The sequence below is a fragment of the Thalassophryne amazonica genome, chromosome 6 (assembly GCF_902500255.1).
Source record: "Thalassophryne amazonica chromosome 6, fThaAma1.1, whole genome shotgun sequence".
Lineage (NCBI taxonomy): Eukaryota > Metazoa > Chordata > Actinopteri > Batrachoidiformes > Batrachoididae > Thalassophryne > Thalassophryne amazonica.
The window spans coordinates 14,056,833-14,128,921 of NC_047108.1; the positions used below are offsets into that span (position 1 = coordinate 14,056,833).

The 72,089-nt window shown below is 42.2% G+C and overlaps 1 protein-coding gene across 1 annotated transcript; it reads right to left on the reverse strand.

Annotated features, from left to right (window-relative positions):
* Positions 1-31,113: 31,113 nt before the first annotated feature.
* On the reverse strand, positions 31,114-52,099 carry ppdpfb (pancreatic progenitor cell differentiation and proliferation factor b). The gene is made up of 5 exons (XM_034171773.1): positions 51,946-52,099; positions 41,638-41,733; positions 36,902-36,979; positions 31,823-31,916; positions 31,114-31,540 (listed from the first exon to the last, which is right to left on the reverse strand). Exons 2-5 carry the CDS (start codon positions 41,690-41,692, stop codon positions 31,399-31,401), a joined length of 369 nt encoding a protein of 122 aa, XP_034027664.1. The 5' UTR covers positions 41,693-41,733; positions 51,946-52,099; the 3' UTR covers positions 31,114-31,398.
* Between the last annotated feature and the right edge of the window lie 19,990 nt (positions 52,100-72,089).

The following is a 72,089-nucleotide window of genomic DNA, read 5'->3' on the forward strand; positions in this document are numbered from 1 at the left end:
CCAACACAGTGCAGAGTAGCTACTTAAATAAACTTGAATAATCAGGTCCCATCTTATCTTAGGGACCTCGTAGTACCATATCACCCCAATAGAGCGCTTCGCTCTCAGACTGCAGGCTTACTTGTAGTTCCTAGGGTTTGTAAGAGTAGAATGGGAGGCAGAGCCTTCAGCTTTCAGGCTCCTCTCCTGTGGAACCAGCTCCCAATTCAGATCAGGGAGACAGACACCCTCTCTACTTTTAAGATTAGGCTTAAAACTTTCCTTTTTGCTAAAGCTTATAGTTAGGGCTGGATCAGGTGACCCTGAACCATCCCTTAGTTATGCTGCTATAGACGTAGACTGCTGGGGGGTTCCCATGATGCACTGTTTCTTTCTCTTTTTGCTCTGTATGCACCACTCTGCATTTAATCATTAGTGATCGATCTCTGCTCCCCTCCACAGCATGTCTTTTTCCTGGTTCTCTCCCTCAGCCCCAACCAGTCCCAGCAGAAGACTGCCCCTCCCTGAGCCTGGTTCTGCTGGAGGTTTCTTCCTGTTAAAAGGGAGTTTTTCCTTCCCACTGTAGCCAAGTGCTTGCTCACAGGGGGTCGTTTTGACCGTTGGGGTTTTACATAATTATTGTATGGCCTTGCCTTACAATATAAAGCGCCTTGGGGCAACTGTTTGTTGTGATTTGGCGCTATATAAAAAAAAAATGATTGATTGATTGATTGATAATATGCTTTAAAAAACACAATTAAAATTTTGCGTAGAAAACTATTTCTGCATGTTTCAATAATTTTACATGTTGCCTGGGAAAAAATGGCAATCTGTGATTTTTGAATGTTTCACTAGACAGACTAACATATGACAGACTCACAGATTTGGAATTATGGTATAGATAATAATATGATTGTAGATACTATTATAATCTGCTAGTTCTTGAACTGGAGCAATATCTCCACCTGGTGGGTAGATGGAGATATTGCATTAATGGTAAACATTAATGCAATTACAATAAAATTAATGCTGGCACAAAAGAATTTCACCAAAAGCTCTAGTATTATATATTACCAATATAGTAAACCCACTAATTCCCCTCTAGATTGTTCTGATTAATGATTCAGTGAAAATTAGAGATGTTTTTTTTTCCAAATATTTATCAGGGTATTTTCTGTTAATTATCATCATTATTTTGACATGTTTTGTATTGCTAAATAATAAAAACATTCCATGTATATCTCCAGAACACTAAGATACAATCTTAAACATCTTAAAATAGCAACATCAGCTTGTTTGTACTCATCTGAACATTGACCTCAGTTTAATATTTACCTTCTGCCTCTGTTGTTGGGTCACTGTGTTTGTGACAGCTGACTTTGTGCAGACTGGATATTCTTTGATTTAATCATTAGATTACTGCGGCAACGTATTGACTCTTTCTACAAGTGATGAGTTCAGTGACTGAAAACTAATCAGGTAATCGGATAAGAAACTGCTGATTGAAATTTAGATTTCTTTGTGTTTTCTGAAAAGATTAACGGCAGGTCAGCTACAACTTTTCATGACAGAAGACTGATGAACGGCACTGAAAGTGATATCAGGTTTGACCTTTGACCTGCATTCATTCTGTAGGTCAGTGACCCCGCAGATCCATGGAGCCATGAGCAGCGTCAACGCTCCAGCTTGTCTGCTCGCCCGCAACCACTTCTATAAAAGTATGTCCACAAGCCACACAACATGGTTTTTGTTCAAAGGCAGATATTTGGAGTGGAGCAAAATCTTCTTACGTGTCTGTGCACATATTATATTGGATCAAATCTGAGACAAGCTCATGGAACTCTAACCTGAAAATTGTGTAAGTACATTAAAATTTTTATGTGCCACACATTAGGGGGCAGCAGAGTGCACGATTAGCGGTTATATTTTTCCTCACTCCAAAAATGGCTTATTTCTAACATCAGTGGTGGTTTTACACTGAATTATTTCCCGGACGAGACCCCCTCCAAGCCAAGCCAATTGTATATTTTATTGAACAGCCAGGTTATGTGGTGAGGGTTAACAAAAAATTAGATTAAGTACATAGATGTTGTAATTTTTTAAAGTGTAAACTGCATCACATGCAGACACACAAAAATAGTCAGATTCAAGTCACTTCAGCTCATAATGTGAACGCAGCTCAATTTCTAAACCCTCAATAAGCAGGCTCTCCTTTCTGCAAACCTTTTTCCAGGAATGGGCAGTTTGTCCTCTCTGGTGAATTTCAAACCCGTTCTTACACCCTGTCTGCCCATTTTCAAACGCCTGTTCTGGGTGCAGAGTTCTGGTTCTGTGCTGCATCCTAAGTGGACTTTGCCACTGGACAGCAGGAGCCTGCTGAGTGGAACAGCGGTGAAACGGGAGCACTGCAGGACTCTCCATCTGGAGTCAAAGCGGAGCAGAGCGCAGGGAGGGAGCGCCAGTTTGATCATTCCCCAACATAGTGATATGATAACCGCTTTGATGATGATTATTTATTTTCTCTTAAGTGTTTGTGCCACTCCTGTGGCTCATGAAAAAAAATGCGCCCTGGGTGGCTGCCCGGTTAACCCGTATCAAAAACTATGTCTGTCTAACATGATATGATCATGACTGGAGCAGTATAATCAAATCAAATCAATTTTATTTATATAGCGCCAAATCATAACAACAGTTGCCCCAAGGCGCTTTATATTGCAAGGCAAAAGCCATACAATAATTACAGAAAAACCCCAACGACCCCCTGTGAGCAACCACTTGGCGACAGTGGGAAGGAAAAACTCCCTTTTAACAGGAAGAAACCTCCAGCAGAACCAGGTAATGATGATAATGATGATGATGATACTAATAATGGTGATGATGATACTTTAGCAGCACTTTAACAAAAGAAAAAAGTGCTTCACAACAAATAAATGAAATAAAATACAGCATATATACAATAAAAAAAAGAAATAAAAAATTACAGCTGACATAACTACATAGCTCAAACTTGACTCCATGAAATCTCTAAAGCATTCATCTAAATATTTCACAAATAATGTACTGAGTTAACACTCCAGTGTGCACGGTTTTCCTCCATACACGGTTTTCCTCTCCATAAGGTGAAATTCTGCACAGACCACAAACACACAGAACCTCTTCCACAGTCACTTTTGATGATGTGTATCATCACGTTGTGCAGTGTGCTACTCTCACTCCATGTGGTGGCTGTTATTGACGTACTGTCACTGAAAACAATAGAATATTCAGTTTACTGTGCACCAAAGAATGTGTGAATCAAGCGTTATCCTGTAAATAGGTATAATCACATGCATCTAGGAAGAAAGTTGGGACGTTGTGTAAAATGTAAATAAAAACAGAATACAATGATTTGCAAATCCTTTTCAACCTATATTCAAGTGAATACACCACTAAGACAAGATATTTAATGTTCAAACTGATAAACTTTATTGTTTTTGTGCAAATATTTGCCCATTTTGAAATGGATGCCTGCTGTTGGGAAAGTGCAGTGACACGGACCCACAACAGGGGGCGTAAATGAATGGACAATGAATGACCTGAAAATAGAACACTTTACTGTTGTGAATGTGCACAACGAAATACAGACGATTACAGAATTTGTATGTAGTCAATCTACAAAGGTGACGTGTGGGCAGGCTCAAGGATAGAAGACGTCCGTCCAGAGAGGAGCCGGAACCCACACGATTTCCACCGCCACCGAACCCGGAGAATACTGGAGCCGCCAAGTCTCGAGTCCCCAGGTGGTCACCGTCTCCGGCTGTCGGATCTGGTACTGCTGGCAGGAAGCAGAAACAATCAAGGGTGGGTGTGTGCACACCCAGTAACACAGAACAGTTAGATTTCTCCTTTTAAAGTGGGAAAGAACACCTCCACCTTTTATTGACAGTTAAACTCAGGTTGTCTCTGTAGTTTGATGTGACAAGTGAACGCCCTTCACTTCGTCACCACTCCATACTCCGACAGAACAACAACAGCGAGTAGACTCCTGAAACAATATCAAAGATTAGAGAAAATAATGTGTGCACGGCACAATCACGGCTGAGGTATTACCTTCTTGGCTTGAAGATATCTCGGCAGCGAGGTGGAGATGTCATCCGGCTTTATGGAGTGGTTGATGAATGACAGCTGTTGGAGATGATGATTGACAGCTGCCACATCTGACTGTCCTGAAGAGGCGGCAGCACCCTCTCGTGCCTGAAGCCCGCACTTCAGGCAGGGCACCCTCTGGTGGAGGCCAGCAGTACCTCCTCTTAAGCGGCCCACACAATAGGACCCCCCCCTCAACGGCCCCTCCTGGTGCCCGACCAGGCTTGTCCGGGTGTCGAGAGTAGAAGTCGGCCAGGAGGGCCAGATCCAGGATGAAGCTCCTTTTCACCCAGGAGCGTTCCTCAGGTCCGTACCCCTCCCAGTCCACCAAGTACTGGAACCCCCGGCCCTTCCGACGGACATCCAGGAGCCGGCGGACCGTCCAAGCAGGCTCCCCGTCGATGATCCAGGCAGGAGGCGGTGCCGGTCCAGGAGCACAGAGGGGTGAGGTGTGGTGTGGCTTGATCCTGGAAACATGAAAAACCGGGTGGACCCGCAGTGAAGCTCCAGCTCCCAGCTGAGGACTTTGAGGATCTTGAATGGACCAATGTACCTGTCCTTTAGTTTGGGTGAGTCCACTTGGAGGGGGATGTCCTTCGTAGAAAGCCACACCTCCTGGGCTGGTATGCAGGGGCCAGAGAGCGCCGGCGGTCTGCATGGGCCTTAGCCCTCCTCCGGGCTTTCAGCAAGGCAGAACGGGCGGCACGCCACACCCGACGGCATCTGCGCAGATGGGCCTGGACCGAGGGCACACTGACCTCTCCCTCCACCACGGGAAACAATGTACCCCAGACACACCTCAAACAGGGAGAGGCCGGTGGCAGAGGACACCTGGCTGTTATGCGCGTACTCGATCCAGGCCAGATGGGTAACCCAGGCCGTCGGGTGCGCGGATGTTACATAACGTAGGGCTTGTTCCAGTTCCTGGTTAGCCCGCTCTGCCTGACCATTCATCTTTGGGTGATACCCGGACGAGAGGCTCACGGTGGCCCCCAGTTCTCTGCAGAAACTCCTCCAGACTTGAGAGGAGAACTGGGGACCACGATCCAAGACAATGTCTGTTGGTATCCCATGCAGACGGACGATGTGGTGGACCAGGAGGCTTGCGGTCTCCTGGGCCGTTGGGAGCTTCGGGAGGGCTACGAAGTGGGCCGCCTTGGAGAATCGGTCCACTATCGTGAGGATGGTCATCATGCCCTGGGACAGCGGGAGGCCCGTGACAAAATCCAGGCCGATGTGGGACCAGGGGCGATGTGGGACCAGGGGCGACGAGGCACAGGAAGTGGTTGAAGAAGTCCTTGACTCTTGGTATGGTCCGCCTTGCCCCTGGCACAGGTGGCACAGGCCTGGATATATTCCCGGACGTCGGCTTCCATAGACACCCACCAGAAGTGCTGCTGGACCACTGCCACGGTCCTTCGCACCCCTGGATGACAGGAGAGCTTGGAACCGTGACAGAAGTCCAGGACAGCAGCTCTGGCCTCTGGTGAGACGTACAAACGGTTCGTCGAACTGGTTCCTAGGTCTGGGCTCCATGCCAGGGACTCCCGGATGGTCTTCTCCACGTCCCAGGTGAGGGTGGCCACGATAGTGGACTCAGGTATGATGGGCTCCGGTGGATCCGACAGCCCTGTTTTGACTTCGTCTTCGTGGACCCAGGACAAGGCATCCGATCTCTGGTTCCTGGTCCCGGGGCGATAGGTGATCCGGAAGTCAAAACGCCCGAAGAACAGTGACCAGCGGGCTTGCCTGGGGTTCAGCCGCTTGGCGGTCCTGATATACTCCAGGTTCCGATGGTCTGTGAAAACCGTGAATGGCTCAGAAGCTCCCTCCAACAGGTGTCTCCACTCCTCAAGAGCCTCTTTCACCGCAAGGAGTTCCCGATTGCCCACGTCATAGCTCCGTTCAGCTGGGATCAACCTGCGAGAAAAGTAGGCACAAGGGTGAAGAACCTTGTCAGACTCCTCGCTCTGGGATAACACAGCTCCTATCCCTGAGTCAGAGGCGTCCACTTCAACCACAAACTGGCGGCAAGGATTGGGCTGCACCAGAACTGGTGCAGTCGAAAACCGACGTTTCAACTCCCTAAACGCGGCTTCGCACTGATCCGACCAGGTGAAGGGGACTTTTGGGGAGGTCAGAGCTGTCAGGGGACTACTAACCTGACTGTAGCCCTTAATGAACCTCCTGTAGAAATTTGCAAAGCCGAGGAACTGTTGCAGTTTCCTACGGCTTGTGGGTTGGGGCCAATCTCTCACCGCCGCAACCTTGGCCGGATCAGGGGCGATGGAGTTGGAGGAGATGATGAACCCCAGGAAGGACAAAGAAGTGCGGTGGAACTCGCACTTCTCGCCCTTTACAAACAGCCAGTTCTCCAACAACCGCTGCAGGACCTGACGTACATGCTGGACATGAGTCTCAGGATCCGGGGAAAAGATGAGTATATCGTCCAGATATACGAAGACGAATCGGTGCAGGAAGACCTGCAAGACGTCATTAACCAAAGCTTGGAACGTCGCGGGAGCATTCGTGAGGCTGAACGGCATGACCAGGTACTCAAAGTGACTTAACGGGGTGTTAAATGCCATCTTCCACTCGTCTCCTTTCCGGATCCGAACCAGGTGATACGCATTCCTAAGATCTAGTTTGGTGAAAATTTGGGCTCCATGCAGGGGCGTGAACACTGAATCCAACAGGGGCAAAGGGTATCGATTGCGAACCGTGATCTCGTTCAGCCCTCTGTTGTCAATGCATGGACGGGGTCCGCCGTCTTTCTTGCCCACAAAAAAGAAACCTGCACCCATCGGGGAGGTGGAGTTCCGGATCAGCCCGGCAGCTAACGAGTCCCGGATGTAGGTCTCCATTGATTCGCGCTCAGGACGTGAGAGGTTGTACAGCCTGCTGGACGGGTACTCAACACCCAGGATCAAATCAATGGCACAATCGTACGGACAGTGCGGGGGAAGGGTGAGTGCCAGATCTTTGCTGAAGACGTCAGCAAGATCGTGGTACTCAACCGGTACCGCCGTCAGATTGGGGGGGACTTTAACCTCCTCATTAGCATTTAAACCGGGGGGAACCGAGGATCCTAAACACTCCCGGTGGCAGGTTTCGCTCCACTGAGCCACAACCCCAGACGGCCAATCAATCCGGGGATTGTGTTTTACCATCCACGGGAAGCCCAAAATCACGCGGGAGGTAGAAGGAGTAACAAAAAACTCAATCTCCTCCCGATGATTCCCAGACACCACCAGAATTACTGGTTGTGTCTTGTGTGTGATTAAAGGGAGAAGGGTTCCATCTAGTGCCCGCACCTTCAATGGTGAAGGAAGTGCCACCAGAGGGAGCCCTACCTCCCTTGCCCATCTGCTGTCCAGCAGATTCCCTTCTGACCCCGTGTCCACCAGTGCTGGGGCTTGAAGGGTTAGATCCCCGCTCAGGATCGTAACTGGGAGACGTGTAGAAATACGTGTATGTCCCACATGAATGTCTTGGCCCACCCTTAACCCAGTTTCTAAGGGCGGGCGTTCGTGTTTAACCGCTTGGGGCAGTCTCTCTGCTGATGCTCACTTGAGCCGCAGATAAAGCACTCCCCGCCGGCCAGTCTCCTCTCTCTGTTAGATGATCTTAATTTGGCCCTGCTCGTGTCCATAGCGTCGTCAGCAGGGAGAGCTGTTGCCACACGGAGCGCCGAGGCTGTGGAGCGTGGGGAGGGCGGAACCTTTTCGGACCCGGAAGGGAGAGGGAGGGCGTGTGCCCGGCCACGTCCTTTGTCTCGCTCCCGACGGCGTTCTTCTATTCGATTGTCTAATCGTATGACTAGATCGATAAGTCCATCCAAATCCCGCGGTTCATCCTTGGTCACCAGGTGCTCCTTCAGGACCGACAAGCCGGACCTCACAGCCACGATGCGGAAGTCGACTGCATATTCAGCTGCGCTCTGACGCCCCTGTCTCATAGACAGCAGCATGGTTGAAGCGGTCTTGCCTCCGTTAGGGTGATCAAAAACCGTTCTGAACTCCCTCACAAACCCAGTATAAGTGGTAAGGAGCCGTGAATTCTGCTCCCAAAGCGCTGTAGCCCAAGCGCGTGCCTCACCTCGAAGCAAATTAATCACATAAGCCACCCTACTGGAGTCTGACGCGTACATCACGGGACGCTGTGCAAAGACGAGCGAACACTGCATTAAAAAGTCAGCGCACGTCTCCACACAACCTCCGTACGGCTCTGGGGGACTTATGTATGCTTCACGGGATGGTGGGGGGGGTCGTTGAATGACCACTGGAACGTCTATATTTGGCACCGGGTCAGCAGGAGGAGGAGCTGCAGCAGCGCCCTGAGCGTGCGCTTCCACCTGCGCGGTGAGAGCCTCCATCCTGTGGTTGAGGATGACATTCTGCTCGGTCATCAGATCCAACCGAGCAGTAAAGGCGGTGAGGATTTGCTGCAACTCACCAATCACACCTCCTGCAGACGCCTGTGCACCCTGCTCTTCCATTGGTTGTCCAACAGATGGTTGACGCCCCTCGGGATCCATGACGTTGGCCGAGATATCCTGTTGGGAAAGTGTAGTGACACGAACCCACAACAGGGGGTGTAAATGAATGGACAATGAATGAGTCGAAAATAGAACACTTTACTGTTGTGAATGTGCACAACGAAATACAGACGATTACAGAATTTGTATGTAGTCAATCTACAAAGGTGACGTGTGGGCATGCTCGAGGATAGAAGACGTCCGTCCAGAGAGGAGCCGGAACCCACACGATTTCCACCGCCACCGAACCCGGAGAATACTGGAGCCGCCAAGTCCCGAGTCCCCAGGTGGTCACCGTCTCCGGCTGTCGGATCTGGTACTGCTGGCAGGAAGCAGAAACAATCAAGGGTGGGTGTGTGCACACCCAGTAACACAGTCAGAACAGTTAGATTTCTCCTTTTAAAGTGGGAAAGAACACCTCCACCTTTTATTGACAGTTAAACTCCGGTTGTCTCTGTAGTTCGGTGTGACAAGTGAACGCCCTTCACTTCGTCACCACTCCGTACTCCGACAGAACAACAGCGAGTAGACTCCTGAAACAATATCAAAGACTAGAGAAAATAATGTGCGCATGGCACAATCACGGCTGAGGTATTACCTTCTTGGCTTGAAGATATCTCGGCAGCGAGGTGGAGATCTCATCCGGCTTTATGGAGTGGTTGATGAATGACAGCTGTTGGAGATGATGATTGACAGCTGCCACGTCTGACTGTCCTGAAGAGGCGGCAGCACCCTCTCATGCCTGAAGCCCGCACTTCAGGCAGGGTGCCCTCTGGTGGAGACCAGCAGTACCTCCTCTTCAGCGGCCCACACAACACCTGCAACACATTTCAAAAAAAGCTGGGACAGTGGTATGTTTACCACTGTGTTACATCACCTTTCCTTCTAACAACACTCAATAAGCGTTTGGGAACTGAGGACACTAATTGTTGAAGCTTTGTAGGTGGAATTCTTTCCCATTCTCGCTTGACGTACGACTTCAGCTGTTCAACAGTCCGGGGTCTCCGTTGTTGTATTTTGCGTTTCATAATGTGCCACACATTTTCAATGGGTGACAGGTCTGGACTGCAGGCAGGCCAGTCTAGTACCTGCACTCTTTTACTACGAAGCCATGCTGTTGTAACACGTGCAGAATGTGGCTTGGCATTGTCTTGCTGAAATAAGCAGGGACGTCCCTGAAAAAGACATTGCTTGGATGGGAGCATGTGTTGTTCCAAAACCTGGATGTCCCTTTCAGAATTGTTGATGTCATCACAGATGTGCAAGTTGCCCATGCCATGGGCACTAACACACACCCATACCATCACAGATGCTGGCTTTTGAACTTTGCACTGGTAACAATCTGGATGGTCTTTTTCCTCTTTTGTCTGGAGGACACAACATCCATGATTTCCAAAAACAATTTGAAATGTGGACTCATCAGACCACAGCACACTTTCCACTTTGCATCTATCCATTTCAAATGAGCTTGGGCCCAGAGAAGGCGGCAGTGTTTCTGGATGTTGTTGATGTATGGCTTTCGCTTTGCATGGTAGAGTTTTAACTTGAACTTGTAGATGTAGCGACGAACTGTGTTAACTGACAATAGTTTTCTGAAGTGTTCCTGAGCCCACGTGGTAAGATCCTTTACACAGTGTTTTTAATGCAGTGCCATGTGAGGGATCGAAGGTCATGGGCATTCAGTGTTGGTTTTTGGCCTTGCCACTCACATGTAGAACATTCTCCAGATTCTCTGAATCTTCTGATTATATTATGGACTGTAGATGATGGAATCCCTAAATTCCTTGCAATTGGATGTTGAGAAACATTGTTCTTAAACTGTTGGACTATTTTTTCATGCAGTTGGTCACAACGTGGTGATCCTCACCCCATCTTTGCTTGTGAACGGCTGAGCCTTTTGGGGATGCTCCTTCTATACCCAGTCATGACACTCACAATTAGTGTCATCAGTTCCCAAATGCTTATTGAGTGTTGTTAGAAGGAAAGGTGATGTAACACAGTGGTAAACATACCACTGTCCCAGCTTTTTTGAAATGTGTTGCAGGCATCCATTTCAAAATGAGCAAATATTTGCACAAAACAATAAAGTTTATCAGTTTGAAAATTAAATATCTTGTCTTTGTGGTGTATTCAATTGAATATAGGTTGAAGAGGGTTTGCAAGTACCTGCCCAATTTTGTTTAAATAATTATTGCACACTTTCTGTAAATACTAGAAACTTCATTTCACTTCTCAAATATCAGTATGTTCGTCTGCTATATGAAATATTTAACTGAAATTTCAGATCCAGACAACCAATGATTTATAAAGGAAAATCATGAAAATTATCAGGGGTGCCCAGATTTTGGCATACAACTGTATAAGATGCCTGGAAGTAGGTTTAGGTTTGAGACATTCCACGTGGGTTATAGGTGGCAGACTTGAAATATTTGATATTGCTGGAACAGCCAGCGGGCCATCCTCAATTTCAACGTCATCCAATGTAGTAATGGGTATTACGTTTGCAAAGCATATCCCTCTGAGTTTTATGGACACGTCTACGGAAACAGGCCACAGTCTGAATTTCCCTCCCTGGCACGTAAACTGCACTGATGTATACAGTAAACTCACAAGTGTAAAACTAACACTGACTGTTAATTTAACACTGGTGATTTTATTGTGTATGACACATGAGGTTAAGAGTTTATGAGTCAAACTGATGTTGATGTCTCGCTGGACTGAAAACCATCATTTCAGCCTTCTCTGAGTTTTCAAGTAAGAAAATACTGGACATCCAACTTTTTCAGAAGTAAGGCAGCCCTCTGAAGCCTTGATGTGCATGAGATTACCAACAATTATCAGCATGTACAACTGAGTGTCATCACCATAGCTATGAAAAGCAATCCCATAATGCCACAGTAAATGACCAAGGGGTGCTACAGTTGTGCTCAAAAGTTTACGTACCCTGGCACAATTGTTTTTTTTTTTTGTTTTTTTTTGCCATCATTGCCAGAATATGAATAACACAAGTTTTTTTTTTTGTTTTTTTTGTTTTTATTCATGATTAGTGGTTGAGTGAAGTGATTTATTGTCAAACAACTGTGTTTACTCTTTTTAAATCAGAATGACAACAGAAACTACCTAAATGACCCTCATCAAAAGTTTACATACCCCATTTCTTTATATCGTGTGTTGCCCCCTTTAACATCAATGACAGTTTGGAGTCTTTTGTGGTCATTGTCGACGAGGATCTCTGATGGTAAAGCTGTCACTGAATATGTTTTGGACTTTATTTACATCAGTTATGAAGAAATACAAACAGTATGGAACTCTATGGTAAATCTGTGTGGAGTAGAAAGTTCTCAAAAACTGAGTGCCTGTGCAGGAAGGAGACGAGTGAGTAACGCCACCAAGACACAGAGTCAACCTAGAAATTATAGGCTTCTCTGGCTATGATTGGAGAAATTGTACACAGTGCAAGCGTTGCATTTTTTTTATCAACAGTTAAATAGTTTCATGATGACGTGGTGTAGAGGAAGATTTTCTTAAAAAGAAGACCTGAATGTTTACCTACAAATTGCCAGAAGTTAGATCTGAGATAGAAGCCTAGATTTCCTCCGTTTTGGTTAAAGAAAATCCTTCTCTGCTTTACTTCAATATGAAGCTAAGAGTGGTGATGTAAAATGCAGACTGGACACTGTGCACAATTTCCCCATTCCCAGTCACATAACTGCAGAAACAGGCCACAGTCTCAACTTGAAAAATTTCCCTTCCTGGCACATAGACTACACTGTTACCATCATTTCCTGGACTAATTTCCCTGCTAGGCTAATGGATTCCATATCCACATTAACAGTGGGCCCTACAGGTTTTCTGATCACCTGGCCCATACCCTGCTGTGGAGTCCTAATGTTACCCTTCCTGTAGAACTCCATCTATGTTCCCAGATAATATGACGGCACCTTCCCCAGTAGGGTGAAGGCCCTCCGGCATCAGCAAGTCAGGTTGACCCCAGAAAGAGGGCCAGTTATCAATAAAACTAAAGCCTTGCTGTCTACAAAACTGTGCCAGCCACCTATTCAATGGCATCAGCCTGCTAAACACCTCATCATCACCCCGGGAGGGGAGGGGACCAAACACTGTTAATTGATGCTGACACATCTTTCTGGCAAGGTCACAAGTCCTCTCTGTGAACATTTTTTTTTTGCCCTCCGATTCTTGCATCCTAATAGTATTGGCATGAATAACTGGCATGAATAACTGTCGTGTTCCTTTGTCTGACTATTTGCGGGTGATACAGTCCCCTATCACTAATACACAGCCTTTCAGCCTGGAGATTGGGGTAGAAGTTTATCTAGTTTTGTCAAGTGATCCTACAAAACATGGAAAACATACCTGTCGTGGCTGCATCTGTCAAGTTTTAGGTCCAACCCAGGTAAAATTTAATGTCAGAAGTTATACTGAAAAGTAGCTCATAGCGTCTTAACAACATGACATCAAGGCAGGAAATTTTGTTAAAACCTATGTTGAAAATTTTGAGCCTGAAGGAGAATTTTTTTTTTTTCTTTTCACCTCAGATTTTCCTCACAGTCCAGCGCCAGTCAAATCGATGTTCAGCTGTCACACAAACTCTGCCAAACATAAACGGAGAGAGTTCGCCTTTTGGGTCACCATGGCAATGCCTCCAGGTCAGACATCTTAAATTGGTTACTTATTCCTTATAATATTTTAGCTTTTTTAATGATTTGTTCCACACTGTAAAGCTGAGACTCAATTTTTTGGCATATGTTTTGTTTTGCTGGACACTGGAGGAAGGTTGATGATAAGTCAATCACTCAATCAATTTTATTTATATAGCGCCAAATCACAACAAACAGTTGCCCCAAGGCGCTTTATATTGTAAGGCAAGGCCATACAATAATTACGGAAAAACCCCAACGGTCAAAACGACCCCCTGTGAGCAAGCACTTGGCGACAGTGGGAAGGAAAAAGTCCCTTTTAACAGGAAGAAACCTCCAGCAGAACCAGGCTCAGGGAGGGGCAGTCTTCTGCTGGGACTGGTTGGGGATGAGGGAGAGAACCAGGAAAAAGACATGCTGTGGAGGGCAGCAGAGATCAATCACTAATGATTAAATGCAGAGTGGTGCATACAGAGCAAAAAGAGAACGAAACAGTGCATCATGGGAACCCCCCAGCAGTCTAAGTCTATAGCAGCATAACTAAGGGATGGTTCAGGGTCACCTGATCCAGCCCTAACTATAAGCTTTAGCAAAAAGGAAAGTTTTAAGCCTAATCTTAAAAGTAGAGAGGGTGTCTGTCTCCCTGATCTGAATTGGGAGCTGGTTCCACAGGAGAGGAGCCTGAAAGCTGAAGGCTCTGCCTCCCATTCTACTCTTACAAACCCTAGGAACTACAAGTAAGCCTGCAGTCTGAGAGCGAAGCGCTCTATTGGGGTGATATGGTACTACGAGGTCCCTAAGATAAGATGGGACCTGATTATTCAAAACCTTATAAGTAAGAAGAAGAATTTTAAATTCTATTCTAGAATTAACAGGAAGCCAATGAAGAGAGGCCAATATGGGTGAGATATGCTCTCTCCTTCTAGTCCCTGTTAGTACTCTAGCTGCAGCATTTTGAATTAACTGAAGGCTTTTCAGGGAACTTTTAGGACAACCTGATAATAATGAATTACAATAGTCCAGCCTAGAGGAAATAAATGCATGAATTAGTTTTTCAGCATCACTCTGAGACAAGACCTTTCTAATTTTAGAGATATTGTGTAAATGCAAAAAGCAGTCCTACATATTTGTTTAATATGCGCATTGAATGACATATCCTGATCAAAAATGACTCCAAGATTTCTCACAGTATTACTAGAGGTCAGGGTAATGCCATCCACAGTAAGGATCTGGTTAGACACCATGTTTCTAAGATTTGTGGGGCCAAGTACAATAACTTCAGTTTTATCTGAGTTTAAAAGCAGGAACTTAGAGGTCATCCATGTCTTTATGTCTGTAAGACAATCCTGCACTTTAGCTAATACCAATTAGCTAAAGTAATCTATTAGATAAATATGATTCAAACCACCGCAGCACAGTGCCTTTAATACCTATGGCATGCTCTAATCTCTGTAATAAAATTTTATGATCAACAGTATCAAAAGCAGCACTGAGGTCTAACAGAACAAGCACAGAGATGAGTCCACTGTCTGAGGCCATAAGAAGATCATTTGTAACCTTCACTAATGCTGTTTCTGTACTATGATGAATTCTAAAACCTGACTGAAACTCTTCAAATAGACCATTCCTCTGCAGATGATCAGTTAGCTGTTTTACAACTACCCTACTAATGAAAATAACTCAGACAGAACAATCTGAGAGAAAGAGTCTAACCAAATACCGGCATCACTGAAAGCAGCCAAAGATAACGATACGTCTTTGGGGTGGTTATGAGTAATTTTTTCTCTAATAGTTAAAATTTTATTAGCAAAGAAAGTCATGAAGTCATTACTAGTTCAAGTTAAAGGAATACTCGGCTCAATAGAGCTCTGACTCTTTGTCAGCCTGGCTACAGTGCTGAAAAGAAACCTGGGGTTGTTCTTATTTTCTTCAATTAGTGATGAGTAGTAAGATGTCCTAGCTTTACGGAGGGCTTTCTTGTAGAGCAACAGACTCTTTTTCCAGGCTAAGTGAAGATCTTCTAAATTAGTGAGACGCCATTTCCTCTCCAACTTACGGGTTATCTGCTTTAAGCTGTGAGTTTGTGAGTTATACCACGGAGTCAGGCACTTCTGATTTAAAGCTCTCTTTTTCAGAGGAGCTACAGCATCCAAAGTTGTCTTCAATGAGGATGTAAAACTATTGACGAGATACTCTATCTCACTTACAGAGTTTAGGTAGCTACTCTGCACTGTGTTGGTATATGGCATTAGAGAACATAAAGAAGGAATCATATCCTTAAACCTAGTTACAGCGCTTTCTGAAAGACTTCTGGTGTAATGAAACTTATTCCCCACTGCTGGGTAGTCCATCAGAGTAAATGTAAATGTTATTAAGAAATGATCAGACAGAAGGGAGTTTTCAGGGAATACTGTTAAGTCTTCAATTTCCATACCATAAGTCAGAACAAGATCTAAGATATGATTAAAGTGGTGGGTGGACTCATTTACATTTTGAGCAAAGCCAATTGAGTCTAATAATAGATTAAATGCAGTGTTGAGGCTGTCATTCTCAGCATCTGTGTGGATGTTAAAATCGCCCACTATAATTATCTTATCTGAGCTAAGCACTAAGTCAGACAAAAGGTCTGAAAATTCACAGAGAAACTCACAGTAACGACCAGGAGAACGATAGATAACAACAAATAAAACTGGTTTTTGGGACTTCCAATTTGGATGGACAAGACTAAGAGTCAAGCTTTCAAATGAATTAAAGCTCTGTCTGGGTTTTTGATTAATTAATAAGCTGGAATGGAAGATTGCTGCTAATCCTCCGCCTCGGCCCATGCTACGAGCGTTCTGGCAGTTAGTGTGACTCGGGGGTGTTGACTCATTTAAACTAACATATTCATCCTGCTGTAACCAGGTTTCTGTAAGGCAGAATAAATCAATATGTTGATCAATTATTATATCATTTACTAACAGGGACTTAGAAGAGAGAGACCTAATGTTTAATAGACCACATTTTGTTGTGTGGGCCGCCAGAAGAGGAGGTACTGCTGGCCCACCACCAGAGGGCGCCCTGCCTGGAGTGCGGGCTCCAGGCACCAGAGGGCGCAGCCGCCTCACAGGAGCAGCTAGGGTGACAGCTGTCACGCATCACCTGCAACAGCTGTTACCAATCAGCAGGGGTACATCAGCAGGACGACGTCTCCACCTCTTTGCCGAGATATCGTTCTACCTGGAAGGTAATATTCTCAGCTGACTGCTTGACAGTAACCTTTTGTGATTTTTGTGAGTGATAACAGACCTTTTTTCCCCAACGAGAGGTGGAGGTAGCTTTCCTGCCGTGCGGATTACTGGGTGCAAACGCGCCCACCTTTAATTGTGTTTTTGTTCCTCGCCAGCAGTACCAGGTCCGACATGCGGAGGCAGTGGCCACCTGGGAGTTCGGGACTTGGCGGCTCCAGTATTCCCGGGGTCTGGTGGCGGAGGAAATCGTGTGGTTCCGGTTCTGCTTTGGACAGGTGTCTCCTATCTTCGAGCCTGCCCACATGACACCTTTGTGAATTGATTCTGATCTATTGTTGTAATCTGTTGTATTTGTTGTGCACATTCACAACAGTAAAGTGTTGTTATTTGACCTACTCCATTGTCCGTTCCTTTGCGCCCCCTGTTGTGGGTCCGTGTACCGACACTTTCCCAACACATTTAACTGTTTTAGTCTGTGGTGCAGTTGAAGGTGCTATATTATTTTTTCTTTTGAATTTTTATGCTTAAATAGATTTTTGCTGGTTATTGGTGGTCTGGGAGCAGGCACCGTCTCTACGGGGATGGGGTAATGAGGGGATGGCAGGGGGAGAGAAGCTGCAGAGAGGTGTGTAAGACTACAACTCTGCTTCCTGGTCCCAACCCTGGATAGTCACGGTTTGGAGGATTTAAGAAAATTGGCCAGATTTCTAGAAATGAGAGCTGCTCCATCCAAAGTGGGATGGATGCCATCTCTCCTAACAAGACCAGGTTTTCCCCAGAAGCTTTGCCAATTATCTATGAAGCCCACCTCATTTTTTGGACACCACTCAGACAGCCAGCAATGCAAGGAGAACATGCGGCTAAACATGTCACTCCCGGTCCGATTGGGGAGGGGCCCAGAGAAAACTACAGAGTCCGACATTGTTTTTGCAAAGTTACACACCGATTCATTGTTAATTTTAGTGACCTCCGATTGGCGTAGCCGGGTGTCATTACTGCCGACGTGAATTACAATCTTACCAAATTTACGCTTAGCCTTAGCCAGCAGTTTCAAATTTCCTTCAATGTCGCCTGCTCTGGCCCCCGGAAGACAATTGACTATGGTTGCTGGTGTCGCTAACTTCACATTTCTCAAAACAGAGTTGCCAATAACCAGAGTTTGATCCTCGGCGGGTGTGTCGCAGAGTGGGGAAAAACGGTTAGAGATGTGAAGGGGTTGGCGGTGTACACGGGGCTTCTGTTTAGGGCTACGCTTCCTCCTCACAGTCACCCAGTCGGCCTGCTTTCCCGGCTGCTCGGGATGTGCCAGAGGGAAACTAACAGCGGCTAAGCTACCTTGGTCCGCACCAACTACAGGGGCCTGGCTAGCTGTAGAATTTTCCACGGTGCGGAGCTGAGTCTCCAGTTCGCCCAGCCTGGCCTCCAAAGCTACGAATAAGCTACACTTATCACAAGTACCATTACTGCTAAAGGAGGCCGAGGAATAACTAAACATTTCACACCCAGAGCAGAAAAGTGCGGGAGAGACAGGAGAAGCCGCCATGCTAAACCGGCTAAGAGCTAGTAGCTGCGCTAAGCTAGCGGATTCCTAAAAACACACAAAGTGAATAATGTGTAAATAATTTAGAGGTGATTCAGCAGAGGGAGTGCTTTAGTTAAGGCACGTGAAGATTACACTGTAAAACAAATCGTTATCTAGGTAACTAGATCAATCTAACTGCGCAGATTAAACAGCTAACAGATACAGCAAAACACCACTGTGCTCCGGAACAGGAAGTGATACAATACCGATGTGAGAGCCAACCACCAGTAGAGGTAAGTAAACATGTTCTTTAAAACCCTCAAAGTAAACAAAATATCAGTGGAAGTTTGTGAATTATTAAAGATTTGTTGGGAAAGTGTAGGAACACGGACCCACAACAGGGGGCGCAAATGAACGGACAATGGAGAAAGTCAAATCACAAAGTTTTACTGTTGTGAATTCACACAACAAACACAACAGATTACAAATACAGCAGTAACCGAATTCCAAAGGTGTCGTGTGGGCAGGCTCGACGATAGGAGACGTCTGTCCGAGTCGAACCGGAACCACCCGATCTCCTCTGCCACCGAACCCCGGGGATACTGGAGCCGCCAAGTCCCGAACCCCAGGTGGCCACTGCCTCCGCTCGTCGGATCCGGTACTGCTGGCAAGGAACAGAAACAGTCAGGTGTGGGTGCGGCTGCACCCAGCAACACACAGGGTGGAAACACCACCTCCACCTCTTGTCAGGAAATTACAGGTGAGTGCAGGAATGTGAGTACTTATCCAAAATACAGTCTCCTGCTGTCTTTTCTCTTTCTGTGTAAAGGCAAAAAGTATTTAATGGTCAAAAGATGATCTGTTTGGCTGGATACGTTACCTCCTTGGTAGAGCGATATCTCGGCAATGAGGTGGAGATGACGTCCTGCTGATATACCTCCCTGTTGATTGATATCAGCTGTCTCGTCTCAGGTGATGGGTGACAGCTGTCACCCTGGCTGCTCCTGTGAGGCGGCAGCGCCCTCTGGTGCCTGGAGCCCGCACTCCAGACAGGGCGCCCTCTGGTGGTGGTGGGCCAGCAGTACCTCCTCTTCAGCGGCCCACACAACAAGATTGAAGGAATTGCTTCTCCTTGGAAACATTTAGAGAACTTTGTGAAGGCATTTCCTGCAGAAAACTGGAGATTTACACATCAGAATCAGAGCCAGTGTAAATTTCTATATAATTTGAGGTTTGTGGGGTTTTATTTCCAGTTTTTACTTTTTTTTTTTTACATTTACAAAAAATCAAGATAAATACTGGATGTGATCAAAATGTGATTCATATTTATCTACATTTTTATTGCCACGGAGGGTTTGGTGTCTCTTCACAGATATTTCCATGATCTTCTGTGTTTTTTGGCCTCAGTCCAAGAATAAAGTAGGTCAACAAGCTCATATGTACAGTATATAAAATTACACACAGCACGTTGAATAAAACACCTACCTCAACATGCATTCTAGGTTCAACATACTGCAAGTGAACACACCATCGTCTTCTGAATAAACCCTAAAAACATCATGTAAAGTGACTGCAGCTCATTTAGCAGAAAACAGCATAGACATAAAGTGAGCTTTTACAAAAAAAACGGGCTTTGTTGGGTGTCTGACTTCAGGGTGTCATCAGTCAGGTTTCAAACATATGAGAAAGCAGTTTAAACATCAGGAAAATGCTGTAAAAAAGATTAAAAGGAGCATTTTGTTGAAGATAAATCAGCTCAGTAACCAGCTCAAACATTTTGATATCAGTTTTTGAGTCACGTATAAGAAAAGAAAATCTGTTAGTTAAAAATATATATAACTGCATCATTGTACAAAAAATTCAAGAATTTACTTTATTTTCATATTCAATTAATTTGCAAACTTTTTCACTTTAAATTAGGAACTATGACATTACTTCACTGAAACGCTCCTGAACACTAACTGTGGTTCACACTAAAAAGTGAAGTGTTATATTTATTTTATCTAGTTTCGTTATCTGACCCCAGAAAAACATGGGAAACATAAAATGCAATTAAAAGTAGCAATTTGTTTTTTTGTTTTTTTTCCATTTCAACAAGGTTGAATTAGTAAATACAATCAGTAAATGTATTTACTGATAATCAGTAAACTGATTGACAAACAATCAATACAAACAATCAGTAAACTACAATCAGTAAATGTTCCACTTCTCACTCTTTTAAAGTGTCCTTGTAATAACTCTGGAATGATCCTGTATATATATATATATATATATATATATATATATATATATATATATATACACACATAGATAGATACAAACACACACACTAACATAGACTAGAGTTCTTGGTGAAATTCTGTTGTACCTACACTAATGGTAAAAATAGTTCACAAGGTGGCAATATTGCTCAATTTCAGGAACCTTGAGTATAAGTTGCTGTGCTGGGACATGATGAACCTGTTGCTTATAGTATAGATATGTATGTATTAGGGGTGCTGTTTTGTCTCATTTCCACTAGAACTAGTTCCATGTTCTGTGCAGGAGACGTGGCCAGACCCCTGATTATGCTGTCTGTGTGTATGAGGCAAAAAGAGCAAACAGCGAGCCAGGCAGTTAAGCCAGTGAACAGATTATTCCAATCAGAAACTTTTGGACCATAAATGTTACTGGTTAATTTACCTTTTTCTTCTGAAATATGACCTTAAAAATGAAAGTGTACTGGTATGTGTTTGTGTTGAACTGCTGTCCTAGGGTGAGATCAGTGTGATCATGTGAGTTTAGATGCCACAACTTATAAATTGATGTTTTATATGGATTAGTATAAAATCCTTGGATGAGATAGCAACCAAATCGTGACAATGCCAACAATAATTTCAAATCTGTACTGAGTGAGATTTTATGAGATGCCGTCATTTGCGCAAAAGTAAAACAAACTTAAAATGGACAAAATACTGAAAGGAATCTGGATACACACATCGAGTGACTTAAACAGACAAGAAATAAAACAGTTAACAGTAAGTTCATCCCAACGTGAATGACAAGAGATGTAATCAATTCACTAACATTTAATGAAAAAAGAAAGTTTTGTGTCACAGTGCCAACCTGTCTGATGGCAGGTCTGTGCTGCTCAGATTAAAGTTCCTGTACTGAACTTGTACCGAACCGTGACGTCTAAACACAAATATGAACCGAACCCTGACTTCTGTATTTATGGACATCTATGGTTTGGTTCAAACCCTGCCCCTGCCACATTTCTCTGTGCAATGTGGAGTTGCATCAGGAAGGGCATCCGGCGTAAAACGTGCCAAATCAGTAAGCAGATCTACAGTGGATCTGCTGTGGTGAGTGAAAACCAGGGAGCTGCTGAAGGGACTTAGTGTGCATGTGGTGTGTGTGTATAGTGCTCTACTCCCCAATGCCAAAAGACATTATTCCACTGAGAGATGCTTCAGTTTTCATAACTGTAGGACTGTAAATTCAGCCCAATCTGGGACCGTAGATGTGGGAGATAAAGTGACCCAGGTTACATATAAATAGTCCCCATGCCCACTGCACCAAAAAATAATCAAACCCTCAAAGGAACAGGATGCCGTTCAACTTTATACAAATAATGAATGTTTATGAGTTCAATGGTACAAATATTTCACCTCGTGAAATATTCATTCCATTGAAAGAATGTCAAAACATTCATTATTTGTTTTATATAACGGCTAAAATAGATCCTTGATATTTTATTAATTTATAAACAACAGAAAAGGGAATTACATTTTTTTTAACATTACAAAAAAAAGACTTCGTGTAGTTCCTCAGTCCAGCGAAAAATCACGTCACCTTTTCAACTTTTCAGCTTTTCATCCTAACAGCTCTTCATGCCTCCAGATGGCTTACAGTGGAGTGGATTTATTTATTTGTTTTTTGTGTTAGAAGAATTAGCACTGTCAATTAGCTCCTTCAAATCCTTGTCCATCAACAAAATAAACTCTGCATGTTTAGCTAAAAACCGCCCCCAGTAGTGGGCAGGGGTTGCATCGTGCAGTGGTACAAAACATATGGTATACAAATAATGAATGTTTGAGTTCAATGGTACAAATAGTTCATGAGGTAAAAGATAGAATGTACCATTCAACAAGATGAAGGCGAGTTGAATGGTACATTCCAGCTTTCACCGAATTAAATATTCATTCCATTGAGGGAATGAAAAACATTCATTATTTGTTTTACATAATGGCTAAAATAGATCCTTGTCATTTGATATTATATTAATTTACAAACAACAGAAAAGGGATTTACATTTTGGTACCACCTCAGTGCAGTGAAAAAAATCACATCAGAAATGAATCCAGAAATGAATCCAGTGTGTCACTGCTTCTTTGACATCAACAATCCAACACAAACTTTAAATTGGAGTCCAAAAATAATTCTGACAATGAAGTCCGCCAGGCCGTTGTAAAGCTAAGCGCCGTCCCACTTGTGTGAGTGTCCACGCTCACACAAGTGGGACGACGTGTGTGTGTGTGTGTGTGTGTGTGTGTGTGTGTGTGCACGCAGAGTGCAATGGTACCAAACGTATGGAACCAAACTTTCACTCTAAATGGAACCAAATTGCACTCTCAGTGCAATGCAATGCAAATGGAACGAATAATCCATGTCACGTGACATAGAGAGCACCTATCAAATAACAAGGATTCACTCAGCCATTTTATATATATATATATATATATATATATATGAATGAATAACTTGACCAAAGCACCAATCAAATGATAAGGATCCACTCAACCGTTATATAAAACCAAATTGCACATTAAATGGAACCATATTTGTATGCTAAATGCAACACAACACATATGGGATGAATAATCCATGTCATGTGATGTACAAATCACTAAATTGCAAGGATCCACTCAGCCATTATATAATGCACAATATGCCTGATGTGATAGATGTGATTGCATCATCATGTAATCTCATGGCTTTTAGCAATATGCCAGAGCCCCAGTTTCTGGTGATTTCTATTTTTACCCCCATTTGGCAGCATTGACTGTGGCGCCTGGTGGGTGGGGGGGGGTAGCTAACATGTTTGTCTCCCAAACTGAAGGTCATGTCCACCTGCACTCTGGTGCATCAGGGATGGCCTTTGGCGTAAAACGTGTGCCAGATCAACATACTCGCCTCTGATTGGCTGAGAACTCTAAACAAGCCGGCTGATGTTGAGGAGAAAACGGACCCTTGATAACTGATGACCTTACAATGTCAACAAAAACAACTTACAACTTCTGCTGAAGCTTTTGTGGCAGAACTGTCAATATTTCTGCAGTGCCCCCTGGTGGCTGTTTGTGTCATCATCAGACTTTTTGCATTTTCTCTCTCCTGTGATTTTCTAGGTGTCATGGGAACCAAAGGATTATGGATCAGTATCATCCTGGGTTCTTCTACTTCGCTTCAATCCTCTCCTTCTAAGCGGAACGTCAAGTAACTGTTTTCAGCCGGCCACGTCTCGCCAGCCTGGATCAAAAATCCTTATATATAAAGACACTGACTTCAGAATGTATCTGATAATTCGTTGTGTGCAGAAATCTGGTTGTGATTACAGAGACATCGAAGAGTTGCCAAAACCTTCAAAAAGTACCATTTATCTTATTTCCCACATTTCAAAACTCTTGCAAGGAGTAAAGTAGTAAAATGTAAATCAGTGTAAAGTGGCCAAAAATAATCCATAATTTTTTGAATGATCCTGTTAACTGTACTAGTACAGAAAGCAATAATGTGTTGAATAATCATTATATATTGCAGTACTTCCTGGAGTATACAGTGTATTTTTTTTTTTATTTCATTTTATTTATTTATTTATTTTTTTTTACTAGTTCTGGAGGTTATACTTCGTTGCAACGTTTCTTATGAAAAATAAGATAGTTGTTATTAAAGCTATACGGCCACTAAGCTTTTTAAAATTTAAGGCATGAAAAAGAATTTTCTTTGGCACTATTATAATTTTATTTATAAGCCTTTAAATAGGGACTCATATGACATTGCCAATATGCTCAAAATTGGCATGGTCTAGAGAAAATTAATAAAAAGTTCCCCTGAAGGGGAAAATTTCAAAAGAACAGATAACCTTCAACTTCTTACTGTAGCGACACATACAGTCTATGACAGTGACATCATAGACCATGTAGAGGTTCCTCTCAACTTGTGCGGGGGATGCTGGGAAGCACACGGTGACAGCCAATCAGAGTAGAGAGGCACAGTGACGTCTGCTTGGCTGGTCTATCTCTGGCTGCTAATCCAACATGGCGGAAAATGATCCAAAACAGCTGTTTGTTTCTGTATAAATTTAATATCTTTCTCACATGTTTTGTCAAATTTAGTGAGAAATAAACACTTCTAAATCTAAAAGCACTGTTTTTGTAAAGAGATAACATATCTGAGGTAATTTACAAGACGTGGACTCTACAGTCTATTAAAATGAACTGTAATTTTACAATATGTTTCTAACCGTTCTTGGATTTCAGAAGAAACTAAATTTTGTCAGTTTAGTGAAATTTGAAAGGCTGTGATGCCAATAATAAAAAGTACACTTCAACTAAGCACAAAAATCCCAAATTAAGGAGCTCATAATACAGGAAAAAGTGTGACAAAGTCCGTTAAATATGGTAGTTATAAGACGCAAGATTCATGCTGCCAGTCTTCAGGCATCTGAAAAAACTACAATATCTTTTACTACACAGTATTTATTTGCTGCTCGTATTCCATGATGCAGGGGGCAAAAGTTTACAGATGAAAATCAGGGGAAACTGAGTACTAACAGCAGCAGCAGCAATAAGCCGTGTGGGCTACATTTCAAACGCCGTATTTTTGTACACTGTAAAAAAAAAAATTGTCTCCTCTTGACTCAGTCGTTTCACTGCTCTGACGACATTACGTCAGTGTGAAATGTCAAGTTGTGTTGATGAAATCTTGACCCTACATAATGTAACTCAAACCAAGATAACTTGACTGGATGATGGAATATTTTTACAGTGCAGTGACCATAACCACTCAATATATAAAGATAATATCATTTTAGATCAGCCTCTCAAACAGAGGTCCGTGAGTATATTAGTAAAATATCACATTTGAAATTAATGAACATTTAAAAAAAGAAAAGTGTTTCTTAAACTGTTTAAAAATGACTCCAATGTCAAACAAGTACTGGCATATATATATATATATATATATATATATATATATATATATTTTTATTTTTTTTTTCCCATTATTAACTCAACTCATATGTAAATTATTACCATTGGATATTTGGAGAGTTGGATGGTCCATGAGAATTGTTTGTTTTTGTTTTGTTTTTTAGCCAAGTGATCCTTAGTCTGAAAAAAAAGAATAACCCTGCTTGAGATTAAGGTCCTTGTCATGAGCAATAGTGAACTGGTAATAAGGCCTTTATAAGTCCTTATAAAATACTTATTAGTGTGGGGCACGCGCTGCATGCAATCTACTATTGAAACATAATTCACCAAGTTAGATCATTATGTGTGGTTGCAGTGTGTGTCCTGCTCTACATGTTAAACCTGTGTCACATGTAAATGTTCCACCACTTGCGGTTATGTAACATACAGTATATAAGGCATGGATGATATGCTGCCTTACATATGTTAACAAGCTGAGACGTGCATATTGCTGCTTTCCTGGCAGTACCCCTGCAAGAGCAATGTACGATTGGTTGTTCTCAAGAAGCTGTTTTGACAACCTGTATTTGGGTTCTGATCACAGCAGGGGCAGACCTTTGTCAAGACCCCTGTGGAGTAATGATCTGGGCAGAGTCTCCTTAAGGTGCCATGACACTTGCACAAATTTTATCCGCGCACTGGTAAGCCATGTGCCCTGCCAGAGACTCATTGTAAACTGTGAGTGGCTGTGTGCAAGTCTGCAAAGAAAATTTTAAGCTGTTCAAAATCTTTGGCACACATTAATTTTGTGAACTACATGTGAACATTGTGCAAATAATTCAAAAGCAGTGTCAGTGCAAGTCACTGCGTCAGCGCACCGCATCATAGTGCAGCACAGCTGATCAATTATAAGGACATGTTAAATCAATTCATAAACATAATTTTACAGGTACTCATAAGAAGGAAATGAACATGTAACCATTTTACCAAGCTATTATAATATAAATATTACAAATAATTACCTTTTAGACTATTCCAAATGCGTTCTCCACCTCATGAAGCGCACGAGAGAGAGAAAGGTGCAGCTGGGACAGTCCTCTGTGATTCCAGAAGCGATTAGAGGTGTTTTCGTCAGCCAAACTCTGAGAGCAAATGATTAATCCCCTACAAAATAATTATTTTATATACACAGCATTCAGCAGCACAAAGTGCATCATCCAGTTGGAAACAGCAGGTGGCATTCTCACGACGAACTGCACGGCAGTGCAGGGGTTCAATGCATGCAAGTGTCTAAAGCATCTTAATAAAGTCTGTCAGTGAGGTAAATAAAAAAGTGACACGCAAATGCACTGTCGAGAGGTGAAATTGGCGCTCTTTTGCCTGTCGCAATTTCCACATCAGCATTATTACGTGTTAATAAGGCTATACATGTTTGTAATTGCACTATAAGAAAATATGTTTTAGTCCAAAAACCTCAAGCAAATAGCAGAACTGCAACAACCAGAGTGAAGGTTTTCCATAAACCTCTGCGTACCCAGTGGCCTGGAAAAAATACTTTGGAGAATGAGCATGTGGTCGACTCTTCAAATGAGCCACAGAACAAATGTTTGCAGAAAGGCCTTTTTGCAGCAGTGTTTGTTTCTCCTCCGTTTCATGGAGACAGAGCCTGGACCCAAGCCAGCAGAGAACGTCGGGTCAGGATCAGGATCTGCACTAGTCAGCTGGCAGCATAACGGAAAAGACAAAGAAAGGTTTTATGTATTTAATATCTAGTTCTCTTAATGACCACAACATTATAAAGTTCATAAAGCAGGTGCTGTGTAAAAGCACACCTGTTTTAAACAAATATTTCAAACAACAAAGCAAAGCTTTGGCTCATAATTTTTTTTTAAGTTATTGAAAACATTACATTATACAGATCCCCTAAAGTCTGATAAGATTACATTTTTTATCTTGCAGGAACAAATTCTCTTGTGCTCACGTTATCACCACGGGAACAAGTTATTTTGTACACACAAGGTCATTTGTACAAACACCACAAAAAAGTCATCATCTGAGACTTTAGTGCCTCTGTAGGTTTATGAATAATAATAGCATGAGCGCACGCTTAAGGAACATGTCTAAACCTGTAATGAAACTACCAACTATTCATGAATCACAAGTAGTATGGAAGTGCCAAATCTTGTAGTTCCTTGAATGGCCACCTGAGTTTCCCCCAAGATCTTCAAATCTTAAGCAGTTGTTACACTGATGGATTGAGGAAACACGTAAGCAAAATTAAAAATAAAATTTAGGTCTCCTTTTTTGCCCTGAACAAGTTATTTTCTCATACCTTAAACACTCCCCTTGTCAGGTGATGTCCAGCGAGTCCATTGGAAAGTTTTGTGCATGTTCAAAACTTTGAGGGGACATTGTAGAGCAGGGGTGGGCAACTTGTTCCAGAAAGGGCCAAGAGGGTGCAGGTTTTCTTTGCATCCACTGACTCCACCAGGTGATTTCACTGATCACTTTGAGCAGATGGACTCAGTTAATCAGTGGAACAAGTTTCTGGAACAAGTTGCCCACCCCTGTTGTAGAGCTTCGCCCGTGGCTTCACATTTGTTTAAGGTTTTGTCCTGCATTTGTTAGGTTGCCAGTGGACGTACGGTAGGTGGCAGTTTTCCGTGCATTATCTATTTTGTTTGCGTCTGGAAAAACCGCACACAGCTTAGCCAATTTTGCCACTGGACAAATTATTTCAGTCAGTTCAAATCAGTTTATTTAGTCACACTGCAACTACACCTTAATGAAATGGTCTCAATCACTGGTGCAAAGGCCGACCCTGGCAATGATGGCGCCCTGGGTGAGGTTTTAGGTTGACATCAACACATCTCATTTTCCTTCTGTGGGAATGATGTTGAAATCAACATTGAACAATCAAACCATAGCGAACAAGATGCATGCAAAAATAGACAAGATCCAACTTCATGAATCCTTTCAGTGTCAATGACACCGCAAATGTGCAGTCATGCGTTAAAGCTGGAAAAAAAAAGTGTACACCAAACCTTTTTCAGGAAAACGAGAGATAATCCAAGTATTATAGTTTCATTTTAGCCAAACTGGCCAGTTCAAGTTAATATGGATATCAATTAACACTAGACCTGTTGACACTGAATCTTAGAGGAGATAGTTTGTCATCAGCACGTAAAGCCCAATGGTCAAAGCACACATCCTCAAGAGAAATGTTTTTTTTTTTTCTTTAGTTCTCAGAAAATCAAGGAGGACACACAAGCAGTTATCCTGCAATCTCTGGGCCAAATGTTACCCTGTGGACCTTGCATTGCATGGCTACGATACTGGTTTTTTCCACATCAGTTGCTTATCTTAGCTTGATGCCTTCTATGGTGGCAACAAATGCCTCAGGGACAATCAGCCATACAGAGGAAATGTAACTTAAAACATAAATGCTTAGATTAAAATATGACTTGTTACTCAATTATTTGTGTTGTCTTAATTTACTTCAAACATGAAGGATATTTACTGTCATAGGAGCTTTATCTGTAGAACCAGCTAATGCAGTAAGATCAAGACATTACATTTTCCTGTTCATTCTTACCAGCAGCCAAATACTTGAAATATACTTTTCAGTTCAGAACCTACTACCCAACCATTACTGTAGTACACACCAGAAATAAACTAGTTAATATGAGCAAAGTGCAAGAAGTGCCAAATTTTCAGTCCACAGTGAAACAGGAAGTGTCAAATACTTCCTGAATCAACACTTCCTTGATTGACAGATGAGATCCCATGGAATCTCATGGGGACTCAGTGCCAAGTTGCTTTGTAATTTCTGTTGGTAGCATGACCCAAGCAGAGGGTCACCCCTTTGAGTCTGGTCTGCTTGAGGTTTCTTCCTCAGAGGGAGTTTTTCCTTACCACTGTCACCTATGTGCTTGCTCTGGGGGTTGGTAAAGTTAGACCTTACTTGTGTGAAGTACTTGAGGCAACTTTGTCATTTGATACTATTTAAATAAAAAATTGAAAATTGAAGTTCACGCTCAAACAGGAAGTGCCAAATTTTGAGCCCACAGTAAAACAGGAAATGTCAAATGTTGAACACTTCCTGGCATGGGTGGAGCTAGAGCAGAGGTCAGGGTTACACTGGACTCCCCTGAAACCTGACTGTACACAGATGATTGACATGTCACACCACTGGATGGCTGGTTGAAAAGAGCTGCATTTTGAAATCAGTGAGTCACAGTAACTGCTAGGTTCCTGCTGTCCAGTAGTTGGTGCTGTGTACCACAAAGTTCTAATCCACCTTAGTAGAAGAAAATAAATGTTTGCCTCAGATTTGAACTGAACATATCGTTTGAACTGTGGACTGATGACACCAAAGTTATATTGGTGTCATGTAAATGACCATATTTTATGCCAGAAATGAGGTCCAGGTTGTTAAAAGCTGCATTGCTCCTTTAATTCTGGTTGCCTTGTATATGCGTGTCTCCAGTGGTTTTTAAACACGCAAGCAGCTGTTGATTAAATAACCTCTTAATTTTGCTCTCTGACACCAGGATGTTGCATTTTACTTAAAAATACACATGCCATGGAGTGTTTCTCAACTGTACTCAAAAGTATTGGAACACTTGGCATTTCACACATTTTGATTATGCCATTTCAAATACAGATAAATAAATCTAAAGTTATCTTCTTTAAACTCAAACTGAAAGCAAATGTCGACAACATGATATAAATTACAAATATAAAATACAGCTTCCTGATGAAGTGGTGTAGAGGAGGATTTTCTTAAAAAGAAGACCTGAACATTCAGCTACAATTTTCCAGAAAGTACATCTGAAATGCAAGGCTAGATTTAATGTTTTGGTGAAAGAAACCTTTGTATTTCTTCATAATTGATGTAAATAAAGTCCAAGACATATTTAGTGACTTGGAAATGTTCATGTTTCCATCCCCTGACTTGTCTGAAGAAAACTGGCAATAAAACTAATTTACAGGTATTATCAAGTTTTAGATATTTGCTTTCAGTTTGAGTAAGCTCATTTTATAAATTTTTATTCTTTGTATTTCTTGTATTTGAAATGGCAAACAATTTAATGTGTGAAATACCAAGTGTTCCAGTACTTTTGGAGGGCACAGTATCCTAACCTTATGATGAGTGTAAAATGTGTGGTATTATTACCGTTTTAAGAATGGTTAATTTTCACTGTTGCTGCACTTTGTGTGAAATCATACTCATACTGTATATATTGATATGACTATTGAGATACGATAATTTGGCCATATTGTACAACCCTACAGTCAACAAGCTGAAAACATAAAATATTACATAGATAGATACTTTATTGATCCTCTGAAGGAGAAATTCGGCTGTCCAGCAGCAACACATCCATGCATAAACACAAAGACATTACCAAAAAAAAAAAATAGTTAACTTAAAATCACTAACAAATAAAATGCAAATGTTCAGACCAAGCTGTTAAAGTCTTATAAGCAGAGGGAATGAAAGACCTCTTATAACATTCTGTTCTGCAGCACAGGTAAAGGAGCCTGTTGCTCCACATTTCCTATCAATGAAGAAAAAAAAACAAAAAAAACTGCATTCTTAGTGTGAGGATACTGACTTTTGGGTGGCAGTCTGGCACACAGGCTGGTTTAAAATTAAATTTTTGAGCGGGTGCTTATGATAGATTCATGGCTAATGATTGGAGTGGACAACAGGCTCGTGCAGATGCATAAAATGTCATGATTTATAAAGAACTGTGTGGACAGTTCTGCAACTCTTGGCCAAAAAAACATTTCTGGTTGGTTCTATAGTTTAGTAAATGGGGCATAAAGTAGCGCTGAACCCACTCTGAACCTAGTTTGAGTTTACAATAAAAACACAAACCCAAAATTTAGGCTGCAACAGTCTAATTTATTACAGTCACAGGGTGACAAAGTGAAAAGATTTCAACAAAGGGAATGTAGATGTGATTACACCACAAAACTACAAACAATAAACCATACAAATGTAGATTTAAAAAAGTAATTTGTTGCTTTTTATATTTTAGGTTTTTTGGGGGGAGGAGGGGTCAATATAAAACAATAACAAAAAAAAAGCAGCCTATTCTACCATATATACACAAAATTAAAAAACAAAGTTAACAGGACATCCTCCCGTCACCTAGCGTTGGTTGTTGTTTCAATTCTCCTGGGGTTTGTGCGAGTAGTCAGGATGATGTGGACTTCCTGCGTCGCTGCTCTCGCTCACCTGACGCTGCATCACCATCTCCTTGGCAACGCAGGTGATCTGACCGTTTGTTACCACACCTGAGACCCCCGCCCTGAGAGAGAAAAATAGGGAAAAATATTCTCAGTTTATTTGGGTTTTGTACACTTTTGTGCAGAGGCACAGCCATTCTTGATCACTGAAAGCCAAAACTACTAATTTCCATCATCCATCCAGTGAGTGACAAGTCTATAGACCATTAAACAGAAAAAAGTTTTGTGAGTTGTCTCTTACGACAAAATAATCCACATTTTAATCAGTTTGTCATTATTTTGCCTTTTGATCTGGTGAGTTTAAGGATGATCGTGTGTATTCTGGCAGATTCTTCCATACTTACTTTTGCTGCACCTCCTCAGTCACAGGGGACATCCCCATCTGCTTCCCAAAGAAGAAGCTGGACCACCAGTGCCCAGAGTCCTGTCTAGGCAATCCTGGGGGAGGGGGAAGAGAATAAGATTTTACTGATAATGTAAAAATATGACACCAAATAAATTTCTACTGGACTGAGAATTAAGACTTTTTTTTTTTTTTTTTTTTTTTTAAGTATTTACATTGTTGGATGACTCCTTCAATGAGATCCTCGAAGGAGTACTTCGAGGATTTCCTCAATCCCATCGTCACGTCTTCCAAAGAGGAAGCAGAGACTGGGGACTCAGAGGCGGACTCATCCATTACCCAGACCGAAGTCACCGAGGTGGTTAGAAAGCTCATCGGTGCCAAGGCTCCTGGGGTGGATGAAATCTGTCCTGAGTACCTTAAGTCTCTGGATGTTGTGGGACTGTCTTGGCTGACATGACTCTGCAACATTGCGTGGCGATCGGGGACAGTGCCTCTGGATTGGCAGACTGGGGTGGTGGTCCCTCTGTTTAAGAAGGGGAACCAGAGGGTGTGTTCCAACTATAGGGGGATCACACTCCTCAGCCTCCCCGGTAAGGTCTATTCCAGAGTACTGGAGAGGAGAATTCGACCGATGGTCAAACCTCGGATTCAGGAGGAGCAGTGTGGTTTTCGTCCTGGTCGCAGCACACTGGACTAGCTCTACACGCTCCATCGGGTGCTCGCCCAACCAGTCCACATGTGTTTTGTGGATCTGGAGAAGGCATTCAACCGTGTCCCTCGGGTCACCCTGTGGGGAGTGCTCCAGGAGTACGGGGTCCGGGGTCCTTTGCTAAGGGCTATCCGGTCTTGATAGATTGAGTATGTATTGTGTATGTAAGGCGGATGTCATCCACAGCCAAAATTTTGTGCAGCTCAAAAATCCTGGCAACGGAAAAACGTGCCTCTGCGGATAATTGCAGATGTGTGCGGGTGTCAGCCGATTCATACAAGCATGTTTCGCGCATATTGCGGCTGTTAAGCGACGGTCTTGAGATGAAGGTTCTTCAAAGAGACTGACACAATTTGTTATGATAAACTGTTGTAGGCTTTAAGGGTACATACAATGTGGTTTTATTAAAGGTATTCATGAAAATATTGTTAAATAGAATATCAAGAACAGAAACTTCTGTATTTTTGAAATGATTAGATTTATTGAGTAGGGGTGTCGGGAGAAAAACATTTCGCGTCCGAATCGCGATTCTTAATCGATCCAAAATGTCCAAGAATCGATTTTTAAAAAGCATTTTTTTAAAAACATTTTCTTGCTTACTCGCTGCATGTACTGTTTGTCAGGCAACGGCTTCCGTACTACAGCTTCCCCGCGAGGGGAGGGTCTGGCGTGCTTCAAACATTCATGAGCTGTAGCTTAGCATGGCGGACAAAGAGCTAATTTAGCCTGCACCGTCTTTGCTGAAGGCAAATGTTTGGCCGCATTTTGGATTTTATTATTTGCTGCGTAAGAAGGAGCTTGACATGACTTATGCAGTGTGTAAAATCTGCAAAATGATAGTCAAGTACTTTGGAAACACTTCAAATCTGCACATGCTACGCCATCACCCGGAGCGAAAAGGAGCGGAGCAGCGGTATCTGCCGACTACTGACCAGCGCTTCGCTAAACTGCCAGCCAACTCCGAACGAGCAAAGCAGATAAGTAAATTTACATCTAGAATCACTTGATTAACCTTGTAAAGCTGCATTTTCTTAAACATAAACATTTTTAAGTAATATAACTTTCTCAGAGCTCTTTAAATCGAAATTGATTCTGAATCGAATCGTCACCCCAAGAATCGGAATTGAATTGAATCGTGAGTTGTTGTACGATTCACATCCCTATTATTGAGTGATCAATGTCATTTACAACAACAGCAAATAATATGCTTATGTCGCCCACATTAATGAGCGAGCCCCCTCACCTTGTCATTTAGGTCCTTCAGACTATTTTTCAGTAAAGTGCTTCTGGGAGCATTAGCATGGCTAAAACCCTTGCTTCAGCCTTCAGACCCCCCCCCCCCCCCCCCCACCACCACCACCACCACCACCAACAGGGCCCTCTTGACCCTGTACCACTTTAAGCAATTTTCTTTATTTGCCTCTCCCATGGCTGGAGACTCCTCACCATGTCATGCAGATCCTTCAGACTTTTTAATTAAAACCCTTCAGCTTCAGTATTGGAATGGGTGGGGACACAGACGAGCACAACAAAACTCAAATAAGTTTGATTCAGAGAAATTTGCAAGAAACATGGCCTAAAATAAAATAATTCTTCATTCCTTATGTCATTTCCACACTTGCACGAATATCTCGTACTTGTGATTTAAAGAATATCCCAGATTCTCTATCAATGTTGATGTTGTCACAGACAACAGAAATATGAGTGGCGAGCTAAGTGGCCAATTTCAAATCAATCACTCAATCAACATCTATCAATAAAGCAAGATGTGTATGTGTGGCTCACATATCTCTTTTTGTCAGATCGACCTCAACTTTCTGATATGGCTTGCACATGGCACAATGATGTGCTTCCTTTATTATGAAAATGTGGGGGATTCGTTTTTAAAACCTTTATTTTGAAGTCATCATTATTGGTACAAGACAACATTCCCACCCACCAACTTCACAAAGATCGTCAAGAAAGATGAGTCACACTCTGCCTTAAACAGATGCCTATAACGCGTTCATTGGGAGTGACGGAAAAAATAAAGTAAATAATACACAAAGTCTCACACATATGAGACCCACAGACACAGATGCTTCCTGCCTTTTTTTTTTTTTTTTTTTTTTTTTTTTTTAAATCACAATGTGGAATGTTCTCACATGCCAGGTTTGACAAAGATTGTCAACAAAGCTCCCACTGTTCTGCATAGCCTACTTCTATGGCCACTGCACTATTTTATTTATAAACGTAGCCAGAGTGTGTCCAGAGTGCCTCACTCGACGTTCGCTATAAACGAGACTAAATCTCAGTGTCCAAATATACATGAAACAGTCATTTTCCATGAATTGTAGCTGGACACCATGCACAGGGATGCATCGCCCTGACATTTGCTCACTGGAACTTTGGTTCCAATTGGTTAAAAATAAGTAAAAACATCTGATTTCCAGTTTCATAATAAAGTTTAAAAAGACACCCAAAATACTTCATTTTAAAAATCAGAAGGAAACAAAGCCATGAAGTTTCACTGACATGTCATTATTCTGGTATTCAGCCTCGTTCAACATGAGCGGACGCCTGGGAATAATTAGACTCAGTCTCACGTTTTTGCTGGGCTGCAGTTTTAACTTTGGGACTGGCTGGACTTGTGCACCAACAGGCTGTTCCACTGAGATGTGCACACACACAGTCCCGACCTTTCACCTACTTTAGCAGTGTGGGAGGAGGCGGCGGCGTGACGAGCCAGGACCTTACGTGAGTGAGGCAGAACGCATGAGACCGTTTCCTCTGACAGACTGATCTAGATTACTGCAGTCTGGGGACTTTAACGCCCGTGGACAAAGTAGACAAGGTTTACTTTAACACAGTTTCCATAAGAGAGACACACCCCAAACCCTGAGGGGGTGAAGAACGCGCAGACTGAAGAAGACTCTCCTGACAGTTCAGAACGATCCTGAGCCGTCAGTCTGAGGTCACGTCAACAAATGGCAGTTTGTGCTGACTGAGTAATGTCAAAGGATTGTGAAGTCACTGCAACAGCATGTGGAAATTGTTCTACACAGACCAACAACTGTCCTAAGCTCCTTTTGTTCCTCTTTTTCCAGACATCATTGCAATCAAACCCACTGGCTCCTTTAGTCCACTTTATTAGGAACACTGTTCTTTTCCAGGTGCTGAACAATTTCACAACTGGCTGCTTTTACAAAAACAACAGCAAAGAAAAAAAAAAAAAAAAGCTGTTTTACATACATCTCGTTCAGGTATCGAGTCCAGCAAACATTAGGGCACAAGTCCACTTCTTTAACCTTCAGGCTGCCACTTCAAACTTTGCGTTTAGTTCGCAAGCAAAAAAAAAAAAAAAAAAGTTTTCTGATCTGGAGTTGTTAATTTGAAGGCTCAGGTTCATTTATGGATCAATAAGTACCATATTTTCCAGAGGACAAGTCGCACATTTTTTTCTGTATTTTCATTTGGGATTTTTGTGTATTGTTGTAGTGTACTTTTACTATTGGCATTTATTTTTTACAATTTTGTTAAGGGCTTTGAAAATTCTAGTCATTATTAAAAATGAGTTTCATTTTTCTGTATAAAAGTCACACTGGGGTAAAACTTGCAGGTCCTCCCAAAAGCGTACTTGGAAAATCAAGATTTAGTATAACCCAAATCATTTTAATAATTCAAAACTGTAAACTTTGTATGTCAGGGATTTTTGAATTTATGGAATTACTTTACAAGCTACAGGCTACTCAGAGTGCAGAAATCTGCACTCTGGGTGAGGGAAAAAAAAAACAAAAAAAAAACAAAACACACACTACTCATTTTCTAGGACATTATCCATGTGCTCACCAAATGTCAACACCCTCCCACAACTTTGAGAAATGTCTACATGCTGCTACGTATCAAACAATCATTGTTCTGGATCTCAGTCCCAGAATATATTCCGGATCACCTCCAAAACTGAATCATTTATTTCCCAGAATGTCTTTGATCTGCTCAGAGAGTTTCACTGAAATCTGATCGTTACTTTGAGTTATCCAGTGAGCAGACAAACACTGTCAGAAGTTACCTCCACTGTTAAGATAATGGGCAATGAGGTTTTAAAGCTTTTCCGAACAGTCAGCTGGTTGGACCTTACTGGAAGAACATCCATTAAACACACACACACACACACACCAACAACAAACTTCTCAAACTGCACACTCCTCTGACCTGCTGTTCACATTGTTTGTACCAAAACCTGATACGTCACTCCTGCATACAGTTACCTGGAGCAACGTGTACCGATATCTTTCTGGCTGTTTTGAATAAACAAGTCATGCTGGACTCTGCTGCAGGTCCCCCCACAAACACACCTTTCAGTGAAGTCCAGCAAACAAATGCACTCACCTGGGTGGTGAGGGATGACTTCACCGATGTATTCTGAACTGCCACAAGAGCTGTTGCTGGAGGTGGAGCCGATGCGCCCTGAAAGAAGAGTAAAATATTTCTGTGGGGTCTTTAACATACATTTCTATCAGATCACAGGTGGACAGCACAGTCCTCCCAATTACTGTATTTTCTGGAGTGTAGGTCACACCTTTTTCTGTGTTATCAGCTCTTTAATTTGGAATTTTTTGTGTATTGTTGTTGTGTATTTTTACTATTGCCATTTATTCTTTCATTCTTGGGAAAGTTCTATATTAATAGTCATAATTACTATCATTAAGAACAAAGATGAATTTTCAATATACAAGTCACACCGGTGTATAAGTTGCAGGGCCTCTCACAGTAGCAAAAAAAAAAAAAAAACGCACGACTTGTATTTTGTGGGTCGGGTTTTTTTTTTTTAAGAATTTGAGTAAAGAAAATGCAACAGCTTTGCAGTATTTGGCACGGGGGCTGCTACTGCAGAAGGTTTACACAGCAACATTTGTGTTCAAAATAATAGCATTAAGTTTTTAAAAAGTAAGTAAAGCTAAAACTCCTTAGAACAGCTTTAATTTCCACACACACACACACACACACACGTGCATTGCGAACAATGTGCATTCTATTCCAAATCAACAAATTAAGAAAAATCTATCAAATTTGTTATTACTTTACAGAAAAGAAAAAGGAATATTGGGATGTTCAAAAAAAAAAAAAAAAAAAAAAGTGTTTGCATCTCATATTTACTGTATAAACTGAAAAATGCTTGAAAAGTTTTCTTTCCTGTGAATCTTTGAACTAATATTTAGTTGTATAAACACTGTTTCTGAGAAATACTTCACATCTGTTTTGCATGGAGTCAACCAACTTCTGGCACCTATGAACAGGTATTCCAGCCCAGGACTTTAGACTACATTCCACAGTTACTCTGCATTTCTTGGTTTTATCTTCAGAAACAGCATTTTTGATCTCACCCCACAGGTTTTCTATTGGGTTAAGGTCCTGGGATTGGGCTGGCCACTCCATAACAGTAATATTATTGGTCTTGAACCAAGATGCTGCTCGTTTGCTCGTGTGTTTGGGGTTGTTGTCTTGTTGAAACACCCATTTCAAGGGCATTTCCTCTGCGGCATAAAGCAACATGACCCATTCAAGTACTTTGATGTATTCAAACTGATCCATCATCCCTGGTATGCGATAATTAGGCCCAACACTATGGTATGAGAAACATTTCTATATCATGATGCTCCACCAGGCTTCACTGTTTTAACAATGGACTGTGGCTTGAATTCAGATTTTGGGGTCATCTGACAGACTGTCTGTGGCACCGAGACCCAAAAAGAACAATCTTGCTTTCATAAGTCCACAAAATGTTCCTCAATTTCTCTTTAATCCAGTCACTGTGTTGTTTGTCAAACTGTACCCTCTTCAGCACAGGTGGTTCTCCCCCCCCGCCCCCCCAACAGTGGGACTGTTTAGGCTTCACATCAGGCATCTTCTAATAGTTACAGCACTCACAGATAACTTTAGACCTTCTTTAATCACCCTGGAGCTGATCAGTGGTTGAGTCTTTGCCGTTCTGGTTATTCTTCTATCCATTTGAATGGTTCCGTTTTCTTCCACATCTTCCTAGTTTATTGCTGCCATTTTAACACATTTAAGATCATTTTACCTGAGCAGTTTATCATCAGTTTTATCACTTTTTATATTTTCCGGTCTCCAAACAACTTTTTTTTTTTTTTGTTTTTTGTTTTTTTAATCAAAGTAGGCTGTTCATCTGAACAATGTCTGGAACAACCCATTTTATGCAAATTTTCAGAGAAAAATACACAACAAGCACCATGGACAACATTTGCTGCATTCGTCCTTAAATACAGGTCACAGAAAGAAAATGCAGACACTGCTTTTTTTTTGAACAGCCTAATATTCGTTTTTTCTTCACTTTCTGTCAAGTAATAAATCTGATAAGTTTTTCTTCATGTTTTCATCTGGAATAGAATGTGGTGTTCCCAAAGCATTTGTGTGTATGAAAATAAAAGTTAAGGAATTTGAGCTTTACTCCTCATTTTAAAAAAACACACACACACACACCTATTACAACCCCAATTAAGTTGGGATGTTGTGTGAAATGTAAATAAAAACAGAATACGATTTGTAATTCCTCTTCAACCTATATTCAATTGAATACACCACAAAGACAATATATTTAATGTTCAAACTGATACATTTTTTGTTTTGTGCAAATATTTGCTCATTTTGAAATGGATGCCTGCAACATATTTCAAAAAAGCTGGGACAGGGGCAACAAAAGACTGCGAAAGTTGATAAATGCTCAAAGAACACCTGTTTGAACCATTCCACAGGTGAACAGGTTAATTGGAAACAGGCGAGTGTCATGATTGGGTATAAAAGGAGCATCCCCAAAAGGCTCAGCCGTTCACAAGCAAAGATGGGGTGAGGATCACCACTTTGTAAACAACTGCGTGAAAAAAAAAATAGTCCAACAGTTTAAGAACAATGTTTCCCAACATTCAATTGCAAGGAATTTAGGGATTCCATCATCCACAGTCCATAATATAATCAGAAAATTCAGAGAATCTGGAGAATTTTCTACATGTAAGCAGCAAGGCCAAAAACCAACACTGAATGCCCATGACCGTCGATCCCTCAGGCGGCACTGCATTAAAAACCAACATCATTGTGTAAAGGATGTTACCGTGTGGGCTCAGGAACACTTCAGAAAACCACTGTCAGTTAACACAGTTCGTCGCTACATCTACAAGTTCAAGTTAAAACTCTACCATGCAAAGTGAAAGCCATACATCAACAACATTGAGAAACACCGCCGCCTTCTCTGGGCCCGAGCTCATTTGAAATGGACAGACGCAAAGTGGAAAAATGTGCTGTGGTCTGATGAGTCCACATTTCAAATTGTTTTTTGAAATCATGGATGTTGTCTCCTCCGGACAAAAGTGAAAAGACCATCCAGATTGTTACCAGCGCAAAGTTCAAAAGCCAGCATCTGTGATGGTATGGGGGTGTGTTAGTGCCCATGGCGTGGGCAACTTACACATCTGTGATGGCACGATCAATGCTGAAAGGTACATCCAGGTTTTGGAACAGCACATGCTGCCATCCAAGCAACGTCTTTTTCAGAGACGTCCCTGCTTATTTCAGCAAGACAATGCCAAGCCACATTCTGCACGTGTTACAACAGTGTGGCTTCGTAGTAAAAGAGTGTGGGTACTACAATAGTCTGCCTGCAGTCCAGACCTGTCGCCCATTTAAAATGTGTGGCGCATTATGAAGCGCAAAATACGACAACGGAGAACCCGGACTGTTGAACAACTGAAGTCGTACATCAAGCAAGAATGGGAAAGAATTCCATCTACAAAGCGTCAACATTTAGTGACCTCAGTTCCCAAATGCTTATTGAGTGTTGTTAGAAGGAAAGGTGATGTAACACAGTGGTAAACATACCACTGTCCCAGCTTTTTTTGAAATGTGTTGAAGGCATCCATTTCAAAATGAGCAAATATTTGCACAAAAACAATAAAGTTTATCAGTTTGAACATTAAATATCTTGTCTTTGTGGTGTATTTAATTGAATATAGGTTGAAGAGGATTTGCAAATCATTGTATTCTGTATTTATTTACATAACGTCCGAACTTCATTGGAATTGGGGTTGTATTTTTAACACAACTGCAGATTGTGGGCAGAACTAAGGGGTGGGACTTGGGCGACAAGTCCTGGAATCTGATTGGCCACCACATTACTATAAGTTATGATTGGCTATCTGCCCAGTCAGAGACAGGGCTTAGATTAAGTGCTGATAAATAAAGCCAGTTCAAGTAACAGATCCATTCTGCATATGTACTCAATTATGTGCACGAAACATTCGACAGCCAACCTTAACAACTGAGTGTTTCATGTCTATGCAGTTTTACAGCAAGTGTTTTGTTAATGAATATTAATTTGAACAATTTTGTGCTAGCTCTTGCAGATCCAAAACAGTTGAGTTGATGCTCATGGTCATCATTATAAGCACTGTGACCATCTGCTAGACAGGAGAAGCTCTTCCCTCTGGGTTTTGTGCACAGGTGCCAGCTGCGTTCAGCAATTGTGAACAGAAGCCAAAGGTGAGGTCAAATGTGGTGATGTGCCCAAGTATCAATTTCTGCTGCGCTTTCTGTCCAGGACACATTTTTAAAAGTCTGGTTCTTTTAAGATGGGGTAGGAGAGACACTCTTCTCCAAGGCCATCAGAAATCTTCTAATGAGGATATTCTACAGAGCACAATTCCTTCCAGTTTCATCCCAAATAGCAAGTCGGGGGTGTTTCGAAGCATCATAGTAAATTCTTGAGCCATCTTTGTCAATCTTGAACAAACTTTGTATACGTAGTGGCTACACTTTATAAGACAGCCAGTTGCCAGGTCTGCTCTTTATAAGCCAGCCTATTAAGAGGAAAGACAGATGAAGCAGTTTCATCCCATTTTTGCACCTTTTTTTGGAATCGTGGGTGATAATAGTAGAACAGTACCCTGTGGAATAGGGTTGCAAGTTTGTAATTCAGGTTTGGTTCCACCGTGAGAGACATTTTTGGCTAATTGTGTCGGAACTATTGCCTCGTGTAGTGTTTTGGTTGGAAAATGTCAAAATGCTGCAGCAGCTGGTAAGTGGAGGTGGTCCAGCTGTGAAGACAAGGGACTCACTTCGGTAGTAGTCATTCGTGGCCACGAGGGAACCCCCTGATGGAATGGAAGCCATTCTACCACTGTTGGTTGCTGTGCACGTTACTGGATGGAAACCTGAACAAAAGAGACTATGTGTCACAGTGACGATCTGGAAAATACTAGTCAGTTGAACTTTGACACTTTATAGGCTTTAACAACTTAAAAGATTAAGAAAAGAAAATCCACAGTCACAGAACTGTGTCACTGAGGTTTAATATGAAACACCAAACAAACTTCAGAAAGTAGTTAAAACTGCTTTACACACACTAAGGTGTTGCACAAATGTTTGCCTCCTCCTTTTTATATTAATACTGCCAACACAATCAGAACTTGTTCACTGCTGCTTCCAGAACTTCTTCCAAACAAGTTAAAAGTTGTACAGCCTTTCAAATTCCACGACCTGATAAATGTTAGTTTCTACCGAAACCCAAGCGTTATAATGTCGGTTTATTTTTGTACCATGCTGCAAAATTACAGCTTATTTTAATGAAGAAAACAATCTTCGGAGAATTCCATGGCAAATATTGCCTTTTCCTTCTAGTGTCATTGTGCACACATACTGCAGGAAGCGTGTGTGTGCGCATGCGTGTGGTTTTGAAATTGCCTGTGACGACCCACTTGCTTTATTCACATGCTAACATCAGCATTTTTAGGTTTGGAAGTGTTTATTTCTGCCCTGGATTAGACGCCCCATTTGTGCTGCGTTGCATTAAGAGTACAAGTTGTTTACATTTAGTGTGCAAATTTGGTTCCAGACATTTGGTATTATTCTACCCCTACTTGTGATAATGTCTTCTCATTGGCTGAGAAGATATCGCATGACATGATACAGAGTGACTGTTGCCCTGTCAGGAGGGCAACAGTTCTTAAATTTCCCGCACTGTAGCCCTGCATATCAACCAATCAGGATGCAGCATTATCCTAGCGCGTGTCAAAGTAGAACAAGCACAACCGGTTGCAACCAGTTTGACGCGGTTTCTTTCTGCGAGTGAGTTGTTTGTAAACACACGTCGATACGGATCATTCGGGTAATCCAAGGTTTCAACTGATGACAGACGATGATTTAAACAATCTGCTGGAAGAAAAGGATTCCAAAAACACTAAGAAAACTGTGAAAGGAGCAAAGAAGACCTTCAATGACTACCGCAGTGCCAGAAATATTAATTTAGCAGCTGCTGATGACCTCACCATTCTCCTTGCTGAAACATTGAAACGATTCTATGCAGAAGTTCCCCAGGTAGGCTTATTAATATGTGGTGAACACAGGTGACAGTTATTGTGTTTTCAGGTGAATGGACAACTGTTTTCGAAGAAATCTCTCAAAAACATATGCAAGTCGCCTATGATGTGGACATTATGCATGACAGTAATTTTAAAGAAGCCAATGACATTTTTAAAGCTGTTGTAAAACTGAAAAATGAGGGTAAAGCGGTCGTGAAACACAAAGCAGTGATTCCAAAAGATGAGATGCATAAACTGTACACATCAGCATGCAACTGCAACTGCAAAACCGAGTGTTTATTGACATCATGATCTTCTTTGGTAACAGAGGAAGAGAAAATTTACGAGAAATGCAGAAGGATGACTTCACGATTACAGCAGATGAAAATGGAGAAAAGTATGTTCAGATGAAAGACAAAAAGACTAAAAACCACACTGGATCTCTGCAAGATGATGGAGAAAGTACTGGTGGGGGGATGTATGCGACCAGCACGCCCCTGTGTCCAGTCAGCTCAGTGGAGAAGTATATGAAACATCTCAATCCAGAGTGTCCTGATTTTTGGCAGCGCCCAAAGAGGGCATCTAAGGCAACTGATGCTGTCTGGTATGAGAATGCACCGTTGGGGAAAAAAACACTCTTGGTGAAAAAATGAAATTGCTGTCAAAAGAGGCCAGTTTGCACATGACCTACACCAATCACTGTCTCTGGCCTACCACTATAACAACACTGGATCGGCAAGGATTTGAATCAAGACATATAATCGGTATCACTGGTCACAAACAGGAAACAAGCCTGAAACATTATTGCCGAGTTGGAAGTGAAAAAAGAAAACAGATGAGTGATGCTCTGAGCACACTAGCATCGTCCAGCACTGTTACGCACTCACCTGGACTACAAGACCTAGTACAAGCTGTGCCATCCAGCTATAAACCTATGTCAGTTCCAAAATAAGAAATAGACTTTAATCAATGTTCACAGTTAAAATAAGGAGTATATTTGTTAAGTTTATGGTATAAATGTGTTCTGGCCTAATGAAATAAAACTACAAAACTTTTTTTTTATTGAACCAATAATTTTTATTATAAAGGTGCCCTATAAAAGCCCAGTCTGTAAATTTTTAATCTACTAGAGATTAAACAGGGTAGAATAAAACAAATGTTGACTGGTGATTACAGCAACCTCCCTCGGGTGACAAAATGACTGTTGCCCTCATCACCATTCAATATTTGTATACTGATGCACTCTGGAAACCCCGCCCACTAATGCGGGCAGCGTTTAGTTAAACGTGGAGTTTCTTTTGGTGAGTGACGACTGTTTGTAGGAGCTAATTGACTGTGCTAATTCTCCCGACACATGCGTGCACGCACACAAGTCCACTGCGCTGTAAGCCATTTGGAGGCATGAAGAGCTGTTAGGAAGTTAGAATGAAAAGCTGGACTAATCTGTGACGTGATTTTTTTCACTGCACTGAGGAAGTACACAGTCTCTCTTTTTTTAAAGTACACAAAGTTGGTGCACGGCATCGCAGATGACATCGTCAGAATTATTTTTGGACTCCTATTTAAAGTTCATGTTGGATTGTTTATGTCAGAGTAGCAATGATGCACCAAAGCTGGACAAATTTCTGACGTGATTTTTCGCTGGAGCGAGAAATACACAAACACTTTTTTTTTTTTGAAGTACACAAAGCCAGTGCAGTGATGCAACCAAAATGTAAGTCCCGTCTCTGTCGTTTATAAATTAATATCAAATGACAAGGATCTATTTTAGCCGTTATATAAAACAAATAATGAATGTTTTTACATTCTTTCAATGGTACAAATATTTCATGAGGTGAAAGCTGGAACGTACCATTAAATGAGGCAGAGTTGAATGGCACGTTCCAACTTTCACCTCATGAAATATTCATACCACTGAACTCAAACATTCATTATTTGTATACTAACTGCTGACTGAGGCACTTAAATGCCCAAAGTTTCAGACCTGTCAGATGTTTGCATATATACAAGGTCTGTCAATAAAGTATAGGTCCTTTTTATTTTTCTCAAAAACTATATGGATTTCATTCATATGTTTTTACGTCAGACATGCTTGAACCCTCGTGCGCATGCGTGAGTTTTTCCACGCCTGTCGGTGACGTCATTTGCCTGTGAGCACTCCTTGTGGGAGGAGTCGTCCAGCCCCTCGTCGGAATTCCTTTGTCTGAGAAGTTGCTGAGAGACTGGCGCTTTGATCAAAATTTTTTCTAAACCTGTGAGACACATCGAAGTGGACACGGTTCGAAAAATTAAGCTGGTTTTCGGTGAAAATTTTAACAGCTGATGAGAGATTTTGAGGTGATACTGTCGCTTTAAGGACTTCCCACGGAGCGAGACGTTGTGCAATGCTCCCAGGCGCCGTCGTCAGCCTGTTTCAAGCTGAAAACCTCCACATTTCAGGCTCTATTGATCCAGGACGTCGTGAGAGAACAGAGAAGTTTCAGAAGAAGTCGGTTTCAGCATTTTATCCGGATATTCCACTGTTAAAGGAGATTTTTTTTTTAAATGAAAGACGTGCGGGCGGATTGGAGCATTGGCTCGCAGCCGCCGCGACGCTCCCCCACAGGAAAAACACCTCTGTTGGAAGCCTTAAGGACAAGTTGGAACATGTCCAGCTGTTAAACACATGACGAACTTGGAGGGGAGGCGTGTTTTTCAAGAGAAATGGAAGCCACTGGATCCAATTGACTTGCATGCTTACACTGGAATTCTGGTGTTAGCTGGAGTATACAGGTCAAAGGGTGAAGCAACTGCAAGTTTATGGAATGAAGAGAATGGAAGGCCAAACTTCCGAGCAACAATGTCTTTGGAGACATTTCACATGATCTCTCGTGTGATCCGATTTGACAACCATGACACCAGAGCTGGTCGACAAGAGAGACAAGCTTGCAGCGATCAGACATGTCTGGGATAAATGGGTAGAAATCCTGCCTTTATTGTATAATCCTGGCCCCAATGTCACTGTCGATGAGCACCTCGTTCCGTTCAGAGGACGCTGTCCTTTCCAACAGTATATGCTAGGCCAGGGCGATTTGGCCTAAAAATAAAATCTCAGATTTTTTCAGAAAAAATTCGATTTTTTTACGATTTTTTCCCCCCCTACTTAAAAAAAAAAAAAAAAAAAAAATTTAATACAAATGACAGCGATAACTCAGAATAAGTTTTGCTTTTATTTGAGCAAAAACTTAAAACTAACCCCTACTTACCTCCTGGAATTGAAGCTCCAACTGTTCTTTTGATTTAAAAAAATACACTTTGGTAAATTATTCCAGCAGAGTAAGCTGGGTTTTAGCGGGAGTTGGCGCTCTTGTTCCCCTTGTAAAGTGTAGCATTTCTCCCATGCAACTGGATGCCTCTGTTTTAGATAAGTTTGTTGTGCGGCTGCGTTTTGTTGCGATGGGCTTTCAGGATTCGCCCCAGAAATTTTTAGTATAGTGGTGCTGTTGGCAATTATCACCCGAGGCGGCGCACTGCGAGTCATTTTGACTGGTTTTAGATGGATTGAAAGCAAGAATAATAGACCAAAAAAAGGACACTTATGTTGTAATATCAAAGTTCTTTTTGCATGTTTCTGTCTAAGTTAACAAAATAAATAACACTGAAAAGTTTAAGAACACATTAATATTTGATGGACATATCATTTGCTCTCCTCTTTAAAAATGCCACACTGTACCTTTAATCCAGTCAGACAGGCAGAGTTTTACTGTCATGTTGACAGTTTAGTTTTTTCTTTTTAACATTTCTGAGTGGGATTGCATACTTTTTAAAAACAATATAACCCCTAATTGTCTTGTTTGTACAAGAGCTAAACCTGGACTGATTTGATTGTCAAATCAGAATCAAACTCATTGCAACTAAGTTCTCACAAACAATTAATTTGATCTGGTGTCATTGGTGCATAAACAACAGTAATAAAAAGAAATCAGTTTTTCACACTTTACTGTTTCACTAAATTGTGTGGTGAAGAAGATCGTTGATTAAAATTGCTTCGCTGCTTTTTTTTTTTTTTTTAACAGTGCGGAGCATCTCTCTCTCTCTCTCTCACTCGTGAGGGAACAAGACTCTTCACTACACCGTCTTTGCGGCTTATTTGAGCAAACTTTGGAAACATGAACGCTTTCATTTGTAAAATAAAGCCTTAAAGTAGACCTGCATTGAAATAAATGCAGTCAGATCTTTGGACCAAAAAAATGACATTTACACATAAGATCCTTCTGAATGTAGTAAAGTAAATCTGCAAGCCCATATCTGTCATTCAACGGAGAAATCGTTTAAAAATGACAAATTTACAGCTAAAATTTAGCCCTCCGCAAAACTGTCATCACATCCGGGACACTACCGAGACATCACAGAGAAGACCGTATCCCAGCATGCATTGCATGCGCCAACTGTAATTTGTGGATTTACGTCAGTTTGCATCTGCACATTTTTCTTGTCTTATACAGAAGGATCTACTTTTTTAAAACTTCACATTGTCTTGCGGCACGTTTGGCGAGTACACATTTCTTTTATTTGTGCTTGAAAATTATTTTGGGGGACTTTTTCCATACGCCCGTTTGATTGAGTGGTGTCGCATTGAAAATCTGTCTTTCACCTCCGGTGTTACCCTTGTGGGGTACGGAGGCGGGACCCGCAAAGAATTCAAGTCATTAAAAAGATATAAACCTCTCTCAGCGGCCATGGAGCTCTGTGGCTCCGATTACCAAGACGTGCGGTGCTGCGGATTTTGCCGCAAGAAGTCTGTCCTTGCGAGCAACAGGTGTCACCGGCCGCTTCGCATTAAAACAGCGAGCGTAGTCTCTGGACTTGTGCCAAATTGGCTGCACCTCCATTCAGCAGACAGAGAGGTGGTGCCGGCTGCACAGCAGACATGGGGGCGGTGTGAGTAGCCCACTACGGCGTTTACCGAGCCTGCAGACTCAGTAAGCGCATCGGAGGCAGTGAGAGCAAGGCGTCGGGGAAGAACGTCGCCCGCTGTCGATGTCACCGCTGATCTGAGCATGCAGAGCTGTATCTCAAATTCATTGCTGCTTACTTTTGGATATTGAAACCAGGATGTGTATAACAGTAACATTACTAACAGATAAAATCAATTTCAATGCGGGGATTAGACTGAAGGCGCGAGTGCTCCATCTTCTGCCGGACGTCACTGCAATGTCCCAGATGTACAAACAGTTTTCGCTGAGGGCTAAATTTTAGCTGCAAATTTGTCATTTTTAAACGAAGATTTCTCTGCTGAACTACAAATTTGGGCTTGCAGATTTACTTTACTGCATTCATAAGCGTCTTATAAATACATTTCAGCTATTTCTTTCTGAGATCTGACCACATTTATTTCAATGCAGGTCTACTTTAATGTGTCACTAGCTTTGTTGTTTCACTGAGAGACTCTGAGCTGCAGCGCCGTGACTCTGCTCTGCTGGCTGCCGACGAGCAGACAGCAGTCCCTTCTTCACAAACAGACTGGCTGGATTAAACAAAAATACAACGGCACTACGCCGTTGTTAAATTGTCTGGGGAGACCCGTGGCTTTAGACAAACTTTGCAGCGTCCAGTCACTTGTTCCACGTCTGTTACTGCAATCTCAAACCACTGACAAAACTCGCTCTCCATTAGCGGTTGGCCATCTTTGTTATTGTGTGAAGGAAATGGGACAGGGAGGGGGGGAGCTACGGGATGTCCTGGGGACAAAAAGGTGTACAAGAGGAGGAAAAAAAAAAAACCCTCAAATTTTTTATTTTTTAAAATCATCCGCAACAAATAATTTGAATTAATCAATATATCGCCTAGGCCTAGTATATCAATTCAAGCAATCAATTTTTTTTTATATAGTGCCAAATCACAACAAACAGTTGCCCCAAGGCGCCTTATATTGTAAGGCAAGGCCATACAATAATTATGTAAAACCCCAACGGTCAAAACGACACCCTGTGAGCAAGCACTTGGCTACAGTGGGAAGGAAAAACTCCCTTTTAACAGGAAGAAACCGCCAGCAGAACCAGGCTCAGGGAGGGGCAGTCTTCTGCTGGGACTGGTTGGGGCTGAGGGAGAGAATCAGGAAAAAGACATGCTGTGGAGGGGAGCAGAGATCGATCACTAATGATTAAATGCAGAGTGGTGCATACAGAGCAAAAGAGAAAGAAACAGTGCATCATGGGAACCCCCCAGCAGTCTACGTCTATAGCAGCATAACTAAGGGATGGTTCAGGGTCACCTGATCCAGCCCTAACTATAAGCTTTAGCAAAAAGGAAAGTGTTAAGCCTAATCTTGAAAGTAGAGAGGGTGTCTGTCTCCCTGATCTGAATTGGGAGCTGGTTCCACAGGAGAGGAGCATGAAAGCTGAAGGCTCTGCCTCCCATTCTACTCTTACAAACCCTAGGAACTACAAGTAAGCCTGCAGTCTGAGAGCGAAGCGCTCTATTGGGGTGATATGGTACTACGAGGTCCCTAAGATAAGATGGGACCTGATTATTCAAAACCTTATAAGTAAGAAGAAGAATTTTAAATTCTATTCTAGAGTTAACAGGAAGCCAATGAAGCCAAACAATATATGCCAAACAAGCCTGTGAAATATGGCATCAAAATATGGGCAGCTTGTGATGCAAAATTCAGTTATGCATGGAACCTGCAAATATATACTGGAAAGCCACCTGGAGGAGCATCTGAGAAGAATCAGGGAATGTGTGTGGTATTGGAGATAACTGAAGGGCTGCAAGGTCATAACATAACATGTGACAACTTCTTTACCTCCTACCATCTTGGAGATGAACTCCAGGAGAGAAAGGTGTCTATGTTGGGAACAGTCAGAAAAAAATAAGCCAGAACTTCCTCGTGAGATTCTGAAGATGCTAGGAAGACCTCTGCATTCCTCAAAAATTTGCTTTCACAGAGAAAACAACACTTGTTTCTTACTGCCCAAAGAGAAACAAGAATGCTCTTGTGATGAGCACGGTGCAAAAAGATGCATCTCTAAGCATGAGAGAGTACATGAAGCCGCAGATGATCCTGGATTACAATGCCACCAAAGGAGAAGTTGACAATCTTGGCAAAGTCACAGCAACATACAGCTGCTAGTGCAAAACTGCCCATTGGCCCTTGGTGGTTTTCTACAATATTGTGGACGTGTCTGCGTACAGTGCCTATGTGTTGTGGATTGAGATCAACCAGGAGCGGAATGAATGCCAGCAAACTGTACAGACATTGACTTTTCCTGGAAGAACTAGTCAAAGCACTCGTCACTCCCAAGATCCAGAACTGGGCCAGGCCAGCTTGATCCCCAGCAGCTGCACCTGTATCCAAAGGATACAGGTGCAAAGAAACGCAAAAGATGCCAAGTCTGTCCCTATCAAGATGACAATAAAACAAGTACCTGTTGTGCAAGGTGCAAGAAGTACATCTGCAGAAAGCACACAGTCACATTCTGTCCATCATGTGGGGAAAATGTGGAACATTGAAAATCTGAGAAAATGGGGCAAGTTAAATGAAAAGTGTTCGTGAAGAGGGAAAAATTGAAAACAGTTCTTTGATATAGTGTTTGAATTGTATATCTGTTCTTCTCGTCTCTTCAAAATGTTAATCTAAAATAAAGTTCTGATTGGTTTAACTTCATTTTTTACTGTTTTGAGTGGATTTAAACAATACGGGTCAAAATGACCCGCAACATAATAAATGTATTTATTTTCACCATAATACAGGGGTTAACGACATTGGAGCAAATTATAAAATATTTTATATAAATGCAGCGTCGAGCAGCACGAAACGCAACCTCCAGCGGAACACAGAGGGTCACACTGGCATGATGAACTGTGTGGCAGGGCGGGGGTTAAATGCGTGCAAGCGTCAAGGTGCCTTTAACCCTGTTAACGAGACAAAAAGCCTTCCATAAGATCAATGAGGCTTACTGAGGGTGCACAAAGATATTCAAAGGTCAAAATCCACATTCTGACTGTCACTTTAACCCCTACCCTAAAAAGGGCTGTAATTTTCCTCGAGAAGGGATCTTTGGATTAAAAAAAAAAAAAAAAGTAATTTTTGTCCATTTGGACAATACATCTTCCCCTAAAAAAACTTCAGTGGCCTACTGAAACATGATATATCACCACCCATTTGAAAGTTACAGATTTCAGCTCAAAAGTGCAAATTCTAAGGAAAAATTGTTTCATTCCTGAAAATATTCCCACCCATTCACAAGTATTTTTCTTGGAGGCATTAATATTCATTCAACCCTCTTAATAGAGACATCATGTCGTGCTTCCACACAGATTACTGGTTCACACTGGTTCTTTCTGGAGAGGGGGACAAAGAGGCACACCCAGCTTTAGCTTAAACCAAGGTCCATTAAAGAGGAAACAGCCAAACAGATCTTTAGTAGCAAAAAGATGGCTCTTAACCAAATATGTCAGACTCCATAAACATTCCATTGGTGGTGAAAACTCATGTTTTGCAAAAAAAAAAAAAAAAAAAAAAAAAAGAAGAACAGTTTTCGAAGGCTGCAGCGGCTGTGCGTGTGTCCACGCATTCACATTTTCAAAACATGAATATTTCCTACATAAATTGAGTTTTCATTTGGGGAACAGTGTCCAAACGTGTTTACGTGCAAACAATGCGGTGACGTCACGTTGCTTTGCGGAGGTCTTGTTTACTAAAAATAAAATTAAAAAGCTGCGACAGAACTGACTTCAAATCTGTTCCCTCTCTCATACATATAAAAGAAAACATTTTTACGAAATGTTAAATTGTAAACGCAGGATTTAGGCTAAAACTGAGATAACCCTTCAAATGACATTTCAGCAAGAAAGACAAAGAAAAACATTTCTGTGGGCACCGCGGATTAAGGCCAGCAGTTTGAACAAACCTAAGTATACAATTTAATCGGAATGATGAAAGACCGAAGCGGCATTTAATATCTGGAGGGGGCTTTTTTTCGTTCCTCTCTTTACAGCAGCTGTTATTAGCATTAGCTTGCACAGTTCGCCCCCATCACAAAAAAAAACCAAAGTGAACAAATGCATGAAAAATTATCCCACCTTTCGTGCGTGATGGTTGGTCAGCGAGGCTGGGAGAAGGAAACGCTAGGCGACGGGGCCCATTTGACAACTTCTGGGTAAATAAAACCCTCCAAGGTCTGGAAAAAACTCAAACTGCTCGTTCAGCGGCCCAGCAAGCTTATATAAACAGAGCGTGACGTCATCACAAGGGGCGGGCCAGCGCCGCATATGTTATTTTAATGTACTCATGATTGTAGCAGAAAAAACGTTTTGGGCACCACGGTGGGTTAGTGGTTAGCACTGTTGCCTCACAGCAAGAAGGCCACGGCATGGATTCTCACCTGTGACCTTTCTGTGTGCAGTTTGCATGTTCTCCCCGTGTTTTTGCGTGGGTTCCCTCCAGGTGCTCCGAATTCCTCCCACATCCAAAGACATGCAGGTTAGGTAGATTGGAAACTTTAAATCATCCCTAGGTCTCTGTATGTATGTGCCTCTGCCACAGACTGGCGTCCTGTCCGGGGGTGAACCCACGCCCCATGACTGCCGGTGTCAGGGACTCACCACTCTCCAAGACTCAGCACCCCCCTTCCTTCACCGCGCATGTGTCATTTCAGAGCGTCCGCAGCGATTCACCAACTATCGCCTTGTTTCTGCTTAAAACTGCACTCCAGTCATCATCTATCTCAGCGACAAATATCTGCAGCTTTTGTACAACAATGTTTTGGAGACATTTCATAAACATTGACCAATACCTGGTGGCAGTTAAAGAAATACACATATTATATTTATATTCGTTTGATGGATAATCTGTTATTTATTTTTCATATGATTTATTTATTTTTAATAAATTTGCAAAAAGTAAAAGAAAAACTTTTATCATGTCATTATGGGGTGTTGTGAGTAGAACTGAGGGGGAAAAAATGAATTTACTCCTTTTTGGAATAAGACTGTAACATAGCAATATGTGGAAAAAATGAAGCGCTGTGAATACTTTCTGGATGAACTGTATATATATTGATGAAATACATTTTTTACTCCCTAATGTGAGTATCACATCGGAACCCCCCCCCCCCCCCCCCCAAAAAAGAAAAACAATATTGGTTAGGTTATAATATTTGTATTATTTTTAAGTTGCCCAAATATTTTTCAACTGAGTTTTGCTGTTGTAAAGTTCTTTTTTTTAATGTAGCATATTAAAAATGCTCTCTCTTCATACACTATAAATGAAACGTGCACATGACGCTCTGTAGACAGTGGGGAAAAGAATGAAGTATGAAGCCTCAGTTGCTGCACAATGGTATAGTGCAGCAGATAACTGAAACAATCGTACAAATGGTGATACAAGCATCAAAGTTGGCACAAATACTCCTTAGACATTACTCTTGAAAAAAACGACTGGCCACTTGAATTTTCAATAGGCGTCTAGGTAGGGGTCAATTGAAGAATTACACAGGGGTCAAAATTAAAAATGCTCATATCATTTTGAAAACTACACTACATTATTTGTCTTATCAATGATTCCAGAAAGGTATAGTTTGGACTATCTATGACTGAATGATCAGGAGCTATGGGGTAAAAACAACAAAAATGGTGACAAAAGTCAGTTTCAGTTTGTACAGGGGTCAAAAGTTAAAGTTCCTTCAGTTTTGGTAAAAAGTGATGCAAATTATTGGTTGAGCTAATAGGATTAATAAATGGAATAGTTTTGATTGTGTTGAATGTTTGGTCTCCAAAGTAAAGGTCAAACAAGGTCAATGTCCATTGGATTCTTTGACATGTGACATATGTTACCCTGTAACATGATAACTAAGCATGACACATAGTCCAAACTATTCCTTTTTAAAACCCTGTTAACTCAACTAATAATTTGCATTTTTTTTTTTTTTTTACCAAAACTTGAGCAACTTTAACTTTTGACCCCTGTACAAACTGACACTGACCTTTGTCACTATTTTTGCTGTTTTTACCCCATAACTCCTGATCATTCAGTCATAGATAGTCCAAACTATACCTTTTTGGAACCTTTACGATCATACAAATAATGTGGTGTAGTTTTCAAAATGATTTGAGCATTTTTAATTTTGACCCCTGTGTAATTCTTCAATTGACCCCTACCTGGCCACCTACTGGAAATTCAAGTGGCCAGTCGGTTTTTTCAAATGAGTCATGTCTAAGGAGTATTTGTGCCAACTTTGGTGCTTGTATCACCATTTGCATGATTTTGCTCTAAATATTCTCTTAGCTGCTGCACTAGTATAGCTTCACGACTGCAACTCATGAAATCATGAGTGAACACTTGAAATCACCATCGCATCACAATGCAGACTGATGAGAACAATTAAACTATCCAATCCCTCCTTCAATAAAGATCAGATGCAAGGAATGAGATGCATCATACAGATCTTCGTTCCAAAACATCCAAATAAAAGGATTGCAAAATGAAATTTCAACATTCCTTGAGGCAGATAAAAGATGAGTGGTGGAATAGAAAAGCAGAAGCAGTTCAATACTTAGCAGAAAGTGGTAATCCAAGAGCCTTTTTTTTTAAATCATTAAAAGAAGTTTATGGACCACATTGCTCAGTTACGTCACCACTTCAGAATGAATTGGGAACAGCTCTTCTGACTGACAAGCTAGGTGTCATAAAGAGATGGAAGGAACACTTTCAGGATCTTCTCAACAGACCATCCTCTACTGATCCAAGTGCTCTCAACAGCATAACCAAGCTACTGCCTGACTCTGACAGGGATAAGCCTCCAACTCTGGAAGAAACTGAAGGTGCTGTCAATTCCTTGAAGAACGGCAAAGCCCTCAAGCCAAATGGAATTCCCTCAGAAGTCTACAAATATGGTGGTCCTAGTGTTGTGCAAGCTCTCCACACTCTATTCACAACCTGCTGGGATACAGCTGAACTGCCACAAGATTTTAAGGATGCCAAGATTATTACTATCTTCAAGAAGGGGGACCGTACTCAATGTGGCAACTATCATGGAATATCATTCTTGTCAACTGCCGGCAAAGTTCTTCCGAAAGTACTTCTTGCAAGACTTCAGCAGGTGGCCAGTAAGGTGCTACCAGAAAGTCAATGATAGACTCAATTTTTACCCTTTGTCAGCTTCAGGAGAAATCAGTTGAGCAACAACAACCTCTGTACATAGTTTTTATTGACTTTACTAAGGCATTTGATACAGTAGACAGAGACATGCTATGGAAAATTCTTGAACATGTGTGCCATTATTATGGTAAACAAGTAATAATTGTGGATTAATTGCTGTATCTTGTCTGTGGTAATTGGAATGTGGACGTAATCTCGTTGTCGTTGCACTCGTGTAATGACAAAATCTCATCCATCCATATATATATATATATATATATATATATATATATATATATATGGATGGATGAGATTTTGTCATTATATATATGAATGCATGTGTATGAGAGCATCTGCACGTGAGAGCACAGACTGCAGGCGTCTGAAAAATATGATTTATATATATGATGTAAGTGTGAGAATATAGTGTGAAGATGTTTGAAAAGTGTGACTATGTGTATGTGTGTATGGCGCCATGTTCTGATTCTCTCCAATCAAGACACTCTACTCAGAACATGGCACCATTTTGGTTCCAACTGCGACATGGACTGGATTGTTTTATAAGGGAGAGGATGCACACCCCCAATGTTGTAAATAAATGCACATGACCCACTTATGTATAAATAGAATTTTTAAAGACATTTCCAAAGCTATTAGACAAAAAAAGGAACAAAATGCCTTCATATAGTGAAGAAAGAAAAAACTACATAAAGTGTCTGTATGACAGTTATTGGCAACCTTTGATGAATTTACAGTTATTCATCAGTTTCACAGTCTCTTATTTTTAAACCAGTCAGGAGAAAATTCATGAGAATATTTAACCCTTTTTACAAAAAGATCTGAGTTCTTAAATATACAATGCATTTGGAACAGGACCCAATATATGATGTTGAAATGCTAATTTTTCTTTTCACTGTGACTAAGATCAAGACCCGTCTGTACTTTGCGTAGGTGGTGCTCCAAGTTCCTCCCACATCCAAAGACATGCAGGTTAGGTGGATTGGAAACTTTAAATTGTCCCTAGGTGTGTGTGCGGGTGTGAATGTGTTTGTTTGTCTGTATGTGCCCCTGCCACAGACTGGCGTCCTGTCCGGGGTGAACCCACACCCCATGACTGCCTGTATCAGGGACTCACCACTCTCCTATACTCAGCACCCCCCTGCCTCCACTGCGCATGTTTCATTTCAGAGCGTCCACAGCGATTCACCAGTTATCACCTTGTTTCTGCTTCAAACTGCACTCCAGTCATCATCTATCTCAGTGACAGATATCTGAAGCGTTTGTACAACCAGGGGCGTAGGTTTGCATATGGACCATAGGGACAAGTCACAACCAATATTTTGGGATGGCAAAATAGTCCCTACCAATATTTAGCATTTTTGTTTATATAACAAAATCATTCACTATTTTTTTGCGAACTCGATACTATAATTTTAGTCGTCACGTTTTGTGTTTTCGACGTGCCAGAGTGACAGGGTTACCCATGTTGCAATTTCATTAGCTCACGTTCTTCTCACATGGACGTAAACAAAGCGCATCTCGTGGCAGGCAGCGCTTCATTTGTAAAGTGGGAGGTCCCGGAGCGCAGAGGATGGGTGGCTCCGGTGCAGTGTTGCCAGATGTACGATAATTATCGTATTTGTACGATAGTTTTGCCATCTGTACGATGTACGATCTATAATGGGAAAAAACCCAAAATGTACGATAATTTCAGTTGGTTGCCCAAACACGCATCTCTCTCTGACACCCAAGAATCATTTTGCAGGCGTTGCACTCAGGCGGCATCAAACACACAACACACACAGGGCTGCTGCTGGCTTTGGGCTGCCGGGACAGTCATTTGAAATCCCGCCCCCTCTCATACAAAGTAATGAGTTCCATCCAATCTGTGCAGGACAGGACAGGAAGATTCCCCAACCAACGTCTTTTTTTTTTTTCTCGAACTGTATTTCAACAAATGCAATAACAAACGAACAAAACACAAGAGCAAAGAGATATACAAGAAAAATAAAAAAAAGTTCAAGTTCCTTATGGAGGTGTCAACATTTTTTCTGTGTTCAACAAAATCTGCACAAGTGGCATCGGATGACGACAGCGACCTCGAGGTTGAATTCGACTCTTTCTAGTCTGGTAATTAACACATGTTTGTGTTACTTCACAGTCTTGCTTGTGCATTTGCGTTCTTTTTGTGCCATAGTTTCCCCATTACTATAATTACTGTTTAAAAATGTGACATACAATTCTTTGTAAATTAAAAAAAACGCTAAAATAGCTACGTTGTATGCGTTTTGTTTGTGTACGATAATTTCTCCCAAAATACGATAATTTTGAGGTTTTGGTACGATAGTTTCATATTTCATATCTGGCAACACTGCTCCGGTGCAGAAAAACAAGAAGGGCGGGGGGGAGGGGTTGCGAACAATGCTGTGCGCCACACTTAAAATAAACTGCACACACCTTCACAAATGACACTAACACCCCGCCTTTTCCTAAAAAAATACTACATTTATGTTTGCTGTCTGTCTATGTACTTTTCTGTCACTTTTGCGCTCTTTTTCATACTTTTCCCTCGTTTCAAAAGTCACCGAACGCACTTTACCGTAATATATGCAACATATAGCACACTGTTGGAAAGCACGGGTTCTTGGCTTGATGTCAGTGTTGAAATTTTTCAGAGTGAGCGCTTACATGAGAACTTACGGTAATGAGAATCAGCGGCGCACTAGTGTGAAACTTCCGTGTTTTTCCTCTGCGTTATGACATCACAGGCTTACGTTTACCGTAATACACCATATATATCATTGGAAATCCCTTTTTTTGGCAAATTAGGTTGCCAGATACCTACAACTGCATTATTGATGAAGAGAATAGATTATACATCTTGTTTGCAAAAACTTTTTTTTTTTTTTTTTTTTGTTAGCTCCACAAGTATTTTTTTTTGTTGTCTTGTTCTCTCAGGTGTAGGCCTATAGAATAGATTCGTGATTTTGGGTGCAATTTTGTTATTTAAGCTATTTGTTTGTTTGCCTACACACTTAATATTGTAAATAAAGTGTTAAATTATTCAGCATTATGTCGTCATATGTTATGTATTATGCTGTACTTGTGCGTCTAATGGTATGAGTGGGTTAGGGGGTGATGGTGGTGAGCAGGGGGGCCGGGGGGGGTGGTGGGGTGTGGTATCGTCCCTACCAAAGCTGAGACCAAACCTACGCCCTTGTGTACAACAATCATTTCCACATAAAAGACGGGGGAAGCGATCAGAGCATGACAGCAGCAGATCTGAGACTAACTCTCTGAGTCTGACTCTCTACACCCAAAGCAATCAAAAGGAATAATGTGATTATTAACTGTCAGATGAGAATGTAAAACCTCTTCAATCATTCTAAAGTCGGTTGTAGGCAGAAACAAGGCAGTTTAAGCGCAAACAGGACGATAATCTCTTAATTGCTGCTAGCGCTCAGTCATGATGAATGCGCACTCTAGTCAGAGGGGGTGCTGAGTCTGGGAGACTGGGAAAAGCTCTAGCTCCCCCCCACCACCTCACCCTCCATAGCCCATGTACATCATGTAGAGAAAATAGTTGGATGAAATACACACATTATATTTATACTCAACAAAAATATAAATGCAACACTTTTGGTTTTGCTCCCATTTTGTATGAGATGAACTCAAAGATCTAAAACTTTTTCCACATACACAATATCACCATTTCCCTCAAACACTGTTCACAAACCAGTCTAAATCTGTGATAGTGAGCACTTCTCCTTTGCTGAGATAATCCATCCCACCTCACAGGTGTGCCATATCAAGATGCTGATTAGACACCATGATTAGTGCACAGGTGTGCCTTAGACTGCCCACAATAAAAGGCCACTCTGAAAGGTGCAGTTTTGTTTTATTGGGGGGGGATACCAGTCAGTATCTGGTGTGACCACCATTTGCCTCATGCAGTGCAACACATCTCCTTCGCATAGAGTTGATCAGGTTGTCAATTGTGGCCTGTGGAATGTTGGTCCACTCCTCTTCAATGGCTGTGCGAAGTTGCGACGATGAACTGGAGTCAGGTCGAGACCCCGATGAGGACCACGAGCATGCAGATGAGCTTCCCTGAGACGGTTTCTGACAGTTTGTGCAGAAATTCTTTGGTTATGCAAACCGATTGTTTCAGCAGCTGTCTGAGTGGCTGGTCTCACACGATCTTGGAGGTGAACATGCTGGATGTGGAGGTCCTGGGCTGGTGTGGTTACACGTGGTCTGCGGTTGTGAGGCTGGTTGGATGTACTGCCAAATTCTCTGAAACGCCTTTGGAGATGGCTTATGGTAGAGAAATGATCATTCAATACACGAGCAACAGCTCTGGTTGACATTCATGCTGTCAGCATGCCAATTGCACGCTCCCTCAAATCTTGCGACATCTGTGGCATTGTGCTGTGTGATAAAACTGCACCTTTCAGAGTGGCCTTTTATTGTGGGCAGTCTAAGGCACACCTGTGCACTAATCATGGTGTCTAATCAGCATCTTGATATGGCACACCTGTGAGGTGGGATGGATTATCTCAGCAAAGGAGAAGTGCTCACTATCACAGATTTAGACTGGTTTGTGAACAGTGTTTGAGGGAAATGGTGATATTGTGTATGTGGAAAAAGTTTTAGATCTTTGAGTTCATCTCATACAAAATGGGAGCAAAACCAAAAGTGTTGCGTTTGTATATTAGTTTGATCAATAATCTATCATTTATTTTATATTATTTATAAAAGTCGATTGTAGGCAGAAACAAGTCAGTTTAAGCGCAAATGGGACGATAATCTCTTAATTGCTGCTAGCGCTCAGTCATGATGAATGCGCACTCTAGTCAGAAGGGGTGCTGAGTCTAGGAGACTGCTGAGTCCATGACACTGGGAAAGGCTCTAGCTCCCACCACCACCACCTCACCCTCCATAGCCCAGGTAGAGCATGTAGAGAAAATAGTTGGATGAAATACACACATTATATTTATATTAGTTTGATCGATAATCTATCATTTATTTTATATTATTTATTTATTTGTAATAAATCTGCAAAAATTAAACGCAAAACTTTTATAATGTCATTATGGGGTGTTGTGAGTAGAACTGAGGGGAAAAATGAATTTACTCCTTTTTGGAATAAGACTGTAACATAACAAAATGTGAAAAAAATGAAGTGCTGTGAATACTTTCTGGATGAACTGTATATATACTGATGGAATAAATTTTTTACTCCCTAATGTGAGTATCACGTCAGAACCCCCCCCCCCCCAAAAAAAAAGAAAAACGATATTGCCCGAATATTTTTCAACTGAGTTTTGCTGTTGTAAAGTTCTTTTTTAAAATGTAACATATTAAAAATGCTCTCCCTTCATCCACTATAAATGAAATGTGCATTGCCATCTGTAGACTATGGGGAAAAGAATAAAGTTTTATATATATATATATATATATATATGCACTGTCTATAGATGGTAATTATGCGATGATATGTTGATGATGAACATCTGTTTTTCTTCTCTGTCTTGCTGAAAAAAGTAAATAGCGTCTTCGACTGTCTACAGAGTGGAAAAACAAAAATTAAAAGCCCGACAGCATTTGGTATTCCCTTTAGAATGACAGTCACTTGGAGCAATGAAAAAAATGTCCAAGACATCCAATGATGTTGGATTTGACTTCTCCATTATTTTCTAGTCTTGGATGATTGACAACCTTCCTTGACAGTTTACAACTGACAACATGCAAACAATCATGCAATAATATGTTGATGACAAAGATCTGTTTTTCTCCCAAGCTCTGTCTTGCCAAAAAAAGTCAATAGTGCCCTGTACTGTCCACAGAGGGGAAAAAGAAATCAAAAGGCTTACAGCACCTGGTATTCCCAGGCAGTCTCCCATCCACCAGGCCCGACTGTGCTTAGCTTCCAAGATCAGACGAGATCAGGCATTTTCAAAGTGGTATGGCCGTAAGTGGTCAAATCTCCTAATTGTAACCTTTTTATAGCTGCTTTGGAAATAAACGGATATTACATACGTATATACATTTTTATAAGTTGTCTGCTTTGGAACTCAAATGTGCTACGTATTGTGGATTTTGGCATGCTGTCGTCAAATATAACAATAAAATGCTTTTTACTTTTATCTTATTCTATCTTACTATATATGTATGTGTACAAAAAATTATACATTGCAACAATAACTACTGTGTTGTATAAAATATTTATTTCACTGCATACGTGTGGAGAAAGAGACGCCTTTCGATTGTGACCACTAGAGGGCGGTGCGGTCTAGAGTAGTGGTGTCTTGTAGAGTGCCTTTTATTGGAGAGTTGCGACAACTCAGAACTAGAGTGCCTTTATTAGAGAGAGTGGCGACATGACGAGTCGAAAAAATCGGTCACGTGACTCCTGGTGCTACCTAAATAGCGGTGGCTGTTAAATGTGTCTGCATGGAAATCCAGCTATTTTATTTATTTATTTGCTGAAAATGCCGGGTTGCTGTGCATTTGGATGCACAAACCCTTACCAAAAAGTAGTATATGCAAGTATGTTTCAAGTATACTTCTATTTTACTTTTTATATACTTATCAGTACTATTTTTTGGTAAGGGAATAGACACAACAAGTGCTTCAAGATGTACAGTTTCCCTTCAGATGCGAACAGAAGAAAAATTTGGGAAAATAAATCCAGCCGTTTGGGATGGAAGAGACGTCAAGCTTTGTGAGGTAAATTTATTGTTCAGTCCCATGTACAGTAAAACTCACCTAAACCGTTGTCATATAAACCGGATATTTGCAGTCACCGGACAAAAAAGTCCCAGTGTTTTTGTATTGTTTTCCATGTAATAAACACCATATATTGTATAACGGCTTTTACACAGTGGATTTTTTGCTCACATCCGATAAAATGTCCCGTGTGATTGCATTGTATTTCCATTAAACCCCTCGCATGTGTGACCCAAGACATTTACGTGACTAAAAGTCCAACCATTTTTTTTTCACACCGTGCTCAGACTCGTACCCGCAGCCTGACGTGCACCTGTTAAATCCTCACACAGCAAAAGCCTTTTCACACTTTGCTGCTTTCAATCCTTCGTCTCTCATCATATTTTAATAGTTGTCCTGTCCAGAGTGGGAGGCAGACAGGCTCTGATGTTCTGAGAGACCAGTCTTTCAAAGCACTTCATGACCACAGGCGTTAAGTGCAACAGGCCTGTAGTCATTTATGCTCTCCACTGCTGACTTCTTTGGGACTGGAATGATGGTGGATGATTTGAGGCAGGGTGGGACGGTGGCCTGCGACAGGGACAGGTTGAAGATGCAGGTGAAAACTCCAGCCAGTTGGTCAGCACACGCATTGAGTACCTTTCCAGGTACACCATCAGGGCCGGCCGCCTTCCTGGGTTTCCTGGGTTGCTGCTTCTGTAGTTGGTTATATGATTTATATAACGTAATACTATTTTACTATAACTAATAATACTATAATACTAATAATACTATTAATACTATAACTTCTTTCTAAAAAATATTTAAAGTAATACTCCTCTTGAACAAAACTTCTTTCTTAAAAAAGCATTTAAAGTAATAGTCCTCTTGAACAAAACTTCTTTCTAAAAAGAATTAAAAGTAATACTCCTCTTGAACAAAACTTCTTTCTTAAAAAAGCATTTAAAGTAATACTCCTCTTGAACAAAACTTCTTTCTTTAAAAAGCATTTAAAGTAATAGTCCTCATGAACAAAACTTCTTTCTAAAAAGAATTAAAAGTAATACTCCTCTTGAACAAAACTTCTTTCTTAAAAAAGCATTTAAAGTAATAGTCCTCATGAACAAAACTTCTTTCTAAAAAAAATTAAAAGTAATACTCCTCTTGAACAACACTTCCTTCTAAAAAGCATTTAAAGTAATGCTCCTCTTGAACAAAACTTCTTTCTGTCACATTTTCGCCCTGATCAGGGCTTTGATTCTGTTTTTGCCTCTTTCTTTTTCTCACCTTCTGTTCCCGCTATGATTTATTAGTTGCTTATTTACATTGGGTGTTTATTCTATGTTCCATTTTGCTTTGTCACTTTGTTTTCTTTGTTACTTTTTACTTTGGCCTTTTGTTCAGTTCTGTGCTAGTTTTCTTCAGTCAGTTGTGTTTTCATTTTTTGTTCATTAATTTATCACTTGTTTATCTAGTTCCTCTCATTTGTAATATCTGTTGTGCTTTAATGTCAGATTTTGTTTTCTGTTTTCGTTTAGTCACTGCTTTTCTTATGGTTTGTTTTACTGCCTTGTTTTCTTAGTCAGTTTCTGTTTAGTTTAGTCTTAGTATTTATCTCTATTTATTCTCATGTAGTTTTCATTAGGTTGTCACTTCTTTATTTTGCTGGTGTCATAATTGTCATCAGTTTATTTTTGATTAAGTATTTATGCTCCTTTTTTTTTTTCCTGATCAGTTGTCATGTTCATGCCCAGTTCTTAGTTATATGTTATTCTGCCCTCAGTCTTTATTTTACTGAGTCTGCCTCTGAACCCTGCTTAACCATGACTGCGTTTATGCCTGACCCTGTTTGTGCTTCTGCTATGCTGACTGATCACCTGTGTACCATACCTGAGCCTGAATTAAAGACCATGATTTCTTTTACACCCAAGCCTAGTCCGGGATTGCAGGTCCTACCGCTTCGGGTGCCTGGCACCCTGCCTTCGTGACACTTTCTAAAAAAACAAAAAACAATACTCCTTTTTAAAAACTTCTTTCTAAAAAATATAAAGCAATACTCCTTTCTGAAAACTTCTTTCTTAAAAACATAAAGCAATAGTCCTTTCTAAAAACTTCTTTCTAGAAAACATAAAGCAATAGTCCTTTCTAAAAACTTATTTCTAAAAAATACAAGGCAATACTCCTTTTTAAAAACTTCTTTGAACGTTTTGAAAGTGGAAATTGGAAACAAAAAACACACACCAAATTTGAGGTGGATAAGGGTAGAGATTGAGATTGGGGCTCCACTATTCACACTGAGAAAATTGTAATTTTCTCCTCAGTTTCATATTTTCACATATAACAGTACCTTCATTGCAAATATAAACATTGCAGTAATATACTGAATTTTGGGGTGTATTTCACCTGCAAACATTATCCCCAATGCACATATTTACCCTAGATATTAATTTGAAGTACAAGAAGGTTATACTGCTACATACACATGTATTCATTTTGAGCAAAAAACCTTTTAGGATAGACAAAACTCCCTAAACTCAGGACAATGGGAATGAGGTGTTGGACATATGTTTAACACTGAAGACACATGTTCTATAACATAACACACATGAGACAACTGTGCTTGTACTTGATCAAAAAATAGGTAGCAAGAAAAATCAAGTTCACTCATTGCTCTTTCATTCAGCATGTTGTTCCAATGCATCCCCCAATGATTTATGGAAGAGCTCCACCGTTTCAAGATTGTTGTCCACCAAACTTATCTCTCTTATGCAAGTTTCTACATGATTATCCAAGTATTCCAAGATGGAATCACATATTCTTTCAGTGGCCTTTTTGACTGGAAACCTAAAAATACCAGAAGATATAGCTGGAATAGCAATGGACTATCAGGTTTGGTCAATAGGACAGGCTGGACGCAAATGCAGGACACAGGAACACAGCTTAGTGGGGTAAAAACGTTTATTTGGATAACAGGCTGAAGTTGGTACACAGAGCAACAGTATCAAAAGCGTCTGGCTAAAGACATGGTCGAGGTACACAAGCAGGTGGTCAAAAATACAATGAGGCAATTAGAACAAGGCAACAATACAAGAACAAGGCTGAACTAGGCACATCGATCTGGCGAAGGACAGAGGCAAACTGTGACTACGTTTACATGCCTTTAATATTCGGGTTAAGGTCAATATTCCGGTTTCTGAGCCATTAGGAATAATCCGTTTACATGCTTAAGCAGACAGAGTTACTCCTGTATACATGGTCATTGGTATCATTTGGAATATCCCCATCTAAACAGTGACGCATGTCTTCCACCGGTGCTTGATTTGGTCTGGCGTTCGTGCAAATCCTGCTTCGTGTAATCCTGCTTTGTGTAAAATCCCTCACTACACACTTTATACACTTTTCTCAAACAGCCATTAACATGTTCTCACTTTTCTCTCCTGTGTGAACACTCTCTTTTTTCTTCTGGGTGAGAAGATTATAAATAGACACACGCAGAACACAATGCACATACTCTCCCTTCGCTCACTGCCTCCGGGGGTATGGATGCGGGACCCGCAAAGAATCCAAGTCATGGCCACGGAGCTCTGTGGCTGTGGTATACCGAAACCCTGCAGCGCTGTGGATTTTTTCCGCAAGAAATCTATCCTTGCGGGCTGCCTCTGCATCAAAACAGAGAGTAATCTGTGGACCTGTTGCCACAGTTGGCGCAGCTCCACACAGCAGAGAGGGGGGCGGTGTGAGTGGCCCGCTGCGGCGTTTACCGCAGACTCAGTAAGTGCATCGGAGGCAGAGCAATTGCGGTGACCGGTGCCGCGACCGGCCTGCCTGATAAGGATGCAGAACACAATGCACTGTTTATCTCTGCTTCTGTGGTGTCCGGTGGGCTGTGCGCCCCGCATACAAGTAGTTGCCACACTCAAAAGACCAAGATTCCTTGCAGATAGGACATGCGCAGGACACAAACTAATGTTCCTTTCTATGGAGATATCCCGATGCGCGTTTATATGACCTGATATTCGTGTTAGAAAAGGAGTAACCCAGGGGTCTTATTCGGGTTTTTAAAACCGGAATATGAGCATATTCAGGTTTTTGCGTGTGTTTCATATGGCCATGCGCAACCGGGTTATTGCTAATATTCCGGTTATGAAAGGGTTATTGGCTGCATGTAAATGTAGTCTGTGAGGCTTATAAAGCACCCAGGTGATTAACTGCAAATCAAGAACAGGTGTGTGGAGAAGCTCTCAGAACCGGGGTGTGGCCAGACAGAGAGAAACACCCACCACCAAGAGCCAAGAGAGGGAGACAAGAGAAAGCAGAACAGAGAACAACCAACCAGAAAGACAGAGCAAGTGGCAGACAGAACCCAAAAGACCGAAAACCTGACATGGACGATAGTTTCGTCTCATCAGTGCATGTTAGAATCCGGATGACAAAAGCATGGAGTTGATTACTGCAAATCTCTTGCTTCTTTTTGTTTTCTGCATTCCATATTGGGTCAACTGCATGAGCAATAGCCTTGCAGGACAATTTCCCTGTCTTCAATTCTGTATTTCAATGCCACCTGGAACAAAGTGGAGAGATAGAATATAATATTTTGTACAGTATTTAATATTGTAACAGTACTGCATATTTTCAAGCCTTTAACACAGCACAAAAGAGGCACATTAAAACAGCCTTTGGCTCTGTGACATCCTCACAGTATAAATAATGTGTATATGTTTTTGTTGTAAATATACTATGTATAAATATACTGCTGAAATAAACAACTACTAAGTTTTCCAAATCTTAGGAATCTGGAAGCTGACCTGCTTTTACAATTGCTCCAGCAGCACCACCGTCATGCGATAAATTTTTGTTGGTTGCATTCACGATGACTTCCGCATCATGCTTGGTTATGTCACAGCGCATAACTCTGATTACACACTTGTGGTACTGTACAGTAGTGCACTGCAAAGACATTTATTTATACTGAGTGTATATGCTATTGGTAGAGGAACTAAGCAATAGTTTCAGTTGTATATACACAGAAGAACACAGTAACTACAAAGCACTTACTTTGTCATTAAAGAAGGTACATGCAGTAATATTTTAACTGAATTGCTACACATACCTTCATTGCTGTAGAAGCATGCAGCAAGTTCATGGCAATGACCAGGTAAAGCTTCTCTATTAGTGTCTGTTGAGAAATTTATTAATAGATTTTTTTTTTATCATAATGCTATTACCAGTATGTAAATGGCCATATGTAAATTAAAGATAGATGTAATGTTTTTAACACTTGATGTATACTATTACATTATTTACCTTGTTAAATGATAATGTTCCACTCCAGTTGTTGATTTCTTTCAAAGCAAACCAAAATGCAAAAACAACCATTTCTTTACATTCAATACAACAGCCATATATCACAACTGTATGTTAAAGAGAAGTGGAAACAGATATTGAATATTTGATTGTCACCAAGAGAAGCGTTGAATAGTTAGGTGTGGTATTATAAAGTTACCAAGTGTTTACATGGTACACATAATGCAAGCATGCCCTTATTAAAGTCATGTTGCTCAGTCAATATGAACATATTGATCAGTGTACCAGAAGTTGATTGTGGACCATTTGAAATCTAATGTTATGAATGATTTTTTTTCAGTGTACAAGTAAATGCTGCCATACGTTTATGTTACAGATAAAAATGATCTTACACGAATGGAGGGGCCTGTTGACAATGAAAATTTTGGGCGTTGGTTTGGTGATTCTTGTTGTGTGGGCCGCTGAAGAGGAGGTACTGCTGGCCCACCACCACAAGATGGCGCCCTGCTTGAAGTGCGGGCTTCAAGCACGAGAGGGCGTAGGAGCAACCAGGAGTGACAGCTGTCACTCATCATCCATACCAGCTGTCACTCATTCACTTCTCATCACCACCACCATAAAGGCCGGACTGCAACTCCACCTCCCCGCCGAGAAATCAACTACCATTCAGGTAATTTCTCTGCTGCCTGACACTGTGTGTGTTTAACCTGAACTTCTATTGCAGCCGTTTTCCTGGAGCGTTTCCTTATCTGTTATGTGTCGACGCGGATTGAGGAGCGAACCTGCGTCAGACAGGACCCAGCGCTAAAAATAACCAGAAAACGGTTCCAAACAAAAACTATTTATTATACACCTGTGTTTAAAAGTGTAAAAACATAAAAAAAACAACGTCCCTCTGGTGGAGTTATCGTGGCTCGCTCTCCAGCGCCCGCAAGGATTAAAGCCGGCGCTCCTGGACTTCCTACCACCGCCAAACACCCCCCAGGTGGACACGACAAACTGATTCTCTGTGAAGCAAAGAGACGGTGAGGTAAATCAACAGATACAACTATATCTTCCAATAAACACACGCTGCCAGCAACACACTCAGGTCAGTGTCCTTTCTTTTACTTTATGCAAATGAGCAGCCTCTCACAACAAGTGGAGGATCACTTATCCTTCACGCCACAGCAGTGAGAAGCAAACTGCACAATTCTCTTTACAATTCCAGTACACTGTGTAACAAAACACCAAGTTACTATCAACAAGTACTTAAACACTTAATTACCTTTCGTGTGTGCTGACAGCATGTGTCCTCACCCCTCCCTGCCTCACGGGCTCGATGTGTCAAAACCCAGGCGCGGTCCTCAGCGTCTCACAAACGAACGTCACAAGGTCGAGTTCCCGGCAGTTCTGCTTGAATCACACATGACTTAAATGCAGAACGCCATCCAATTATCTGCTTCAGCTGCAAGTCGTCCAGGTTGCACGTGAGCACCATTCACAGGTGCTTTCCATGATGTTGATGAGGGTGAAGACTCTTCAGCCAGCACCTTCTTCACAGACAAATCAGCCCTCATGCCACCTGGAGAGCAAAGAAAAGAAAAGAACACCAAAACATCCAGCCACGCCCCCCCCAACACACAACATTATCTGGAGGATTGGCGTTTGGTGTGACAACGACGGCTTCGCCTCACATCCCAACTCAGATAAGTGGTTGACCAGGAGCTGCACGAGTGTGTGTGATTGGAGGTGGAGGTTCTCCGTCCTTTACTGAACACTGACTGTGGGATTACTGAGTGTGCGAACTCACACTCATCTGGACTGTCTCTGTTTTCTGCCAGCAGTACCGGGTCTGACTGCTGAAGACAGCGGCCACCTGGGGCGCAGGGCTTGGCGGCTCCGGTGTTCTTCAGCTCCGTTGGTGGTGGAAGCTGTGTGGGGATCCAGCTCTTCTCTCTCCAGGCGTCTTCTATCGTCGAGCCTGCCCACACGTCACCTGGTGTATGATTGACAGTCCACCATATTGTTATTGTCTGTACGTTGTTGTGCGATTCACAACATTAAATTGTTACTTTTGGCTTATCCATTGTCCGTTCATTAACGCCCCCTGTTGTGGGTCCGTGTCACGTCACTTCACAACAGGATTTCTCGGCCAGCGTCATGGATCCCGAGGGGCGTCAACCATCGCTTGAACAGCCAATGGAAGAGCGAGGTGCACAGGCGCCAGCAGGAGGCGTGTTGGGTGAGCTGCAGCACATTCTTAACCACCTTTGCCGCTCGGTTGGACTTAGTTACCGAGCAGAGCAGTGTTCTCGATCACAGGACCGCCCAGGTGGAAGCACGTGCTCAGGGCGCTGCTGCAGCACCTCCTCCTGCTGACCGTGTGCCAGAAACAGACATTCTGCTGGTCATTCAACGAACCCCCCCACCTTCCCTGAAGCATACATAAGCCCTCCGGAGCCGTACGGAGGCTGTGTGGAGACGTGCGCGGACTTCTTGATGCAGTGCTCGCTCGTCTTTTCACAGCGTCCCGTCATGTACGCGTCAGACGCCAGCCGGGTGGCTTACGTTATAAATCTGCTTCGAGGAGAGGCACGCGCCTGGGCTACGGCGCTCTGGGAGCAGAATTCACGGCTCCTAACGGTTTATACTGAGTTTGTGAGGGAGTTCCGACAGGTGTTCGACCACCCTCATAGAGGCGAGACCGCTTCAAGTGTGCTGCTGTCGATAAGACAGGGGCGTCAGAGCGCAGCGAAGTATGCAGTCGACTTCCGCATCGCGGCAGCACGAGCCGGCTGGAATGCTGTTGCGCTCCGCGCCGCCTTTATAAACGGACTGTCTCTGGTCCTTAAGGAGCACCTGGTGGCGAAGGACGAGCCGCGGGATTTAGATGGGCTTATCGACCTGGTTATACGGTTAGACAACCGATTAACAGAACACCGACGGGAGCGAGACGAAGGGCGTGGTCAGGCACAAGCCGTCCCTCTTCCTCCCGGGTCTGAAAGGGAGCCGACTTCCCCACGCTCCACTGCCAGGGCTCTCCACGTGACAACAGCTCCCCCTGCTGACGTTGCTATGGAAACGAGCAGGGCCAAAAAATGATCAGATCAGAGACAAAGGAGGCTGATCCGTGGAGAGTGTTTTCTCTGCAGCTCTACCGAGCACACACAGAGAGAATGCCCCAAACGGTCAAAACAGCAGCACTCATCCTTAGAGACTGGGCTAAGGGTGGGTCACAATACCCACGCGGGGAAACCCCGTAAATCTGCACGAATCCCAGTCAGGATCCTGAGTGGGGATCTAACCCTTCACGCCCCAGCACTGGTGGACACGGGGTCGGAGGGGAATCTGCTGGATAGCAGATGGGCAAAGGAGGTTGGGCTCCCTCTAGTGGCCTTACCGTCACCATTGGCGGTGCGGGCACTAGATGGCACCCTTCTTCCACTAATCACACACCAGACTCAGCCAGTGACATTGGTGGTGTCTGGGAATCACAGGAGGAGATTGTGTTTTTATGTAACACCTTCTACCTCCCGAGTGATTTTGGGTTTTCCATGGGTGTTAAAAACACAATCCCCGGATTGATTTGGCCGTCTGGGGTTGTCGATCAGTGGAGCGAAACCTGCCACCGGGAGTGTTTAGGATCCTCGGTTCCACCCGGTGTGACAGCTAAGGAGGAGGTTTTAGTCCCCCCCAATCTGGCGCGCGGTGCCAGCTGAGTACCACGACCTTGCTGACGTCTTCAGCAAGGATTCTGGCACTCCACGCTGCCCCCGCACCGTCCTTACGATTGTGCCATTGATTTGATACCGGGCGCTGAGTACCCGTCCAGAGGCTGTACAACCTCTCACTCCGGAACACGAATCAATGGAGACCTACATCCGGGACTCGTTAGCTTGCCGGGTTGATCCGGAACTCCACCTCCCCGATGGGTACTGGTTTCTTTTTTGTGGGCAAGAAGGACGGCGGACTCCATCCATGCATTGATTACAGAGGGCTGAACGAGATCACGGTTCGCAACCGATACCCGTTACCTCTGTTGGATTCAGTGTTCACGCCCCTGCATGGAGCCCAAATTTTCACGAAATTGGATCTTAGGAATGCTTATCACCTGGTTCGGATCCGGGAGGGAGAAGAGTGGAAGACGACATTTAACACCCCGTTAGGTCACTTTGAGTACCTGGTTATGCCGTTCGGTCTCACCAATGCGCCCGCGACGTTCCAAGCATTGGTTAATGACGTCTTGCGGGACTTCCTGCATCAGTTTGTCTTCGTATATCTAGACGATATACTCATCTTTTCTCCGGATCCTGAGACCCATGTCCAGCATGTACGTCAGGTCCTACAGCGGTTGTTGGAGAACCGGCTGTTTGTGAAGGGCGAGAAGTGTGAGTTCCACCGCACTTCTTTGTCCTTCTTGGGGTTCATCATCTCCTCCAACTCCGTCGCCCCTGATCCGGCCAAGGTTGTGGCGGTGAGAGATTGGCCCCAACCAACGAACCGTAGGTAAAACTACAACAGTTCCTCGGTTTTGCAAATTTCTACCAGAGGTTCATCAAGGGCTACAGTCAGGTAGTTAGCCCCCTGACAGCCCTGACCTCCACAAAAGTCCCCTTCACCTGGTCGGATCGGTGCGAAGCCGCGTTTAGGGAGTTGAAACGCCGGTTCTCGACCGCACCGGTTCTGGTGCAGCCCGATCCCAAGCGCCAGTTTGTTGTTGAAGTGGATGCCTCTGACTCAGGGATAGGAGCCGTGCTATCCCAGAGCGGGGAGTCCGACAAGGTTCTCCATCCATGTGCCTACTTTTCCCGCAGGTTGACCCCAGCTGAACGGAACTATGACGTCGGCAATCGGGAACTTCTTACGGTGAAGGAGGCTCTTGAAGAGTGGAGACACCTGTTGGAGGGAGCATCGGTACCATTTACGGTTTTCACGGACCATCGGAACCTGGAGTACATCCGGACCGCGAAGCGTCTGAACCCCAGGCAAGCCCGCTGGTCGCTGTTCTTCGGGTGTTTTGACTTCCAGATCACCTACCGCCCTGGGACAAAGAACCAACGATCTGACGCCCTGTCCCGGGTGCACGAAGAGG

Coding starts and splice junctions, on each gene's coding strand:
- ppdpfb (XM_034171773.1), bottom strand. CDS start 41,692: ATGGCTTCCATTCCATCAGGGGGTTCCCTCGTGGCCACGAATGACTAC. Junction 36,980..41,637: donor CACGAATGACTACTACCGAA/GTGAGTCCCTTG, acceptor CTCTTCTTTCAG/GGCGCATCGGCTCCACCTCC. Junction 31,541..31,822: donor ACTGAGGAGGTGCAGCAAAA/GTAAGTATGGAA, acceptor TTTCTCTCTCAG/GGCGGGGGTCTCAGGTGTGG.